We start from the raw sequence: 72,089 nt of genomic DNA, 5'->3' as shown, positions 1-72,089 counted from the left end.
CAAATGGAGAATGTACAAAGTATGAGTTTAGGAAAAATGGACTTCTTCAAAAATACAATGGAATGCATAAAGATTGACATCCTAGGCATTAGTGAGCTGAAATGGACTGGTATTGGCCATTTTGAATCAAACAATCCTGTGGTCTACTATGCTGGGAATGACAAATTCAAGGGGAGCAGTGTGGAATACATCATCAAACAGAACATTTCAAGATTTATCATAAAATACATAACTGCCAGTGATAGGATAATATCCACATGCCTACAAGGAAAACCAGTTAATATGACTATTATTCAATTTTAGGCACCGACTGCTAAAATGAAGAAATTTAAGATTTTTACCAGTTTCTGAAATCTAAAATTGATCAAATATACAATCAAGATGCATTAATAATTACTGGTGATTGGAATGAGAAAGTTAGAAACAAAGAAGAAGGATTGGTAGTTCGAAAATATGACCTTGGTGATAGAAATGACAGCAGGATCATATGATAGAATTTTGGAAGACCAAGGAATTATTCATTGCAAATACCTTTTTTCAACAACATAAGCAATGACTATACATGTGGACCTCACTGGATAGAATACACAGGAATCAAATCAACTACATCTTTGCAAAGAGATGATGGAGAACCTCAATATCATCAGTCAGAACAAGGCCGGGGTGGACTGTGGAACAGACCTTCAGTTGCTCATATGAAAGTTCAGGTTGAAGCTGAAGAAAATTAAAATAAATCTATGAGAGTCAAAGTAAGACCTTGAGTATATCCCACCTAAATTTAGAGACCATCTCAAGAATATATTTGATGTCATAGTTAATAAAGATATTCTATGTCCTACTTGGATGAGTAGTACCTGGGGTCTTAAAAGCTTGTGAACAGTCACCTAAGATAATCCACTGGTCTCACCCCATCTGGAGCAAGGAGAATGAAGAAAATTAAGACACAGGGGAAAAATTAGTACAAAGGACTAATGGACAATAACTACCACAGATTTCACCAGACTGAGTCTAGCACTAGTTGTTGCCCAGCAACCACCACTGACTGCTCTGACATGGATCACAATAGAGGATCCTGAAGAGAGCTGGAGAAAAATGTAGAACAAAATTCTAACTCACACACACACAAAAAAGACCAGACTTACTGATCTGACTGAGACTGGAGAAATCTCAAGTGCATGGCCCCGGGAAACCCTTTTAACTCAGTACTGAAGTCACTCCTGAGGTTCAACCTTTAGCCAAAGATTAGGCAGGCCCATAAAACAAAATGAAACTAAATGGGTGCACCAACCAAGGGGCAAGGATGAGGAGACAGGAGGGGACAGGAAAGCTGCTAACAGGAAAACCAATGATGTGGAGGGGAAGTGTTTGACACTTTGTGAGGTTGGCAACCAATGTGTCAAAACAATATATGTATCAATTGTTTAATGAGAAACTAATTTGCTCTGTAAACTTTCATTTAAAGCACAATTAAAAAAAAAAAAAAAAGAATACATTTGACGCATTGAACACCAATGACCGAAGACCAGATGAGTTGTGGGATAACAACAAGGACATCATATGTAAAGAAAGCAAGAGGTAGTTAAAAAGAAAGGAAAGAAAGAAAAGACCAAAATGAATGTCAGAAGAAACTCTAAAACTTGCTTTTGAACATAGAGTAGCTAAAGTGAAGAAAAGAAATGATGAAGTAATAGAGCTGAACAGAAGATTTCAAAGGGCAGCTTGAGAAGACAAAGTAAAGTATTATAATGAAATGTGCAAAGACCTAGAATTAGGAAACCAAAATGTAAGAACACAGTCAGTATTTCCCAAGCTAAAAGAGCTGAAGAAAAATGTTAAGCCTCGAGTTGCAGTATTGAAGGATTCTATGTGTAAAATATAGAGTTGCATGAGTCGGAATTGACTAAACAGTAATGGGTAAGGGTATGGGAAAAATATTGAATGATGCAGGAAGCATCAAAAGAAGTTGGAAGGAATACATAGAGTCACTGTACCAAAACGATTTGGTTGAAATTCAACTATTTCAGGAGGTAGTATATGGCCCAAACCCAATGATATTGAAGGAAGAATTCTAAGCTAAACTGAAGGCATTGGCGAAAAGCAAAACTCCAGGGACTGACTGAATACTAATTGAGATATTTCAGCAAATTGACACAACGCTGGAAGTACTCACTCATCTTTGCCATAAAATATGGAACCCTGCTACCTGGACAACTGACTGGAAAATCCGTATTTGTGCCTATTCCAAAAAAAGGCAATCCAACAGAATGTGGAAATTATAGAACAATATCATTAAAAAAAAATCATATGCAAGTAAAATTATGCTGAAGATAATTAAAAAATGGTTGCAGCAGTACATTGACAGTAAACTGCCAGAAATCCAAGCTGGATTCAAACGAGAATGTGGAATGAAGGATATCATTGGTGATGTAAGATGGACCTTGGCTGAAAGCAGAAAATACAGAAAGATGTGTACCTGTGTTTTATTGACTACGCAAAGGTATTCGACAGTTTGGATCGTAACAAATTATGGATGACATTCTGATGAGGAGCCTGTACATAGATCAAGAAGCAGTCGTTTGAACAAAACAAGGGGATACTGTGTGGTTTAAAATCAGGAAAGGTGTGCGTCAGGGTTGTATCTTTTCACCATACCTATTCAATCTGTTTGCTGAGCAAATAATCCAAGAAGCTGGACTATGTGAAGAAGAACACAGCATCAGGATTGGAGGGAGGCTCTTTAACAAACTGCAATATACAAATGACATAACCTTGCTTGCTGAAATCAAAAAGCACTTGAAGCACTTACTGATGAGGACTGTGTATATATGTATGTATACATATCTTGCATAAGAAAGTAGACTTCGGAAGTAGATAAGGGAAAACGAATATCAGCATTAGTTTGAACTGGCCAAAAAAGGGATGCCCTGTATATTTGCAGTCAAAATTTGGATACTTCATTCTTTACTGGCAATTTTTAACAATTAATTCTTGTCTAAAAAGACTTCTGCTCTTACAGCTCAATGTTTCATGAGCAGTTGAGACAGGTCTTCTTTCAAGCTACATTTGGCGTGACCACTCTTCCCTTTAATTCTCAGAAGAGACTATGCCAAGGATCAGGAAATAAGGGTGATATTGAGGTCAAATGGAAACTAGAATTCATTTAACTGTCAGTGAAGGTAAAATGCAGAGAGTTCGAAGAGAGTTATGTGTCCTCTTCCATCTCTCCAACATTATTGCATGGTTGGTAAAATCCAGACATATTTTTTTAGTTTAATTTACATAATTACCTTGGGGAATGGTGAACTTCCCTTAGTTGTTCTTAAGATTTTGTTTACCTTTCTGCCTTGGAGCCAATGGATATTACAAATGAAGAGGGAATTGGGGCAAGTTCCCCCATGTATCATTTCTTACTTGAAATCCTCTGCCTTTATGGGCTGGGCTTTAGTGGGTGAAGGCATAGGAGCCATGATCTCAGTTCAGCACTTGCTGAGGTTATTTTTGTTTAATGGACTTTGTTGAGCAGTAGTTTCAATAATGGCTCAGGCAGCTTCTGCTCTGGAGAAACTCATGGTCTTGTGTGGGGGCAGACACACAGCAGGAAAGTATAATACAATATGGTGACTGCAATGAAAGGGACATGAATAGGGAATTACTGGTGGCCAGATGTTGTCACACAGATGTTGTTAGGTGGCATTGAGTCACTTCTGACTCATGGTGAACCCATGCACAACAGAATGAAAAATGATCCTGTCCCATCCTCACATTTGTTGTTGTATTTGAGCCTTTTGTTTAGGCACTGTCTCAATCCATCTCATTGAGGGTCTTCCTCTTTTTCCCTGACCTGTACTTTACCAAGCATGATGTCCTTCTCCAGGGACTGTTCTCTCCTGATAACATGTCCAAAGAAAGCGAGACAAAGTCTTGCCATTCTCACTTGCAATGAGTACTCCAGCTGTACTTCTTCCAAGGCAGATTTGTTCATTTTTCTGGCAGTCCATGGTATATTCAATGTTCTTTGCCAACACCATAATTAAAATGCATCAATTATTCTTCAATCTTCCTTATTTATTGCCCAGCTTTCACATGTATATGAGGTGATTGAAAATACTATGGCTTGGGTCAGGAGCATCTTAGTCCTCAAGGGGACATCTTTGCTTTTTAACACATTAAAGAGGTCTTTTGCAGTAGATTTGCTCAATGCAATGCAGCTAGGGTGACTAGATAGGGGGACCTAACACAGTTAGGGAAGGTTTAGGCTTCCTTGAGAAATGATGCCAAACTGAGTCTAAAGAATGATGAAGAGATAAGCGTAAGCTCTCCAGGCAGAGGGGGATAGGTAAACACAGACATGGAGGTGAGAACTAGATGGCAGGGGTAAGGACTATAAGTGAAATGCTATGGGCAAGTAGGGTGTGAGGCAGGGATGGGAGGAGTTGATGCCATGGTGAGACTATAATACTCCTCACCTCCTCCAGTAAAATGGAAAAGAGAGCACTGTTAAGCTTGGGAGTGACACGGTGAGATTTGAGTTTCAAAATGATTATTTTGGTGACCCGAGTGGAGGGTGGATTGAAGGGCTGAGCGTATTCTCAGGAAGATCAGTTAGGAAGCCATTTTGAGATGAAGGTCTGAATGGAGGTCACAGAGTTGGAGAAGAAAGGGACACATAGAGATGTATTTATGTAGTTATATTAGCTCATCTTGAGCTAGGAAAGAATTGGAGAACCTATTTTCCACTCTAGAAAAGGACATCATGCTTCGTAAAATAGTTTTGTTTTGTTTTTTTTTTTTAATATCCTTTAACCCTCATGAGATAGTTTGACACAGTAGCTGCAACAACAGGCTCAAACATACCAAAGATTTTGAGGATGGTACACAATTAGGCAATGTTTCCTCCTGTTATATATAAGATCTCCATGAGTGCAAGTTGAATTGATGGCAACTGACAGCAACAGTATTCTCTGCTCCAGGATACAGAAAAAGAGACTTGAGGAGGGCAGCAGACACATGGCTGTACACTGTAGTGATAACAAAAAGGAATAGAAAAAAATCCTGGTTTCAGAATAGAACTCTAGGACTCCCTGTCCTTCTGTGTAAGTTCCTTAAAAGGCTCCAAAGGGATATTCTCTAGGCATGATATTAAAGAGACAGCTAATGAACTGCCTGATCCCTAGAAGACCTGCACATTTCTTCCATCAGGAAAGCATATCCATAGAAGAGGCATACCCAGAAAGACCCCTCAACTGCAGAACCCTCTGGGAGATGAGGCCAGCAGGAGCTTCTGTCAGGGAGGTTTACAGAGAGCAGGAGTAGAGGAGCAATTGAGATCTGTTTCTGCTTCTCAGAAAATCCCGAGGGATGGGACCACCTACTGACTGAGTCAATATGCTGTCATGTTAAAGATCATTGGTTTTTAATCTGGGTCTTAGGCTCAAACTCAGGCTGAGTCATATCTGTAGCCTGTAACCTCTTGGGGAAAATGATTTAACTTTCTGAACCTCAGTTTCTTTCTTTGTTAGATGCAGGTCCAAACACCAATTTCATAAGGTGGTTAAGGTCAGTATAAACATGCATGTACAACACTAAACACTGTGACTGGAATATATAAAGCCCTTGATAACTAATGGTAGATGACTGTAGTTGTTGCCCTTGTTGTTAGATACTGTTGAGAACGTTCCAACTCATAGCAGTCCCATGTACAAGAGAACAAACCACTGCCTGGTCTTGAGCCATCCTCACAATTGTAATAGCGTAATAATAGTGATAGTAATATTATCTTTGCTAAGAGGGGCACAGGGTGTCTTGGACTACTCTGTGATTCTAGGGCTTCTCTCTTTGTGCATCTAAGAAATTTTCTGCTATGATTTCACTACTAGCCTCTGGCAAGTTCTGGGAAAATTTCCAGATTACTGAATATTATGTGTCGATTCCTTCATTAAAAACTATATTCTGAGCACTACTAGATTTCAAGCCCTGGTATGAGTGCCATGGGCTTACAGAGACAAAAGACACAACCTTGCCCTTAAGAAGCTCACTGTCTGTCTTGAATTTTAACCTGGATTTCAAATTCCACCAAAAAGTATACTAGTTAAGGTAACACTACCTGCTATAACAAACAAACCCCAGAACTGTAGTGGTCGAACATAATGAAAGTTTATTTTCGAGTCACAGAACAATCTAATGTAGATGTTTCTGGCCAGTGGGTAGCCTTCTATGTGGTGATTGAAGGAATCAGACTCCTCTCATCTGGGGCTCCACCCTCTTCTAAGGCTTGGAGTCCTCCACGTGTAGCTGGCAGATGGATAAGAAGAGAGTGGGGAAGGTACAGCATGTCTCCAGCTCCTTGTACTGGAAGTGACATTACCACCCCTGCTCACATTTCATTGGTGAGAATTAGTCAAATGACCCTAGATACCAGGGCAGAGGCTGCTGAGAAATACAGTCATCTTGGGAAGCTGCTTTCCAGGAGCAATGCAAAACTATGGAAGGGAAAGCAGCAGAAATCCAAATGAAAGCTAGTCATCTCAGCAGGAGACTCACACTGGAATGGGGTGGAGGGGAATGTACTAGGAAACAGGAACATTTTTCAGATTCCCTTTACCTCACTTCAGAGGAGGTATGATAAACCCTTCTGTCAACTCCTGGGTTGTAATACACATGAAATAAGATAATGCTGGGGAAAGTTTCCAGAAAAGAACAGAAACTAGAGATATCATTATCATAGTAATTGTAATAATGAGCACTTCAGTTTGGATTTATCAGGGAACATACCCTTCAGTGGAGCCCTGGAGGGCGGTGGTTAAGAGCTCAACTGCTAACCCAAAGGTCGGCAGTTTGGATCCACCAGCTGCTCCTTGGAAATCCTATGGGGCAGTTCTACTCCATCCTATAGGATTGCTATGAGTCAGAATCCACTTAAAAGCAATGGATTTGGTATCCTCTAGCTGGTGAAATTTGAGTTTTATTGTATCTAGATCTCTGGAGACATCTAACAGTCCTAAGTTAAAGGTATTCTCCAAGTAGATACTTATATTACTTGCTTACTCTTTTATTCTTTCAATAAGCATTTTACTGAGCAAATTTTAAGTGTCAGGGCCTTTGGATGCAAAGGTAATTAAGACACAGTCTGTGGCCGAGAGCTTAGAGTCCAGTTCAGGTGTTGACAAACTGTATTAACTATGGTTGCTTTCACACTACAACAGAAGAGTTGAGTAGTCATGGGAGAGACTGTTAGGTCCAAAAAGCCTAACATATTTAATACTTATTTTAATAATCTGGCCGTTTACAGAAAAGTACTGTGGACCCTCAGTCTAGTGGAGTAGAGAGAAAGGAAGGCAGAGCATTGGGGAATAGCCTAGAATGTTCTCCCAAACCATTCCTTTCCCTTCAGTAAACTCCTAAACTTGAAGTTTCACTTCAAGTATCACTTTTGGGTAGCTTTCTTTTCTTCCCATCCAACCTCACCACCGTATTAATCCAAGTCTCCCTTTTATATGCTATCATAGACTCAAATATCTTTCATACCACTTACAGCAGTTTATAATTATTCATTTTCTTGGTGATTATTTGATTCATGTGGGCCTTCCCCACTAATGCAGCTGATTTTAAGCTGACTATTTTCCAAGCATTTTACATATATTAACTTATTTAATCCTCTGAACAATCCTATGAGGTAGGTACTATTATTATCTCCATTTTATTTAAGAGGATTTAAGACATTATCTCCATTTTATTTAAGAGGATTTAAAACATAGTGAGGTTAAATAACTTGCCCAAGGTCACTTAAAAATAAGAAATGGAGTTAGGATCTGAGGCCAGACTGCCTGGCTGCACAGCCTTGTGCTTTTAGGCTATGTAATTAACCTGCAGTCCCTTAAAAAAATGTTTGCTGAATGGATGAAAGATATAGAGCTATAAGTAAGTGCTAGTCCAGAGAAATGAACCAAGAAGTGTGCAGGCAGAAATGGTAGGGCAAGTTCCTACCTGCAAATGGGGTGGGACCAAAGGAAACTACACCCACAACCTTCATCAAATCCACTGGAAATGGTCAGACTCAGGATCTTAGAATAAGGAGAAAGAGAACAAATGCTTCTTCCTTCCCATTTCACTTGCTGCATCTGAGGACTGGTCTTCCTGCTTTCCCCACCCTTCACACTCCCTGACCCACCTATATGCCATCTCTGAGCTGAGGTCATGTCTCCCCAGCCACCCTAACTGGTTTTTCTGACATGGGCATTTGTAATCAGCCACTCAGAGCAATTCTCTATTTTTCAACTCCCTTAATCCTCCCCTAGACTCTATTAGCTTCAGGAAGCATAAAAGCAGCTAAGCTGTTACCCGAACTGAACTTGAACTCTAAACCTCAAGAGATTCACCCATCGCTGAGCTGAAAGGCTTCGTTGGCCTCCAGCTGCGGTAATTTTGTGAAGTCAGCACAGGGTGTCAGCGGAGGAAGGGCATCCACCGTATTTTATTTTTCAGTCAAGCATGGTGTGCCATCAAGGATTGCTCAAGTGGCTCCATATCAGCACTTTTTTCAGACAACTGATGAGCTTCATCCTCAGGAAATTTCCCAGCGTGAAAATGCGCCAGTTACCAAGATTTCCCAAAGTCCTGGTTTTCTTGTTCTGAGTAACTTCAGGAGTTTCCTCTAGCCGTAATTCCCGGGGTCCCATTCGTCTGGGAGAAGGGCAGCCTTTGCCTTTTAACTGTCAATGCTCTCTTATAACCTAATATCAAAGCATGGAGGACCAACCCCAGGGACTGGCAGGTCAATGTTGTTGAGCATATTCAGGTCTCCTCCTTTGCAGGGTGGTGGTGCAAGTCTATGCTGCTTTCACACAGAGCAGATACAGGGAGGCAGAGAGGTGCTGGCTGCTTAGATTCAAGCCATATTTCCCTTCAGGCTTCACTCTCAGCTGACTTTTCAAAAGGATGCTGCCACTAATAGAAAGGTCCATATTATCACTGTGAGTCTTTAATCTGTAAAGAAACCTGATTTTGACAGTGAACATCTCACATCTGCCAGGGTCCTGATTTTCACAACGATGGGACAGCAGCTGGCCAGACTGGATTTTGACAGCCCCCTTTCCCTTATGGAGCAAAGCTGGTGTACCTTCGTGGTGCATATGGTTTGCACTTGACTACTAACATAAAGGTTGGTGGTTTGAACACACCCAGCAGTGCTATGGAAGAAAGGCTTGGCAATCTGCTTCTATAAAGATTACAGCCAAGAAAACCCTATGGAGAAATTGTACTCTGTAACATTTGGGTAGCCATAAGTTGGAATCGGTTCAGCAGCACTGGATTTGGTTTTGTTTTTGTTTATTAGTTTCCTAGTGCTCTTGTAACAATGTGGTAGCTTTAAACAACAGAAATTTATTTTCTCACAATTCTGAAGGCTAGTAGACTGAATTTAGGGTGTCAGCAGGACTCTAGGGGAAGATCCTGCCTTGTCTCTTCACATGGCTGTCCTTCATTTGTCTGCCTCTCCGTCTCTTCTCTTTTATAAAGACACCACTCATACTGGATTAGGACATACCCTACTCCAGTATGACCTCATGTTAACTTAACTGATAACATCTGTAAAAACCCTATATTTAGCAAGATAGCACTTACAGAAACCAGGGGTTAGGACTTCAGCATAAATATTCTTTGGATACAATACCATCCCTAATAAATGGTGGGACCTGAAAATCCTGGATAAGCCCAACTTCTCTAATTATCCATCACAGCTGTCAGAGACTCTGTCTTTGCCGTTATGAATGTTTGTAAAGAAATATTTGGCTATCGACCATCTTGGGCCAGAGTTCAACAGCTTAAAAAAAAAAAGCCACGTTGCCATTGAGTTAATTCCCGCTTCTAGTGGCCCTATAGAACAGAGTAAAACTGCCCCATGGGATTTCTAAGGCTCTCATTTTTATAGAAGCAGATTGCCACATCTTTCTCCCATGGATCAGCTGGTGGGCTTGAACTGAGACATTTGGTTAGAAGCTCCTCCCTCCCCCCCAAAAAAAACCTTTCAAATATTAGTATTCAATGAATGAGTTTTATCTAGCATTTATTGAACAGCTAAATGCTCAAAGCCCGCTATGCCTAGCCTAACACGAGGTGCATTCATTTCATCCAATCATGGGAGTAGGTGCTTATTCATATTTTTCTGCTGAGGAAAATGTGGTGCAGAGAGAGGTTAAGTGGCTTGATGAAACTCAGACAGCAAGAAGGAGGTTATGCAGTAGAGCCAGATCACATGACTCCTTTTCAATCCACTTGGGCCTCTGTCAGCAGCAGTATTCCTCTTTGATTTATATCAAGAAAGGCTCTTGATTGGGAGCTGTTCTTTTAAAGACTCCTTTTAGTAGCAAGACAGGGAGGATCCCAACTTGAATTAGTTGAAACAAATAGGGAAATTTACTGACTTCTGTAACAGTTAAGCACTTGACTACTGACTGAAAACTTGGAGTTCAAATTCATCCTCAGGCACCTTGGAAGAAAGACCTAGTGATCTGCATTTAAAAGGTCACGACCTTGAAAACCCTATGGATTGCAGTTCTACTGTGCAACACATGGGGTCACCACGGGTTGGAATCGACTTGACAACTGGCTTGGTTTTTTTGGTAGTGGGAAGGGTAGGGTTGTGGCTTGAAGAATATAAATAGGGGCCCTTTCTCCTTCACTCACCTTTTCTTCTCTCTTCATCTAGCTTCAGTCTTTTCTCTTATAGGATTACTTCCTCCATAAGGTTGAAATCATGACTTTTAGAAGATTCTGTGTTCATATCACCACATTTTTACTACTTAAAAGAACTCTTTCCCTCCTATGAAAAGACTGTGATCAGCCTGCCTTCAGCCATCATCCTACTCCATGAACTAATTCTTGTTACTCAAAAATTGAGGTACTATAGTTGCCCCATCTCTTGGGTCATGTGCACACCTCGTGGGGGAGATGAGATCTGTCATCAGAAGAAGCAAGTAAGCTGGTGGTGGGTAGACTAAAACAGTGAATGCCCATCACAGGAATATTTGATAAAACTTAAAGTGTAATTCTTAGATTCCCACTACCTGTCAAATATTGGATGATTTATTTGTAAATCTGGGGTATATTTGGAAACCCTGGTGGCGTAGTGGTTAAGTGCTACAGCTGCTAACCAAAGGGTTGGCAGTTCGAATCCGCCAGGTGCTCCTTGGAGCCTCTATGGGGCAGTTCTACTCTGTCCTATAGGGTCGTTATGAGTCAGAATCAACTCGATGGCAGTGGGTTTTACTGGCGGGGAGGGTATATTTACCAGAGCAAATCCCAGGAACATTCCAGCAGTTACAAAATAGATGGGAAGAAAACATTAATCTCTTTCATCACACAACAGAAAAGCAAAGTTAAAAATAAATCAGCACAATTTTTAATGGCGGCTGGATCCTATTTCAAACAAAAGTGAAGGGCAAAGAGGAGTATAAGGAGTCTGAGGCTCTAAGGAACAAGATGCTCTGGGAGATGCAGCCTCTCTGGGTTTTGGGGAAACCACGCTGGTCCTCAGAGAGTCAAAAAGAAACTTGAACAAGGAGAATCTAGCCTCTGTAATTGTCTCCAGAAGTTGGTGGGCACAGGACAGGAAAATCAGCTTTCTTTGCCAACTCTAGTCACCCAACCTTGGTGTTCCGTGTGAGTAAAATCCATTTTCAGCAGCTGTGGGCATTGAGGACAAATGCAATTTTTACTTTCATTGTCATCAGAGAGTCGTTCATTTGACAGGGCAAAAATTACAAAGAAGTCTTTGCTCTTCCTGGCCTCTCTCAAAGATAAGTCATTGCCACACTGAGCACCTCTTTCTCATCCACTCTCAAACCCACCTGTGTTTTGCTTTAGTAGTTTGAGCTTCAGTTTTTATGCAATGAGACAGTTGTAAGTTTGGAGCTCAAAGTGGGGCAAGGAGGATTTTGAACTAATGTTTCTCATCTGAGGTCCTCAGATCCCTGAGGATCAGGGAACGGGTCAGTGAACCACTGACAGTATCAAATTTGTTGTTTGGTGCCATAGTGTCAGTTCTGATTCTTAGCAACCCTGTGTACAACATAACAAAACAATGCCCAGTCCTGCTTCGTTCTCACAATTGTTGTTATGTTTTAGCCATTGTCTCAGTTGAGGATCTTCTTCTTGAGGGTCTTCCTCTTTTTTCCATACCTTCTACTTTACTATGCATGATGTCCTTCTCCAGGGACTGATCTTGCCTGATCATATGTCCAAAGTATGTGAGATGAAGTCTCGCCATCCTCTATGTTAAGGAGCATTCTAGCTGTACTTCTTCCAAGGCAGTTTTGTTCTTTCATCTGGCAGTTTATGGCGTATTCAATATTCTTCATCAACACCATAATTCAAAGTCATCTATTCTTCTCCAGTCTTCTTTATTCGTTGCCCAGCTTTTACATGCATATGAAGCACCAAATAAAACCAAACTCGTTGCTGTCGAGCCGATTCTGACTCATCGCGACCCTTCAGGACGGAGTAGAACTGCCTCAAAGAGTTTCCAAGGCATGTCTGGTAGATTCGAACTGCTGGCCTTTATGGTTAGCAGACATAGCTCTTAACCAGTATGCCCCTATAAGGTCGCTATGAGTCAGAATCAACTCGACGGCAACATGAGTATGAGGTGATTAAAAATACTATGGCATGGGTCAGGCAGGCCTTAGTCCCCAAAGTGACATCTTTGCATATTAACACTTTAAAGAAGTCCTTTACAGCAGATTTGGCCAATACAATATGTTGTTGAATTTCATGGCTGCTGCTTCCATGGGTATTGATTGTAGATCCAAGTAAAATGAAATTCTTGACAATTTCGATCTTTTCTCCATTTATCATGATGTTGCTTATTGGTCCAGTTATGAGAATTTTTGTTTTCTTTATGTTGATATACAATCCATACTGAAGGCTGTAGGTTTTGATGTTCATCAGTTAGTGATTCAGATCCTCTTGAATTGTAGCAAACAAGGTTGTGTCATCTGCATAACACAGGTTGTTAATGATTCTTCCTCAAACTCCGATGCCATATTCTTTTTCATATAGTCCAGCTCCTCCTGTCCACTCGGGGTACAGACCGAACAAGTGTGGTGTGAGGATACAACCCTGACGCATAGCTTTCCTGATTTTAAACCATGCAGTATCCCCTTGTTCTGTCCAAATGACTGCCTCTTGGTCTCAAGGCTCTTCATGAGTACAATTGAGTGCTCTGGAATTCCCATTTTTCGGTAATGTTATTCATAATTTGATATAATCCACAGTGTCAAATGCCTTTGAATAGTCAATAAAACACAGGTAAAACATCTTTCTGGTATTCTCTGCTTTCAGCCAGGATCCATCTGACATAAGCAATGATATCCCTCATTCCATGTCCTCTTTTAAATCTGGCTTAAATTTCTGGCAGCGCCCTTTTGATGTACTGCTCCAACTGTTTTTGAATTAGCTGTAACATAATTTTACTTGCATGTGATATTAATGATATTGTTGTATAATTTCCAAATTTGGTTGTATAGCCTTTCTTTGGAATAAGCATGTATATGGATCTCTTCCACCCAGTTGACCAGGTAGCTACCTTCCAAATTTCTTTGAAAGACTAGTGAGCACTTCCAGCATTACATCCATTTGTTGAAACATCTCAATTGGTATTCTGTCAATTCCTGGAGCCTTGTTTTTCACCAACGCCCTCAGAGCAGCTTAATTTCTTCCTTCAGTACCAATGGCTATTGTTCATATGCTCCCTCCTGAAATGACTGAACGTAGACCAATTCTTTTTGGTACAGTAACTGTATTCCTTCCGTCTTCATTTGATACTTCTTTCTTTGTTCAATTTTTTGCCCATAGAATCCTTCAAGTTTGCAACTCAAGGCTTGGATTTTTACTTCAGTTCTTTCAGCTTGAGAAATACAGAGTGTTTTCTTCTCTTTTAGTTTCTTAATTCCAGGTCTTTATACATTTCATAAATACTTTATTTTGCCTTAATGAGCCATCCTTTGAAATCTTATGTTCAGCTCTTTTACGTCATTATTTCTTCCTTTTGCTTTAGCTACTGTGTATTCAAGAGCAAGTTTCAGAGTCCTTCCTGACATCCATTTTGATCTTTTTTTTTCTTTTCCTTTCTGTCTTTTACATGACCTTTTGAATTCTTCAGGTAGACTATTCTTGATGTCATCCCACAACTCATCTGGTCTTCAGTCATTAGTGTTCTATGTGCCAAATCTATTCTTGAGATGATCTCTAAATTCAGGTGGAATCTACTCAAGGTCATACTTTGGCTCTCATGGACTGTTTTAAATTTTCTTGCACTTCAATTTGATTTTGCATGTGAGCAACAGATGTTCTGTTTTGCAGTCGGCCCCTGGCCTTGTTCTGGTTGATGATATTGAGATTCTCCATCATCTTTTTCCACAGGTACAGTCAATTTGTTTCCTCTGTATTCTGTCTCATGAAGTTCACATGTATAGTTGCCATTTTATGTTGTTGCAAACAGGTATTTCCAATGAAGAAGACGGTGGTCTTGCAAAATTCTGTCATGTATTCTCTGGTGGTGTTCCTATCACCAAGGCCACATTTTTCAAAAATTGATCCTTCTTCTTTGTTTCCAACTTTTGCATTCTAATCATCATCGTTCAAATCACCAAAGACCACAGCCTTCAGCATTACGCCTCAATGTAAAGAAAACAAAAATCCTCACACTGGACTAATAAGCAACATCATGATAAACAGAGAAAAGACTGAGGTCATCAAGGATTTCGTTTTACTTTTATCCACTATCAACACCCATGGAAACAGCAGACAAAAATTCATAAGACACATTGCATCGGGCAAATGGGCTACAAAATGGCTTTTTAAAGTGGTGAAAAGCAAGGATGTTACCTTGAGGACTAAAGTGCACCTGACTCAAGCCATGGTGTTTTCAATCACCTCATACGCATGGGAAAGTTGAACAATGAATAAGGAAGCCAGGAAAATTGACGCCTTTGAATTGTGGTGTTGTCGAAGAATATTGAATATGCCATGGACTGCCAAAAGAACAAACAAGTCTATCTTGGAAGAAGTACAACCACAATGTTCCTTAGAAGCAAGGATGGTGAGACTACAGCTCACATACTTTTGGCATGTTATCAGGCAAGATCAATCCCTGGAGAAGGACATCAGACTTGGTAAAGTAGAGGATCAGCAAAAAAGAGGAAGACCCTCAATGAGATTGACTGACACAGTGGCTACAACAATGGGCTCAAGCATAGTAACACTCATGAGGATGGCACAGTACTGGGAAATCTTTCGTTCTGTTGTGCATAGGGTCGCCATGAGTTGGAACTGACTGGAAAGCACATAACAATGACAACATCAGTAGTCGTCAGTGCATCTTGACTGCATGTTTGATCCATTTCAGACCGTAGAAATTGGTAAAAATATTCAGTTTCTTCATCTTTGGCATTAGTGGTTGGTACATAAAATTTAATAATAATTGTATTAACTGGTCTTCCTTGTAAGCATACGGATATTATCCTATCACTGACAGCTATGTGTTTCAGGACAGACCTTGAAATGTTCTTTTTGATGATGTATGTGACATCATTCCTCTTCAATTTGTCATTCCTGGCATAGTAGGCCATGTGATTCTCTCATTCAAAATGGCCAATACCGGTCCATTTCAGCTGACTAATGCCTAGTAAATCAGTCTTCAAGTGTTTCATTTCATTTTTTACAACTTTCAATTTTCTTAAATTCATACTTCTCACATCCCGTGTTCCGATTATTAATGTATATTTACTGCTGTTTCTTCTCATTATGAGTCCTGCCACGTCAGTGAATGAAGGCCACGACAGCTTTACTCCATCTGTGTCATTAAAATTGACCCTACTTTGAAGAGCCGGCTGTTCCCCAGTCATGTTTTGATTGTCTTCCAAGATGAGTGGCTCATCTTCTGGCACTGTATCAGATAACGTTCCTGCTAACAATAAGGTTTTCACTGGCCAATTTTTTCAGAAGTAAATCACCAGGTTCTTTGACCAGTCTGTCTTAGTCTGGAAGTTCCACTGAAACCTGTAGAATATGGTGACTCCACTGGTATTTGAAACACTGGTGGCACAGCTTCTAGCACCACAGCAACATGCAAGCCACCACAGTACAACAAACTGACAAAGGAGTGGTGGCTATATCAAATAGCAGAACAGAAACCAGACATTCTTTAGCACCAAAGTTACAATGGTCAATGCACATAACAGCTGTCTTAGCTTTTGGTTGGAACTGTAGTAAGTTTATGATATGGACAACCTTCTAGTAAATCAGAATTTCTAGTAGGAAATGTGTCACTGATTGATACAAATAAAAAGTGATATATTAAGTGTTGTCACCCAAGAAATGAATTTGTGCAATAAGTAAACCTTTCAAAACATGAACTGTAGGGCAGAGATTATTTTGAAAAGAGAATTTGAAAAAGTTTTGGAAACACTAGTGAAATTTGCAGGGATAGACCAGTGGTGGTGATGATGGTGATGCTGATAATGGAGGTGGTAATGGCACTTATTTACGGGTCATCATAGTTGAAAGTTCTGTATCTTTGTGGGAGGAAAGGAAGAGACATTTTTTCATTGCCTCAAATTCTTAAGATCAGAGTATTTCAGCATGGTGGGGAGGAATAGAAAAATACAGGCAATTCATCAGGAGTGAGACCTGGAAGACCTAGCCCTGTTTTCATCAAGAATAAGAGACTCATCCAGAGTCTAATGTTGATAACCAGTGTCATGGATTGAATTGTGTTCCCCCAAAATATCTCTTAACTTGGCTACGTCATGATTCCCAGTACTATATGACTGTCTACCATTTTGTCATCTGATGTGATTTCCCTGTGTGTTGTAAATCCTATCACTATGAAGTAATGAGATGGGTTAGTGGCAGTTATACTGATGAGAGCTACAAGATTAGATAGTGTCTTAAGCCAATCTCTTTTGAGATATAAAAGAGAGAAGCAAGTAGAGACACGGGGGCCTCAAACCACCAAGAAAGCAGTGCTGGGAACAGAACGTGTCCTTTGGACCTGAGGTTCCTGGCTGAGAAGCTCCTAGACCAAGGGAAGACTGATGCATCACAGAAATCTCCCTCCAGAGTCAACAGAGAGAAAAAGCCTCCCCCTGGAGATGGCATCCTGAATTCAGACTTCTGGCCTACTGGATGGTGAGAGAATATTTGTGGTATTTCTGTTATAGCAACACTGGATGACCAGGGTAACCAGTTAAAAGAAAAGTATTGCCTATGACTCATAGAGACTCCACATGTGTCAGAGTAGAGCTGTGCCCCATAATGTTTTTAATTGCTGATTTTTCAAAAGTAGATCAGGCCTTCTTTCTAAGGAGCCTCTGGGTAGAATTGAACATCAACATTTTGTTATCAGCCACACATTTACCTTTTGCACCACCCGTGGACTTCCCAAGGTGGATGGAGCTTTAGAAATTTATTACATCCGTATTGCTCATTTTACAGTAGAGAAATCCACCTCGAGGGGAAAGAATAAGAAAGTGAAGCAGCAAATGCTCATAGCACAAATGAGCTATGAGGTTTGCTTGAGCAACATCTTTACCATCATACACTTAAGGAGAAATATCTTTTTCTGAAATATACTAAGGGTTCATGTAAATTTTTTCTGGTTGTCCACAAATACAGAGGTGGACAAAAGGATGGTGAACAAAAAGAAAATTTTTCTGGTACTCAGAAAGTACAAAGGTGAAATAGGTCAGTATGTCATTCTTCAAAATTTAGTGAACACAGTTAGGGGAAAGTGGTGAGCCCTCACTCACTCTAAGGATTGAACAAAAGTCTACATGGCCACTCTTTAGAATAGTGACCAATACATCATACAGAGACTAGACTTGTCTCTGCCATCCCATTCCTTCAACCATAATAAGCCTTCCCATCCTCCGTGATTCATAAAACCCCATGGCAATTCTCAATCATCCCACCTGCCGTGTTTGGTTAGTACAGAATGCTTAGGAAGGATGCGTTCAAGGTTCAAGTGCAGCTTCAATCAGCACAAACGTTGTCCAAGGATGGCAGACATTAGGAACACAGTAAATATTTGCTAATATTGTGTTTAGTATTAGCTGTCATTTCTTTAAGTACATCAGATAATAGAACATAACTACTTCATGAATATACACTGTGATATAGTAATAGGATGGATTTTGGTGTCGGGCAAAATATATTGGCTTAATCAAATCTTGGCTTAATCATGTGACTGTTCAATGGCTCTAGAAGACTTTCTTGAGCCTCTCCCTTTTCATCTGTGAGATGGGGTAGTCATATGTCTCAGAAGGGTGCTGTCCTTCAGCAAGATGGGAAGTAAAGCACGGAGCTCAGAGCTGGACCTCTTACATTACTGCTCTTTTGCGTCTCCATTTTTGAATAAATTTCAAGGTGGTGCAAATGGCTTGTGTTGACTCCTAACCTAAAGGAGCCCTGGAGCCATAGTGGTTAAGTGTTACCGCCGTTAACCAAAAGGTCAGCAGTTCGAATCCACCAGTCACTCCTTGGAAACCCTATGGGGTGGATCTCTGTCATATAGGGCTGCTCAAATCCACCCAGAGGTACAGTAGAAGAAAAGCTTGGTGATCTGTTTCTGTTTAGATTATAGCCAAGAAAACCCTGTGGAGCACAGTTTCATTCTGTAACACATGAGGTTGCCATAAGTGGGAATCAACTCAAAGACAACAGGTTTGTTTTTTGTTTATTGTTGGATAGGTGGAGAACTTACATCGTTTAAAACTTTTTTTTCTCTGTTGACTAGGATCTGCCTCTTTAAATTGCACTTCCACCAATAGATACTGAATACACAGTGTTTTTTTTTTGTTTGTTTTTTTAGGAAATGTGGTCTTTAGATTCATTTTAATTTTCTCATTATGCAATAGAACTAACATGTCTTGATATTTCTGTCTCAAGCTCCCACGTAAGATATTATGTCAGTGGGGTATAACAATCCAAATCTGACCATGCCTGAAAATTAGCAGTGAAGTCCTTTTGCTTTGTATTTCTAGTGGTGACAGGTACTTAATAAATACAAAGCAGTATTACATTCTATTACAGAGATGAATATTGGTTGGTGGTATAAATGAATATCTTCTATATTGCCTTTCTCCCATTTGAGAAGGGCAATGCAATGCATTATAAAAAGATCAATCATTTTGTCATTATGGTCTTCTTTGGCTCCAAACCAGTTTATTGGATTCCTTTAGTTTCGAGTAAAAATAAAATAAATTGCCTCTTATATAGAAAGGGAAAATATCATGTTTGAGAGAGGATTGAGATATTATGGCTGAGATAAAAATGAACCTACTGAAAATACAGGTTTCTTATCAATGGGCCAGTAAATTATATGTGGATAAGGTCTATTTCTCCTCCTAATATTGAAGCCTGATACAGCACCATTTTGAATTTGAAATTTGAAGATGAAGGCTCAGCATTTTGATTGAGATACGGTCATGTGCCGCATAACATCCATTCCAGCAATGTCAGAATGCATACATGTCCTTGGTCTCATAAGTTCAGAAATCCCAGTTGGAGAAGGAGACTTAAAAGAGGTAACTAGACGTAGTGAACACACATGCAGCATTTGTATCTCATGTCTCTTGTATACAAAAAGATTGTGCTACCAGGTGTATAACGGTTCAGTGCATAAAAAATATTAAAGAGATACCTCCAGATACACTAAAACATCTTTAATACCATAATACAGTAATAATAATAATAATGTTTTAATGAGCATCACAAAATAGTATTTGTTATTATAAACCATTGTATGGACCTCAAATTTTTAATGTAATAGGTTTATGGGGGTTGGTTCTTAACTATGTGTTTATGTAGTTGGGATGTTTGTAACCCAGGGACTGCCTGTATATAATACTGTATTCTCACTACGTCCAAAATCACATAAAGTCCTATTTCACAGAACGTATCATGGACGTTAAGTGATGAATGACTGTATTTCTTGCATTTTAAAGCTAGACAGAAAAAATAAATCATCTATTCTAATGTCTTGGATTTGTAGAAAGAGAAACTGAGGCCCAGGCTTACCCCTTAAAACAACTTCTGGATACAAATCATCAAGTCCCATCCCAGATTCTTAAGTTTCTCCTTTAACGTTATCCAAATGTCACAATTATAGACCCATGGAGTTTTAGAACTAGCCTTAGGCTTTGTGATTATATGACCATACTTATTTTACAACTGAGGAAACTGAGAGGTAAATGATTGATCAAAGTCACAGATTTGCCTGCAAATTTTGAGCAAACGTCTGTTGTTCTAGGATTTTTTTTTAATTCTCTTGGTTCCTCTGTTTTTTTAATCAATCAATCAACCAACAAGTATATGGAACTCTAAAAATATGATAAACACTGTGCTAAGAAATATGGACAAATAGAGCATAGAGATAAAATATTGCCCTTCTTCTAGGAGAATTTTCAATTTCAGAGACAAAATGAATCCAAAGAAAAAACAAGACAGACAATGATGTTATGTGGTCTTACCTCTGTGACTCCCATTTACACATCTGTCTTAGTACCTTCGAAGGCCCCTGCTCTTATCTCTCTGCTTGCACCTTTCTTTCACAGAATTGCAGTTGTTCAGTTAATTTTTTGAGGAACCCTGGTAGCTCAGTGGTTAAGCTCTGGGTTGATAACCAAAGTTGGTGGTTTGAACCCACCAGCAGCTCCATGGAAAAAACAAAACACAACCAAAAAAAAAAAAAAAAATGACCTGGCAATCTGCTCCCATAAAGATTATAGCCTAGGAAACCGTATAGGGCAGCTCTACACTGTCCTTGAAGGTTGTTAAGAGTCGGAATCAACTCGAAGGCACCTAGTAACAGTTAACTTTTCTGTTTGTCATTTGTTTTCATATCCTTGTCACTTGGCAAGTCAGTGCCTAGCTATTTTCAACCCAAAAGTTCAGAATTTAAAAAGCTAGTAAAAATATAGAAATTCAGAAAATTTTGAGAGTCAAGAAAGGAAGAAATAGCTTAAACAACTTGATTCATTCTAACATGCCTCTCCTACTCTTGCTTCCCTCCTGCCCTTCTCAAATTTGTGAGGACATTTTAATTAAAATGTATGTTGATAAACATCAACATACATAATAAAACTGGAAACATTTAACATTTGTGGATGGAAACTGCACTTTTCCTCAGATGGAACCTCCGGGTTTGAATAGTTCATCGTGGAAGTGGTACGTCAGAGGTGGTGGAGAACAGATTCTTAGATGAACATGGTGGGTGAAGCCACCTTTTTCAGAGAAAAGGAAGATTTGTGGCTGAGGTGGGTGAAAGCTTGCCCTCAACTCTCCAGTGGTCCTATCAGTTACCACAGAAGGGCAAGTCCATAGTTAGGAACATTGGTACTGATCATGCCTTCTCTGGCTGTAATAGAAACCATTAGGTCAAATCCTAGCAACAGGGTGACCTTGTTTGGATAAGCTATCAGTATTGATCTTGAGCACTTGTAAGCAAGACCTGTGTATATATTAGCAGTTCACCACCCATTGTCAGTTTATTGTACTGTGGTGACTTACATGTTGCTATGATGCTGGGAGCTATGCCATCAGTATTTCAAATACCAGCAGGGTCACCCATGATGGGCAGGTTTTAGCAGAGCTTCCAGGATAAGACAGATTAGGAAGAAAGGCCTGGTGATGTGCTCCTGAAAATTAGTCAATGAAAACCTGAAGGATCACAACAGAACATTGTCTGAATGGCTTGCTTTGTATATCTCATCAGGAGGGATCAATCGCTAGAGGACAGCATCAAGTTTAGTGAAGCAGAGGGCCAGCGAGGGTGAGGAAGAACCCCCAGGAAGATGTATTGGCACAATAGCTTCAAAGACTGACTCAAAGATGCTGGAGATTTTGAGAATGATACAGGACTGGGCAACATTTTTCTGTTGCACGTAAGATCACTGTGAGTTGGACTTGACTCAACAGCAGCTAACAACAAAAACATGTTAGCAGTAGTTGAGGCAGCAGGATAAAAAACCTGAAAATTGAGGCCATCAGGAGGGGGTGGAACTTGGCATTCAGGACTGCAGCAGGAAACCAGTAAGACCCACTATAAAGGATTTTTCAATGAACATCCAGGACCTAGTAGAGAAAGTCAGAGAACTTGTGGGGAGGGGCAACAACTGAAATCCAGTAATTTCGCTGTAGGGGTTGAGGAGGGACTTGGAGCCAAAATGTACATTTGTTAACATTGGGATTGTCACCCACTCCTTTGATCATCTCCCTCAGATTATGTGGCTGTTGGACTCAAGAGTTATGGAAGAAATGGAGGGAGAAAAGATGGAATAGAAGGAAGAGAGGGTAGACCATGAGTGGAAACATTCCATCTATAGAACACTGTGATTGGTTAAAAAAAGAGTAACACCAAAACGTGTCACATCCCTGTTTGTTCTAGGCACTGAACCAGATGCAAGGAACACAGACACAGTGGAACAGAGACACATGAGAGTGTGCATAACTTCATAACAGTCGGTGTGTCACATTATCATTGTCTACTTACTTATCATCATGTCATCAGGAAAGAGCAATCGCTAGAAAAAGACATCATGGTTGGTAAAGTAGAGCCTCAGCAGAAACAAGGAAAACCCTCATTGACATGGATTGATGCAAGAGCCACAACAATGGACTCAAACACACCAGTGATCATGAAGATGGTGCAGGATGGGGCAACAGTTTGTTCTGTTATATATGAGGTTGGAGTCTTTGGGTGGTACAAATGGTTAACCCGCTCAGCTGCTAACACAAAGGTTGGGGGTTCGAGTGCACCCAGGGGCACTTGGGAGGAAAGGACTGGCAATTTACTTCCAAATAGTCAGCCGTTGAAAGCCCTATGAAGCACAGTTGTATTCTGACACACATGGGGTAACCATGAGTCAGGATAGACTCGATGGCTGCTAACAGCGATTTGCCTGCCCGCTTGCCAGAGTTTGCCTGAGGTAAGGGCTCTGCCTCTGGTGTCTTTGTATCTGCAATGCCTAGTTCAGCCTTGCTGTGCAGTAAACTGACTGTATAACTTATTGTGCAAAGTGAGCTGCTTTTGAGACTGAAACGGGTGCTATAAATGCACTCAGACACTAAGCTGAAACAGGAACTGTCTCAGGGAAAATACAGAAGCATTGCTCAGTAACTGCACAAATTATGAATGCATGTTGGGCCAATTCATTGAACTGAAGGCAGACTTTGAAACAGTCACCGAGCTAACCAGCAGTTGACAGCCAAGGGCATTTTGACTCTTTTGTGCCAATTGGGATTTCTTGTCATTGCACATTACTGGATGTGGCTGTGCAGACGCCCAGAGAAGGGCAGGCGCATGTGAGCCTAATCATTCCATACCCATCCAGAGAATGACAAAACCTCCATCTCAGGAGAAGCCTGATAAGAGGATTCTGTCGCAGGGTTCTTTCTTGGCATTCCAGAGCCTTCTGGGGTAGCTGTATCTACTGAGCTTACCTCAGAACATCTGCAGAAAAAAAAGACAAAGAAAAAAAAAAAGCCAGAAAAGGAGAGCGAGAAGGAATGAATATCCCTGCTGGAGACAATGACTAATTTAAGCAGTGCAGGAGGAAAAAAGAATATAGTGCCTGTCCTTTTGCCCGACTTCTGGATACTCTCTGAGAGCCCAGCATGCAACTTTGCACTAACAGAAGAGACCTGACGAAGAGAGGAAACACAGTAAGATAGGGAGCCTGAATGTCGTTGCTGAGAGCCTGAGGTGCTTTGGGACATTTTCTACCCCAGAGAGGAATAGGAAGTTAAGAATAAATTTTAAACAAAGGTAACTTTCTCCCTCACTACCACTCTTTTTCACTTGAAACCAAAAAACCCAGTGCCATCGAGTTGATTCCGACTCATAGCGACTATATATATGGTCGCTATGAATTTTTCACTTGAGGCAAAAAAAAAAGGAGTAAATATTCGTATTTGGTTGAGGTTCTTCCTATACAAAAGAATTTGTTCAGAAAAACCTAAAACACCTTTCAGAGCCTAGTCATGGTGAGGCAGTCTTTGTGCAAAATGAAGGTGCCCATCAATGGGAGAGTCCCTGGGTGGTATAAGTGATTAAGGGCTTGACTACCAACCAAAACGTAGGCAGTTAGAACCCACCTAGAGGCTCCTCAGGAGAAAGGCCTGGTGATCTGCTTCCGAAAGGTCACAGCCTTGAAAACCCTGTGGAGCACAGTTCTACTCTCACACACATGGGGTTGCCATGAGGAGAAAGGACTTGACAGCAAGTCTTTTTTTTTTTTTAATCAGTGACCAAAAAAACCTCACTACTTTCTAGCTCAGGTTTGCCCCATGCCCTTTCTCCAACCCTCTTCTTCCTATCAATGGAAATAAGAGTCTGTGGTGGCTCTGTAGTGACCTCTCTGTGACTCCTACATTTTGAGCAGCAGCTCTGAGACAGGCGTGGGACAGATTCAAAGGAAAGAGGCTGCTCATCCATTGCCAGTTTTTTTAAAAAAGAAAGCCATCTTCTAAAGGCCTCTCTAAAGGAGCCATTGCCTACTCTGGGCATTCAAGAGTGCCGTCAAAAGAATTGCAGTTTCTTTTCCCAAAGGAATATTTGCTGGGCTTGCATTTGCTGAGAGTGGAGTGACCCATGTCTTTTTCTCATGCCCTTATCCCTCCTGTGCCTTCCCTTCTCCTTTCTGCTTGGTTAAATTCTAGACCTTGTATCCTTTTGAGGACTAACCAAAAAAAAAAAAAAAACCAAACCCAGTGCCGTCGAGTTGATTCCGACTCATAGCGACCCTATAGGACAGAGTAGAACTGCCCCACAGAGTTTCCAAGGAGCGCCTGGCGGATTTGAACTGCCGACCCTTGGGTTAGCAGCTGTAGCACTTAACTATTATGCCTCCAGGGTTTCCTTTTGAGGACTAGCCCCCATCTTTCTCCTTCCTTCTTCCCATGCTGCCTACAGGGCCCATGGTGAGTGCATGGTGAGTTGCTAGGCAACTCTCCTGTGGTGTGTGTTATGTGTGACACCGTGTGTTATGTTGGTGTATTATGCTTGTGGTGCGTATGTGTGCATATGTGTATGCTACGTGGGGTGTGTGTGTACAGGTGTGTGTGTTGTACATGCAAGTGCATATGTGTTATGCTTGTGTGCTGTGTTCTTTTTGTCTATCACGTATGTATATACATACCTCTGAATGGCACAAATAGTTAAGCACTTGACTACTAACCAGAAGGTTGGTAGTTCGAACCCACCCAGAGGCAGCTCAAAAGAAAGTTCTAGTGATCTGCTTATGAAAGGTCATAGGCTTAAAATCCCCTACGGGTTGCCGTTCTACTCTGACTCATATGGGGTTGACATGAGTTGAAATTGACTTGATGAGAAATGGTTTGGTTTATTCTGGTATGTGTGTGAGGTGGGCAATGATAAGGAAGACTGAAGAAGAATTTATGCCTTTGAATTACGTTTTGGTGAAGAATATTGAATATACTGGAGAAGGAACAAATCTGTCTTGGAAGAAGTACAGCCCGAATGCTCATTAGAACCGAGGGTGGGGAGACTTCCTCTCACATACTTTGGCATGTTATCAGGAGGGACCAGTCCCTGGAGAAGGACATCATGCTTGGTGAAGTGGAGGGTCAGTGAAAAAGAGGGAGACCCTCTACAAGAAGGATTGACACAGTGGCTGCAACAGTGGGCTCAAGCATAACAGTGATTGTGAAGATGGAGCAGGACCAGCAGTTTCTGTTCTGTTGTACATGGGGTCGCTCTAAGTCACAACTGACTGGGTGGCACCTAACAACATAACAACACGCGAGGTGTGTATTGTGTGTGATAATGTGATGTGTGTGTGTGCATGTGCGTTTTATGTGTGGTGTGTGTGTGCAAGTGTGCATTTCACATTTATTTGTGGTGTTATCTATGTATTCTGTGTGCACATTATCTGTGGCGTGTATATATGTGCATATGCGTGTTATGCATGTGAGGTTCGGGTGTTGTGTGTGCGATATGTAATATGTGTGTGTGTATGATCAGAAATATTGAATCCTTTCCTGTCTTAACCTCCTGTGTTAGCTGTGCTCTAGTTTACCAGCTTCTCCCTTCAGTTCTGGAGGCCTGGTAGGAACACATTTCTCCAGATATCTCTGAGTAGTGCAGATGATGGCAGGACCCCTGATTTAATGAATGGATCACTCTCCTTCAGTAAACACTGCTGGGTTTCTGTTCATTTATCAGCCGTTTCACATGCCCACATCTCTCCGTGGAGCCTTCCTCCTCCCCCAGTGATCACTCATCCGTCTTCACTTTCACAGAGTGGTTAAGTGCTATGGCTGATAAACAAGTGGCCGGCCATTCGAATCCACGAGGCACTCCTTTGAAATTCTTTGGGGCAGTTCTACTCTGTCCTGTAGGATCACTATGAGTTGGAATTGACTCAACAGCAACAGGTATATTTAACTAAGAACGAACCGCCAAATTCATTGGATACTTTTTAATTCCTGTATTAAAAACTTAAACAATTGTAAGTATTGTTGATATTTCTTCCCACTTGAAATGCTCTCTTCTCTTGCATTCTGCAGCAGCATATTTTCATGATATTCCTCTTGCTTCCCTGTTGTTGTTAGTTGCCCCGACTCATGTGAACCTCATGCAAGATGGAAGGAAATGCTGCCAGGTCCTTCGCCATCCCTGTAATCGATTGTAGGTTGAGCCATTGTGACCCATAGAGTTTTCATTGGCTGGCTTTTGAAAGTAGATTGACAGGCTTGTCTTCCCAACTGCTTCCCTAGAAAGATGGGGGCTAGTCCTCAAAAGGATACAGGGTCTAGAATTTAACCAAAATGTAGGAGGCACAGAGAGGTCATTACAAAGCCACCACAGACTCTTATTTCCATTGTTAGGAAAGCAGACTGCCGCATGTTTCTCCTGCTGAGTGGCTGGTGGATTCACACTACTGACCTTTCAATTACCAGCCGAGTGCTTGACCATTGAGCCACAGGAGTCCTTAGACCCTCCTAATTCAGTCACTTCCCCCTTCTCTGGACTCAACACTGGCAGGTCACTTGTCAGCCTGGCCAGTTGAACAGTATGGTACCATCTACCTTGCCATTGGCATTCCATCAATGGCAGAGAGAACACAAAATTTGGAAAGTTAAGTTGAAGTCCCAGCTCTGCCGCTAACCATCTGGGTTACTTTGGGAATGCTATAATTCATTGGAAGAACAACATTCTTTTCTGCAAAGTTGAAAAACCAATTCTTGTCCTATCTAAACACCAGTTATCCTTGAGTTGATTCTGACTCGTTGCGATCCCAAGTGTGTTAGAGTAGAATTGTGCTCCATAGAGTTTTCATGGCTGTTACCTTCTAGAAGCAGATAGCCCATTTTCTTCTGAAGTGACTCCAGGTGGACTTGAGCCTCCAACTTGTCAGCTAGCCTCAAGTATATAAATCATTTTCACCCCGGGGGACACTCCTTTCCTATAGCCCCATGGATTTCTGAGCATCAGGAAGAGAGAAGTTGTAAAATGTATCTATTATCTGTGTACTACTAAAGAGATAGTCCTTATTCTTGCTTTGTTATTTCAATATTTAAACGTATTCAACATTTTATTATGATCATGTCTGAAATAGCCCATCTGAAAGTAATTTCTGACTCAATGAACTTTCCTGGCACTTTTTAAATAAAGAAAAAAGAAAGAATTTTTTTTTTAAAATATCTATTAAATGCCAGATGATATATTAAAGTCACTTGTACTTTTATCTCATTTTATCCCCACAACAACTGTTTGATGAAAAGCATATTGTTCCTCCAGAGGAGGTAAGTAAGTCTGTGCGACTGACTCTAGGGGTGCCACTGACCAACATAGCAGGAAGAGGAAGAGAGGCTCCCAGCAGGCTGTGCTTGGAGGGAAGGGGGTACACTTAGGTGGAAGTGTCCAGGAGGCAATCAGAACTACAGGTCTCTAGCCAGGAGGCTCTTGGCTGTGTCTGGACACTTGTAGGTCATCGGTGAGAAGGGAATTGAGGTTGAATGTGTGGATGGGTTCAGACAGGGAAAATGAATAGACTGAAGTATGGAGACCATGATGGAATGCTGGAAAAGATGTTAATGGTGACATTCCAAGTGAGGCCGACTAGCAGACAGACAATAGACATAAATCTAGGACTATGTATCTGAAATAGTTTACTTACTTTACCATCTGCATCTGGGGTTTCGTCCTTGTTCTCTCAATTTAGGCAAATAATTTATTGCCACTGAGCTTCAGGTCTTTTTCACAAATGTTGGTAATATGAACCATCCTGCCTCCCCCATGGCATTATTCATGAAATCCAGATTGACAATGTACACGAAAGTGCTTTGTAAAACCCAAAGAAATATGCCGATTTAGAGAATATTGGTATTAACGAGTTTCTATTTCTGTGATCTTTCTGCCCAGTGACTTTCAGTCTTATCTCTTGGAGGCTTCAATTTCTTCCGCTGGACACATAAGGCTGGTCAAATCAATAAGCTGCATCTTCTTGAGCCATCAGCACAATGTGCCCTGATTCCTGAATAGGAGGCTGTAGCTGTTGGTGGTGCTCCTCTTGGATCACAAATGTCAGATCCCACGGGCCAAGTTCCTCTTTTTGAAGTGGAGGGCATGCTGACTTGCAATGGTGAAGTGCAACCTGCCAAGGTCACACAGATGGTTAATGGAAAAGCCATTTCTAATAATCCATCTGTGTTTTCTCTTCAAGACCTTTAGCCCTTTTTTAGGCCTTTTCTGTCTACATCACTGTGTTCAAACACAGAAATAGAAAGGCATGCTCGGCACCCTTGTTTTAATCTCTCTACTTTCTGCCCTGCGGTCCAGGTCCAGGGTCAGACTGAGGGGTGGTGAGCAGGGAACACTGATTAATCTTATCACCTCTTGGGAGAGTACCCTGGCGAAGGGTGCTTTTTGGTTTTGTTTTGCTTGGCTTTTTAGTATCAGTACTTTGGCAAATGTAATAGGTTTCTGTTAACTTTTGTGAAAGGAGAAAACTACAGAAACAAACAAAAAAAAAGAGCTGAGAGAAAAGATACTAATGCCATAGAAGAATAGATGGAAGTGATAATACCAATAATAGCTAATACAGTTATTTGTTCAACATTTAGCGTGTGCCTGGTATACGCTTTACAACTTTACAACATCTTAGTTAATTCTTATAAAAACCGTACAAGGCAGTTATTAGTGTTGTCTGTACTTTACAGGAAAAGGCTAAGCCAGAGCAAGATCAAGTGATTTTGGCTAGAGTGATAAACAGTAAGAGGAAAAGGTGGGATATGAACCCAGGCCATGCTGCACTGGACTTTTTGTGCCAATGTGTTGTACTCTACAGAGAAGTATAGTGCCAGGACTTTCAGATGGTCAAAATATCTATGATGTAAGTGTCTGTTAGGACAAAAGCAGCCTTGTAGAAGACTATCCAGAGGCCTCGGTGATTTACCCATTCACTCACTCTTTTATTCAACAGGCACTATCCCATGCATTAGAGATTTTAAGCAAGTGAGATACAGCTCACACCTGTAATAGACAGTTCTTATTCTTTGGCTCTTTGTTAACAGTGGCAGGCAGAATTCTCCGATGACACCAATGACCCTTGACCTATTTTAACCCTGTTCCCTTTGTAAATATGATGACTGTGAGGTGAGAGAGAAAGAGAGAGTGGGAAGAGTTAATACTGACCGTTCTTCAGATTCTTGGCTGTGAAAAGATGGGAATAAAGTTGGTAATGGCCTGGGATTGGGAATGGATGCCTGATAGAGGATGTGCCTAGAGGTATAAAACCAAAAAACTGGTTGCCATCAAGTGGATTTTGACTTACGGCAACCCCGTGTATGTCAGAGTAGAACTGTGCTCCACAGGATTTTCAGTAGCTAATTTTCAGAAGTAGATTACTAGGCCTTTGTTGCTAGGTGCTTCTGGGTGGATATGAACCACCACCAACCTCTTGGTTACCAATGTTAACCATTTGCATCACCGAGGGACTCCAGAGATACAGGAGGGAGAGGGAACTCAATGAATTAAAATCTGTGGTGGACATGGGAGACAAGACTAAGCACATAGGATTGGAGTCGAGAAAAGATTACCCATAAACAGAAGGCTTTCCACTTTGCTTGTACCCTCTCCACTAAGTGTGAGTGAAACTGTGGATTATCTCCCTTGCCCAAAGAGAATGTGACCTTGCCAGCCACTTAGCGTTGTTATAACCTCTGCACATTTCATGTTGATGTGTATTACATATGCCTCCTGCTCATTAACCTCTTCATACAACCTTAACCATATATGGTAGACATTCAGGCTTCTCAAAGTACTGGAGTTCTCTTCTTTCTGGGCATATTATAGGATTGCACTTCTCTCTACCCATGCAGTTAGGCATAGCTGTGTGACTTGCTTTGGCCAATGAAATGCTAGTGTATCACTCCCAAGGCTGTAAATCTTTACGGACGCAACTGCCACATCTTTTTGGTGAGTTTGAATTGCTGACCTTTCAGTTAGCGGCCCAGTGCTTTAATCACTGAACAACCAAGTCTCCTTAAACACTTTAGAACCAGTCCCCTTTCCCTCTGCTACCACAACCTGCAATGATTTGGGAAGGGTTGCTTTGACACTTTGGGCCCTAGAGTAAGAACAATCAACTGCAGTCTCCAGCTGATTCATGATGGGCATATAGCGATAATCAGAAATACATCTTTATTGTTTTAACCTATTGGGATATGGGGCTTGTTTGTTATTGCAGCATAATTTAGGTCATCCTGACAAACACAACTCACAAGAGCACTGGATTCCCCATTACTGAGATATTCGCAGACTAGTTGAATGACATTATGGAAACCCTGGTGACTTAGTGGTTAAGTGCTATGGCTGCTAACCAAAGGGTCGGCAGTTCAAATCCGCCAGGCGCTCCTTGGAAACTCTGTGGGGGCAGTTCTACTCTGTCCTATAGGGTCGCTATGAGTCAGAATAGACTCGACGGCGCTGGAAAAAAAAAATGCCAAGTGCAGAGAGCCTTCAGCAGAACAACAACATAAAGAGCAACAACAACAATAAAAACAGCAGCAGCAGCCACAGTAGCAGCAAAAACAACAGTAGCTCTGCTCCTAACCATCTGAACATTCATGGCAATTACAGTCACTGTGAGCACTGCACTGACTTTTGCAGGAACTCACTGCTCTCTAAAAGCAGGGGCTGTCTATCCACATTTCCTATATCATTTCTCTACAGCTTGTCCTTAGGGTGAAAGAACAAGGGATTTTACAACCCATTCCATCGTCAGGGTTTATGATGCTCTGCCTCACTCCCTCTGCCCTGAAATGAAGTTGAATTATAAAAAGGGCCAGTCTTATCTTGGGCAGCCATGCAACAATGGTATCTGGAGATGAGTGTTGAAATATGTCATGGGGCTTTGGGAAATGTTTTCAATTCAACATTCTATGATCATTGTTCAAAGATTCTTGATAGAGTCCTTCAAGAGTCACTGAATACAAACAGAACAACAACAACAAAAAAAAAAACCTTGCATTCAGAGCTTCAAACTAGCAGGCAAACAAGCAAATGTCTAGAAAACATTTTGTAGACTCCATGAGGATAATGACTATAATCACATGTGTATAATATAGTTAGTATTAATCATTAGTGTAGTCCTACATATTTATATAACCGAACCCAAACCCAGTGCCGTCGAGTCAATTCCTATTCATAGCAACCCTATAGGACAAAGTAGGACTGACCCATAGAGCGTCCAAGAAGTGCCTGGTGGATTCAAACTGCCAACCCTTTGGTTAGGAGCTGTAGCACTTAACCACTCACTATGCCACCAGGGTTTCCATATTAATATAGATTCGTAAATATTAGGGCTCAGGAACATTCAGTAGACTACAGCGTGGATGTCAGAAGACTGGTGGCTTAGTTACCTAGTTCTGCCATAAGAAAAGAAGAACAGCACACAAGTGGGTGGCTATAGGAACAGAAATGTATTTTCTCATGGATCAAGAGGCTGGAAGTCTGAATTCAGGGTGTGAATCTAGGAGGAGGTCCTTCCTTGTCTATTTCAGTTCCTAGTAGCCAGCAATCCTTGGCATTCCTGGGCTTGCAGACATATCCTCTGTGTGTGGCTGTCTTCACATGGCATCTTCCCCCAGTGTGTGTCTCTGTGGTCTATTCTGCTGTTTTTATAACTCAGAAATGATTAGATTAGGACCCACCCTACTCTGGTATGACCTCATTAACATATAAAAGACAACCCTATTTCCAAACAGATCACATCCACAGGTACAGAGGCCAGGTCTTTGATATGTACATACATACATGTACATGGTTTTGTTTTTTTTTTGGAGGGGTGGGTGGCGCACTATTCAATCCACAATAATCAGGGTTTTAGTTGTAGCTCATCATTAACTAGTCAGGCTATCTTGAGAAAATGGCTTAGCTTCCTTTAAACAAGTTAAACAGTTGCCATTGAGCCGATTCTGTCCCGTGACAACTCCATATGTATCAGAGTAGAATTTAGGCGCTATAGGGTTTTCAATGTCTGATTTTTTGGAAGTAGATCACCAAGCTTTTCTTCCAAGATGCCTATAAGCGGACTAAAACTTACAAACTTTGAGTTCGTGACTGAGCTCGGAAAGCATTGTTCTATCTCGAAACTCCCAGCTTCCTGTACAGTCCCCATTTATATGATAAAAGAGTCAAACATTTGAATTAATGGTCTTTAAAATGCCTTGCCATTGAGTCAACTCCATCTCATGATGGCCTCGTGTGTTACACAGTACAACTGTCCTCCATGGGTTTTTCTTGGTTGTAATCTTTATGGGAACAGATCATCAGGTCTTTCTTCCGTGGTGTCACTAAACCAAAAAAAGCCAAACTGAGTGCTTTTGAGTCGATTCTGACTCATAGCAACCCGATATGAGTGGTGTCACTAGGTGGGCTCAAGTGACAACTTTCAGGTTAGTAAAAAAAAAAAAAAAAAAGTGCAAATCGCTTGAGCTGCCCAGAGACCTACTTGGTCTCTAATGGTACTTACAATTCTCCTGCTCATCCTGCTGAAGTCCTCATAATTACCTTCAGAACCTACATCTGGGTTTGGGGTACCAACTATTTATAGCAGTGGTTCTCAAGTCTTAGTACATCCCTGTAGTGTTTGTTAAATCACAACTGAGCCTCACCCGCAGTTTCTTATTCAGTAGTCTGGGGTGGAGTCCGAGAATTTGTATAACTAATAAGTTCCTTAGCAATGCTGCTGTCACTTGCCCACGGACCATGGATCATCACTGGCAGCCCCTAGTTTAGGGGAATTGCCTGGGAATGCTAGAGGAAGGGAAGCAATGAATGGTCCCAGGAGAAGTTTATCTTGGGTGCTAACTCGTTCACTTGGGAAAGCAGAAACCATTCTCCTTTCCCTCATCCCAGCTGACTTGTTTTCCTGGCAACTCAGAATGCATCTGTAGGGTCATTTTCAGATAATTCTATTCATTGCTTCACAGTATCATTAACTAACTCTGGATATACCTTACTTCTTTACTGCTTAACTAAAATTTATCTGGGATTTTTGTTATTTGCTTTCTAAAGCATCCCAAGCTAAAGTGGCCTTTTATACAAGATTCTGAAAAGTCCTATCTCATTTTCCAGCCCCAAACCCCCAAAGCCAGGACCATACTTTTCTTCTTTCTTCCTATTTAATGAGAGAGGGGCTTACTCTCTATTTTTAAGACAGTGGTCCTGAATATCTTCCATCCGGTCTTTTTAAGTTCTTATTCCATCAATTAACTACTCTAGCTACCATTCTGTCTGCTTCTCCCTCTTTACCTTGCCTCCAGCAGTGTATACACGTGATCAAGTCTCCTTCTGTCCTTAAAATAAAATCCCAAAGATGCTCTTCTTTACTACTTCAGCTGCAAGTCAGAAGGCACATTTCGGCAATCAGATTCTCCACAGCCCAGATATTGTTGACATTTCTGAAAGGATGCACAGTTACTGTGAAGAGTCCTAGTGAAGCTCTGCAAAGAGATTTCAGACCCAGTAGTACTGACCTCTTTCTCCCCAGAAAGAAACAATAAAAGTGCCAGACTGGCAAACAGTGAGGGCATAGAAAGGAACTTTCTACAGTTTATGTAACCTGTGGTTATATACGGAATGTGTTTAAAGACATTGTCAGGGATTTCAAGAACAGGATGGGGTCTATATATGTTGTTTATTTCCTCAAGGTAGAATTTACTCAAAAAGAAGTCTCGCCTGTTAAAATCTGAAATGTATTTTGTTCTATAAAAACAAGGAAAATGCATCTGCAGTGTTTGCTTGAAGCCAAGCATTGCTTGTGCTTTTTATGAGCACGCAAAGAAATGCATAGAACGTGAATTAAGACTCAGTTGCCTGATCCAATGAGTCATGTCAGCTGATATTCCCCTGCCTCCCTCCCTCTCATTCAATGCAGCTTTCTGAAAGAGGTGACAATATACTATCTCCAATTCTTGATCTTCAGTTTCAAATTGGCTGCAACATATTCTCTATCCACAAGTCAGCATTGATGACCCTGGGATGGTTCAAAAATGGTCTCTTAATTGTCAAATTCAATAGACCTATGTCAGTCCCTCATTTTACCTGCTGCATTTGACACTGTTGGCTCTTCTTGAGAAAACTGTATTTTCTTTTCTCTCCCTCTTCTTCCTTGACCTTGGTCCCAGTCCTTCTTCTACCTCTTCCTAGTCTTTGTGGGCTCTTCCTCATTCTTTCCTGTCCATTAAATATTAGTATTTCACTGAGTCTTGCCTTTTGTCTCTTATTATTTTGTATGAACTCCCTGGGCAATTTGACCTAGTCTTGTGGCTTTCTTTCCATCAGTAAACTGACTCTCAGCCCAGGCTGCTCTTTAGGGTGAGGGTTCATAACCTATTATGAAGCATTTCAGAAATTTGTGGGGAAGTTTTTTTTGGGGGGACGGTGAGGAAGCCCCTGGTATTTAGGGATATGCCCCCAAGAAACCTAGAAATTCAGCAGTGCATTGTTTGGTCCTTCTTTCACAATAAAACAATTGTTTCATGCCCTGTCTGATTTTGAATAACCAACCTGATGCTCATGTACAGTAAAAAGTTCAGTTATCCAAAAACATATGCCTGTTTTTTCATGAAATTCTGAAGGATCTTTTGGTTCATTTTTGTTTTTATTATCCTTTGGATTCTCCAGGGATGTAATGAATGTGTAACTCAAGAAGCAATTGTACTCCTTCCTCCCTCACCCAGAAATTTTCCATGAATAAGTTGATTGCCATTTTGGAAAATCATGTTAGTTATGACAGTATTGCTCATGTTACTTGATCTATGAATTTAACACATCTCTTGCATCAATGTGCTTTCAAGAGATTCTGCTTATTTATACCAGTATGTCTAATGATCCCTTATTTCAGAATGCTAAATATAGAAGAGTTAATAATATTCTCTGAAAATTGAATGAAATTAACATTTTTTTTTTAATCCCAGGGTGTTATGCTTGCCTTCCCACATATGGCTAGCTCTGGAGAATAGAGTACAGGAAACACATAATGAAAATGAGTAAATATTACAAACAACAAAATAGCATTCATTAATTGCCAGGCAGTCTTTTAAGGACCTGACATAGTTTGACCTATCTATTCACCAGTCAAGAAATGCTATCCACAGTCAAGAAATGCTACCCATAGAAGCAGCAGTCAAGAAATCAAACAACACATTGCATTGTGCAAATCTGCTGCAAAAGACCTCTTTAAAGTGTTAAAAAGCAAAAGATGTCACTTTAAGAACTAAGGTGCACCTGACCCAAGCCATGCTTTCAATTGCATCATATGCATGCAAAAGCTGGGCAATGAATAAAGAAGACCAAAGAAGAGTTGACAACTTTGAATTATGGCATTGGTGGAGAATATTGAATATACTGCCATAAGAATGAACAGATCTGTCTTGGAAGAAGTACAGCCAGAATGCTCCTTAGAAGCAAGGATGGCGAGACTTTATCTCCTGTACTTTGGACATGCTATCAGAAGGGATCAGTTGCTGGAGAAGGAAATATGCTTGGTAAAGTAGAGGGTCAGTGAAAAAAAGGAAAACCCTCAAAGAGATGAACTGACACAATAGCTACAACAATGGGCTCAAATGTAACAATGATTGTGAGGATGTCACAGGACCAGGCAGTGTTCCATTCTGTTGTACATGCAGTCTCTATGAGTTGGAAGCTACTTGACGGCACCTAACAACAACAACAACTCCTCATAATAACCCTAAAAGTAGTTACTATCATTTTTTTTTTCATTTTATAGCTGTACACAACAGAGAAGTTAATTCTCCTAAGCCCAGATAGCTGGTAGGCGGAGATCTACAATTTGAGCCCAGTTTCCATGTTCTTAAATCACCTCAATATACTAACTCTTAGATGGGCATCATTATAGGAAGGAGCTTTGAGTGTGGGAGATCAGTGAAAATGTGGAGTCTAATATCAAACAAGCCTAAAACTTGTTTCACATGCTCAAGGAGACCTTCCTGAAGGTCTTCCTACCCTCTTAGTGTTGAACCTTTTTGCTCTAGTGCATCCCTTCAAATTATGTCCATGACCTAGACTGTACATCCAAGCCGTTAAGGATTAATAAAATGGTTACCTGTTTATCTGGAGTCAGCTTTTCTCTTGGATTCTGCCACTGCATGCTACCTTGGCTCCACCTTCTACCTCCAAGGATGTGTCCTTCCCACTCTAGGCTTCCAGAACTCCCACCTATGCACTAACCTCTGGACTGCATTTTAGCTAGGATGAGACAAACAATACCCCTAGAATCTCTTCTGCATCTGACAGAGTGAGAGCTGCTAGACTGGGTGTCTCTTAAGATTCTTATTTGCTTGTCTTGGACTGGTTTCTCTAGAGAAGCAAAACCAGTATATACATACATTTAAATAGAGAGAGAGAGAGAGAGAGAGAGATCAAGGAAACAGCCCATGAAGTTGTAGGGGCTGGAACGTCCCAAGTCCATGGATCATGGTAGAGGCTTCTCCTGATTCATGCAGCTGCAGGGGCTGGAGAACCCAATATTGGCGTGTCAGAGAGCAGGGCTCTTGCTCACAGGCTTTGAAGATGGACAAATCCCAAGATAGGCAGGTAAGCTGCTAGCTCAAGTCCCAAGAACTGGAGGTCAGACAAACAAGAGGCAGCTGCAGGATCCAAAGAGGGCAAAAACTGGAACATCCACTTGTATTTGGATGCAGGCTACATACCCAAGGAATCTCTCTTTCAACTGATTGGCTACTCACAGCAGATCCCATTATGGGATCACATGTAAACACTGAGAATCATGGCCCAGCCAAGCTGACACAAAATCTTAACTACCACATTGCTCTAATGGTGAACTTTATTTTTTCATTTGCAAATGGCCCTATAATTTAATTTAATAGTATTTATGACAATATGTCATAAATACCATAAAAAAGTCTAAATCTTTGTGGGTGTGTTAGCTCATTAAAATGAATGCTCACTAGATTCTCTTGTAAGCTTCATAAACGTGGTGCTAACTCTTGCAAGTTGCTATGACAAATGTGACTTAGGACCAATAAAATGTCTCAAATTCATTAATAGTCAGATACAAGATCTCCCTGTTGGTTCCCAGGAAAAGTCGAGTGGAGATCAGTGGAAGAGAAATTGCTGCCTGAGTCCTGCCAACCTTCCGGTGCTCTCATTAGCATGTGTGATTTGGCGTCTGTCTTTTGTGACACTGTGCACCTGTGATACTGCCTTTGTGCTTTTGATCCTGCAAGCTCTGGAAAGGCCTCAGAACTCAGCCCGTTCTTTCTGCCAACACCTGGTGTGGAGCCTTTGGATTTATGCAGACTCCCCAGACACTTTCTAGTTTAAAAAAGAAAAAAGGCTTTGTGGGGCCTGAAGGAGACTGCCAGATTAAGCTCAGCACAGGTGAGTAGCAATGAAGCCAGTCCAACTGGTAAACAAGCGTATCTCCTGCCTCAGGAGCACTCGGGAGCCACAGGCACAAATATGCAATAAAGCTGAACAGAGAGGAGGCAAGCCCATGCTTTACAATGTATTTATCTCCTGCACAGCATCTCAGATTCTAGGAACCGTCCAGAGTGTGGTTGATGGGGTTTCTTCAGGAAAAGCACTCTTCCCCCTTTACTTAGCAAAAATATGATTTAGAATTGTAAGAATGACTTTGGGTGGGGTTGTTGTTGTTGTTGTTAGGTGCTGTCGAGTTGGTTCTGACTCCCAGTTGACCATATGTACAACAGAGCAAAACACTGCCTGGACCTGCACCATCCTCACAATTGTTGCTGTTTGAGCTCTTTATTGTAGCCACTGTCAATCTGTCTCATTGGGTGTCTTCCTTTTTTTCACTGACCATCTACTTTACAGAGCATGATGTCCTTCTCCAGGGACTGTCGCCTGCTTTGGAAGGGGTTAAAAAATCTGTTGCTGTCGAGTCAATTCTGACTCATAGCGACCATATAGGAAAGAGTAGAACTGCCCCATAGGATTTCCAAGTAATGAATTTGAACTGCTGGCATTTTGGTTAGCAGCCAAGCTCTTTTGTCACTGTGCCACCAGGTCTCTTTGGAAGGGCTTAGGTATATTTAAATATACCTTGTTATTCCTTTTGTTCCAAGCTTTGTTGTTTAATTTTTGTTGTTGTTAGCTGATGCTTAGTCAGCTCTGACTTGTGGCAACCCAATATATGCAATAGAACAAAGTACTGTCCTATCCTGCACCATGCCCATAATGGATTGTAGCTCAGATCATTGTGACCCGTAGGGTTTTCGTTAGTTGATTTTCAGAAGCAGATTGCAAGGTGTTTCTTCATAGTCCATCTTAGTCTGGAAGTTCTGCTGCAACCTGTTCGACATCATAGCAACAAGTAGCAACATAGCTCCCACTGATACATAGATGGTGATTGTGCATGAGGTGCGTTGGCCAGGTGTCAAACCCAGCCTCCCACGTGGAAAGCAAGAATTCTACCACTGAACCACCAGTGCCCCCGTTGTTCAATTGTATTTTATACAAAATTCTCCAAGACCAAAAGATTTGTGAAACTGTGCCATATATTCTTGGAAAATCCCATGTCTTTAGACTCCTATTATCTGTAGAAGGTCTAGCATCTTTTATGACTGTTCAATTTACAGAGTCAGTCTCCTCCATCGCATAGTATGGATGTTGACAAATGTCTGCGGAACACTTTAATGTTTAAGCTACAAGTTTATGAATATTCTTTGATAGAATATTCATGACAAACAAATGAGGAAGGTAAATTTTGCAATTTACAAATGAAAAAAGAGAATGAGACTCAGAATACCTAAGGAAACTGCCCAATATCATAGAGCAAGGAGGTGACAGGTATGATCACTAAACATATGTCTCCCAATTTTAAGTCTCATCTTCGTCTTGTTGCATTGAAATGCATTTTGTCATGGAAGAGAGACCTTCCTCTTTGCTTTGGTAGTTCCACCTCCTCCATTGTCACCTCTTCATGGGAGTAGACCTTGACTGAGGGGAAACCGTCTGCTTTGACACTTGCTCCTATCAGTTTGTCCTTGCAGATACAAATGACGTCAGTGACAGTTAACAACCAGCTAACTTAGGACCATTATTTGAGGTTTATTTGGTACACAGCTTATTATGCATCCGGAGGGAGCATAAAGAAAATATGTGATAGTCAGTCAGTCAAGATATTTTATTGAGTGCCTATTATGTGCCAGGAATCTGGTATTCTCCAAATAAAATATTTGGAGAAACCAATCTTTTATAAATACATACATCCATCCATTCACCCATCCTATCATCAATTGGTTTAAATTATTTGAATGCTAACTCATATGTTATAGTGGCGCCCCCTCAAAGGAGGAAAAAAAACCTGGGTAAGCAAAACCAATTAAAAAAAAACCCCTGAGCTTAATTATAGTCAAATTAAGACTAATGGTTGTCTCCTTAAAAGAATATTGACCAAATTTTTGCCTTCTCCATGCTAGTAGAATTCAGCTAGTCAGTAAATTTATATCCACGATATAGAATAAGTTTACATAGCAACTAGGGCTAGAATAGCCTTGGAATACTGGACTGATTTCCTTGCATTTTTATTTCCCATATTTCAAGTCAATGTGTAAGACTGTCCTCCAGTACCCATCTCAAGTTTTTCTTCATTAGATGCTAAGCCTCCCAGGGGGAGGAAAAACTCTGACAGTCACTTCGGAAACTTTTTTAAAATGTGAATTTACTGTTATTTCTACTTATGACATAGCTATCATCCCATACTAGTAAACCTATTCAATCTGAGTACTTAAAAAAAAAAAAAGTATGTTTAGTAAGATGCAAACATAAAATCTGTGGCAGCAAGCCAAGTTTAAAAATATACTCCACTAAGACTTGCTGGCATTGATTTTATTTTATTTATTTTCTTTTTCATTAGATTTATACTCTGATTTCACCACTTCGATTTCTTAATAAGAGATTCTATAAAAAATAAGCCTCCTTGCAAAGATCCTAGTTAAACAAGAAATAAACACAACTCTGTGAATGCATTACTGTAAAAATGAAATATTTACCAAAACTCTAGGAGAAAAATAGTAAGAGCTAATGTTTACTGGAGGAGTCCTTGGGTGGTGCAAATGGTTAATACGCTAACCAAAAGGCTGGAGGTTCAAATCTACCCGGCGGTGCCTTGGAAGAAAGCTTGGTGACCTGCTTCCAAAAAATCAGCCATTGTCAAGCCTATGGAGCACGGTTCTACTCTGATACACATGGATCCAAGATACCATGAGTCAAAGTCGACTAGATGCCAAGTGGTTGACATTTACTGGATCTTTGTAACTATCAGGCACAAAGCACGTATACATTATTAACTCATTTTACCTTCACGACACACTTCTAAGTTAAATAACACTGTTATTCCATCTTAGAGGTGCAGTAGCTGGAGCACATGGAAGTTATCTGTCCATCCAACATCCAGTGGCAGGGCTGGGCTTCAAAACCAGGCTGTCTGAATCCAGCTATTATTATTCTCATTAGGGAATCTCGGGCCCATCAAGTATCAAAGATGTGGATGCTACAAAACGTGCATGTTACCTAATGGCCTGTGTGCCTACCTGATGGTATTTGAAGTTACCTTCCTGTACAGAATCAGAACATTTGGTCTGAGCAATATAGAGCTGAGTTCACTTATTACATGAGAGCTTACAATGTAAGAACAAAATACTTGTGAAATTAATGTGAGTTTCAGGAGTACAGTGGTGGACCTAGGTGATATTATTAAAAAAACATTGGACTGGTTAAAGCTATGAATTTGGTACAGTCTAGTTTGTTGCCAGTTTTAAAAGAGGAAGTGATTAAGACTAAATTTTCCACGTGCTTGAGTCTATACACTTGTAAAAAAGCTGAAGAGATTTTGTATATTTAATATAGGTAGATGAATAAATTTAGGGAAAACAAATGACTTTATTGATCTGCTTTTTCAGATTAACAAGTTTAGAGAATCAGATGACTGTGAACAGCATAAGTCTTCAGATCTTCAATTACACTTTTATGCTGCCATAACAGAGCTATAAATTCTCCAGACTTGATGCTGCGAAAGGAGAATATATATATTTCAACTCTGTGAATTTTTTGGAGGAAGTACAGGCACATAGGAGCAAACTGGACAGGTGGCTTGAGCAGATGGCAGCTTGAGACTGCACCTAATTCCCATTGCTGAACTACCCTGAAGTCAATGGAACTACAGCTGTCGAAGAATTGTAGAGCTATTCAGTGGAAATGAAAACCTAATTTCAGAAACAATTCATAGGTTTGATGAGCATGAATCATGCCTTGTGTTTGTGGCTGCCTTTAGACTCCCAATCTCAGGATGTGTCTCAGTCATTTAGCATCTGCACTGTCTTTGAGTCTGAGCTTCCAGAAATGCTGATTGGACCAAAAGCACACTATTGTTGCCAGGAAGGCTACATAGGATAGGAATTTGGGAGATAAGTCCAAAAATCTCAGATATACCCAACGTATTTAAACTATGTGAACAATCCTGAAATGTTGGGTCTATTGGATTCTGTGAAAATGTGTTGTCTTTCTTGAGATAATTGAAACAGGAATTTTGAAACACCCTCAATGATACAGACTTGGAGTTAGTATGGACATGGTGCTAGAGAGCATACATTCGCCACTTTAAAGAATTATGTTCTTAATGACTTGAGGAAAATTGATCAGTGACTAGCAGTAGGCCTACAGCAGCACACTGTTTTAAGAATAAAATTGATTACGTTTATTTAGATTCTTTTCAGATTACTGCTACAAAATCCATTTGTTTGAATAGCTAACAGCCTAATACCTTACATTGCTATTGATCAAAATTCTATGAGGATTTTAGATCAAGAGGGAGACCACTGAGAAAATAATGTGAATATGTGGTTTCTGGTAAACTCTTATGATTTTGTTGAACAGCCAGAATTATCATTCCTGAAGAACTTCCAATGTTGACTGTTCTCTTTGTGAGATTTCTCACCTTGCCACCAACTGAGAGCTTCTGGACTACCTAAATGCTGCAACAGAGCTGCTTGGAGCGTCACCATTCCTTTCCAAGCTCTGAATCTGTTTTTCTTGTCATCGTTACTGTTGTTTGTTTTTAATCTGAAGAGGATCTTTATTTCGTATCCAATCCAGTATCAGTTTCCTTAATCATAGACCAGACAAAAGAAAAGTTATTTGGCTTCCTAATAACCTTAGAAAGTTCAAAACAGAAACCATTCAGAGGCCATCATCAGAATCTTAGACAGCTACTGTGAAACATGGCCAAGCGTTGCTATGGAAACATGGCATCCTAGAGTGGAAGAACAACCTGAATTTCACAGACTCTTGCTTTACTCTTTATCAAGAGTGTTGTTTTAACTGCAGTGGCCCCCACAGAATGAGCTATAGCATCTTATTCAATCTAAACATCTTTCTTCCTCTCCTTCTGATTTGTTGGAGCTAATTTTTTCACATTTCATCTCTGGCTACCTGTGAGGTTTAAATTACACAGACCAGAAATACTTATCATTCTAAATGCTAAAGATCATTGGGCTAAGGAGAAGTCAGAATCAGCATTGATGACAATCAGAAACTCAACACAGGGAGATGAGATTCTGCTTTCATATTGTGTTCCAAAAAGTTAAATTACGGCTTTGCATCAGTTAGTGCCTTTTTGAAAGGATCCAGGACTGATGATTGAGGAATAAGTAAATGGAATTCACTTTTTAAAAATAAATACAAGACAGGGCTGAGAAAGGAAGAAAAGAGAAGCAAATGATGTATTTTAATGAAGGTAGAGAACAAACCATAAAGTAGACGCAATATCTACTTTAGGGTTTTTCTGCTCATGTCAAAATTGCCACAGATTTAAGAAAATAAATAAATAAATAAAACAAAACAGGGAAGGTACATGAGATAGGGCGATATGAAGAAAACGTCAGGTGAAACTCAAGAGCACAGAGCTTGAAAACAAACAACTAAGTTCTGGCTCTCTGTTTGTCTTAGCTTCCTTCCCCTCTCCAAACTCCAGTGCCATTGAGTCGATTCTGACTCATAGAGATCCCATAGGGTTTCCAAGGATGTAAATCTGTATGGAAGCAGACTGCCACATCTTTCTCCTGAGGAGCCGCTGGTGGCTTCCAACACTGGCCTTTCAGTTACCAGTTGATCACTTTAGCCACTGCATCACCAGGACTGCCATAACAAAGTACTACAAAGTAGGTGGTTTTAAAGAACAAAAATTTATTGTCTGGAAGTTCTGGAGGCTAGAAGTCCAAATTCAGAGCATGAGTAGAGCCATGTTGTCTCTGTCAGCTTTAGGGGAAGATTGTTCCTTGTCTCTTCCAGCTTTGGTAGCTCCAGGTGCTTCTTGTTCTTTAGATACATCTTCACATGGTGTCTGTCTTTCTTTTGTGTGGCTCTGTGTCTGCATCTGTTCTCCCTTTTATAACACAGCACAGAGGAGGGATTAGGACCAACCTTACTCCCATATGACCTGGTGAACTCAACCGATAACATCTTCAGAAAAAAGAACCTATTTCCTAACAATGTCACATTCACAGGGATAGGAGCTAGGACTTCAACCGATCTTTTTTTTAGGGGAGGGTGGAGAAAGGGTTCACAATTCAATCCATAACACCAGTACTGCCATAAGACTGTTTTACAGCTCAGTGTCCTATTGGAAGGATACAGTTGTTCAATTCTCAAGTCATGGGCACAGTATTGATCACAAGTGGAGCAAGGAAGGACTCTTGTCTTTCTTTCACTTTTTCCTCTCTGCTGCTGATCTGGGAACAAGACAGCTGATAACTCTTGAATTTCATCCATTTGAAAAAGATTGCCTGAATTCCTTGGGATAAAAGTCTAAAAATATTGGATAAGGGCTCTGATTGACCTGGCAGTGGTTATATAACCTACCCTTGGATAATTCATAAGGCCAAAAGTTAGGGCTCCTGTTAAAGGGAATGGCTGTTTCAAGGGCAACCTTCTGGCAAGCAATAGTAGCAGTTCCCAGAAACCTGGAGTGAAAGGCAATCTTTTGGGTAAGTGTACTCTCCTGTACATCATTGATGATTTTCTGTCTGCTTTGACTGTTATTGAGATCAGTGCAGACTTTGCCTCCTACATTTAGAAAAAAATATATAGGACCATGTGGTAGAAAGTGTGTGTGCTTTGTAAAATTTTAAAGACAAGAACTGTTCATTGTTATATAGCCCAACTCAGAACAGAGCCTGGAACAGGGGAGTTTCTTATAACAATGAACCTACATTTCCATGCACATTAAGGATTCCTGGTGGTGTAGAGATTAGGCTGCTTGGCTGCTAAGCAAAAAGTCGGCAGTTCAAACCCACCAGCTGCTCTGCAAGAGAAAGAGGTGGCAGTCTGCTTCTGTAAAGACGGTTGGTGTTTGACGCAGTCGAGTTGGTTCCAACTCATAGCAATTCTTTGCACAACAGAACGAAATACTGCCCAGTTCTGCACCAACCTCACAATCGTTGTTATGCTTGAGCCCATTGTTGCAGCCACTGTGTCAATCCATCTTGTTGAAGGTCTTCCTCTTTTTTGCTGACCTTCTACTGTTCTGCTACTATTTATAAGGTTTCCACTGGCCAATTGTGGTAGAAGTAGACCTCCAGATCCTTCTTCCTAGTCTGTTTTAGTCGGAAGCTCTGCTGAAACCTGTCCACCAAGGGTGACCTGCTGGTATTTGAAATACTGGTCGCAAAGCTTCCAGTATCACAGTAATATGCAAGCCACCACAGTACGACAAACTGACAGTCACATGGTGGTCTGAAAAGATTACAGCCTTGGAAACCCTATGAGGCAGATCTACTCTATCCTGTAGGGTTGTTATGAGTTGAAATCAACATGATAGCAGTGGGTTTCCATGCACATGAACTTAGTGAATCCTTAACAAATCAGCGAGTGAGGTACAATTATCATTTATATAAATGAGGTGACTAAACCTAGGTACTTGATTAATAAAGTTGGGATTCAAATTTAGTTCTTTTTACTTTAAGCAAGTATATGGAAGATAATATTCTCTCACAGACTTCAAAGTTATTGAAAATATTTTTTTCTTTAGTAGCAGTGGTAGTCGTTGCTAGGTGCCATTGAATTGCTACAGGTTACAGACAAAGTACAGCAGATATCAAAATATCGTACTTCTTTAAATATTGCTTCAGGTTTTTTTTTCTGAGAATATAAAAGCAACTCTCAAAAATTAATTTTTTCAGAATTTTAATAAAATTTTAGTTTTAATTTTTAAATTCTGATATTGAGCAACCCATGTACTAAATTCTCTGAGATTTAGCAACCTTGCACTGGAAAAAAATATCTTAGACATTACTTAAAGAAAGATCAGGAGTCCTGGGTGGTACAAATAGTTAAGCCTACTAACCAAAGGGTTTCCGGGTTTCCTGGAACCAAAGGGTTGGAAGTTTGAGTAAACCCAGAGGAGCTTCAGAAGAAAGGCCTGGTGATCTACTTCCTAAAAAGCAGCCACTGAAAATACTACGAAGCACAGTTCTGCTCAGACACGTATGTGGTTGCTGTGAATTGAAATTGACTTGATGGCAACTGATTTTTGTTTTTAAAGCAACACCTGAAAAGCTCCATGGAGTAATGGTTAAGAGCTTGGCTGCTAATCAAAAGGTCCACAGTTTGAATCCACCAGCTGATCCTCGGAAGCCCTATGGGACAGTTCTACTCTGTCCTATAGGGTGGCTATTAGTCGGAATCTACTCCAGGGCAACTGGTTTGGTTTTTTGGTTTACCAGAAAATGAAGGAAATTATGCCTACTGACCTCTAGAGGGCTCCCCATAAACCAGTTCATGAAATGATAGCAGACATTACACAGGGAAGCCCTTTTTTTAAGAAGCAGTTTACACAAGATTAAAAAGATTTTTATCTGGAGATATTCATGCCTGGTTTTTCTAAATGACAAATGAATCTTCACTGTTCCTCAGGCATGGTTTGCTATGTTCCAAATCTTTATTACGGTTATTTGCTATTTCTGCAGTGCCTAATAAACTGTGAGCTTTTTGAGTGATTAACTCTTTAGAATCAAAGATGGCGAGGCTTTGCCTCACCTACTTTGAACATGTTATCAGGAGGGAACAGTCCCCGGAGAAGGACATCATGCTTGGTAGAGGGTCAGTGAAAGAGAAGAAGACCCTCAATGAGACGGATTGACACCATGGCTGCAGCAAATGGGCTCAAGCATAGCAACAATTGTGAGGATGGCATAGGACCCAGCAGAGCTTAGGTCTCTTGTACGTGGGGTCCCTATGAGTCAGAAATGACTCGACAGCACCTAACAACAACAACTGTTGCCTTCATACCTTGCATAGAACACAATGCCAAGCATGGCATTAAATGAACAAAAATGTGTATGGATTTGAATTGATTCTCTCTTTTAGTTGAAATCGTGTTTGGAAAATGTTGTTAGCACAGGATGAAGCTGATAATAATTTTTTTTAATGACATTTTTTGGAACTTATAATTAACACACACTTCTATGCGTATGAACTTACTGAATACTTAAAATTTAGTGAGTCAGTTATATAATTATCGTTTATATAGATGAGTGAATCTAAGTGACTAGGTGTAATAGAGATTTAGATTTAGTCCTTTTGACTTCAATCTGGCTGACTCTTTCACTGACTCGTTGCTGTTCCTGATTACCCAGTTAATGTGGTGACAAATCGGTAACCTTTCAATAGGTGTCCCTCAGTGGATAGAATCACTGAACCTGAAGGAGGCAGAAGGCATCAAACACCATCTCAGATAATTAGTCAGAACTTTGGAGAACTGCCTGAGCTACAAAGGGAGACGAATAGTGGGGTCTAGATGTATCAGCTCCTAGAGAGACTGAGAACTTCAAGCCAAATTGTTAAACTACACATGTGCCTGGAGCAGGGATCAGAACCAGAAAAGAGAGCCATTTCTGAGTTAACAGAACAAGAGAGGTAAAAAGACTACTAGGATGGTGCCCAAGCCATAGAATAAAGCAGGTCAGAGCTGAGTATCAAGTGTAAAGAGAGAAATCATCATGGAAGAGTGCAAGAGAAAGTGTTTAAAATGGGATGGATGGCATCTTAGTTATCTAGTGCTGTTATAACAGAAATACCAAAAGTGGATGGCTTTAACAAACCAAAATTTATTCTCTCATAGTCTCGGAGGTGAGAAGTCTGAATTCAGGGTGCCAGCTCCAGGGGAAGGCTTTCTCTCTGTATTGATTCTGGAGGAAGATCTTTTCATCAATACTCCCCGGTTGAAGACTTTCTCAGAGCTGGGACCCCGGTTCCAAAAGGTACGCTCTTCTCCTGGCTCTTGTTCTTTGGTGGTATGAGGGCCCCCTGTCTCTCTGCTAGCTTATCTCTTTTATATCTCAAAAGAGATTGACCTAAGATACAACCTAATCTGGTAGATTGAGTCCTGCCTCATTAATATAACTGCCACTAATCCACCTCATTGGCACCATATAGGATTTACAACACATAGGAAAATCACATCAGATGACAAAATGGTGGACAAGCACACGATACTGGGAATCATGACTAGCCAAGGTGATACATATTTTGGGGGGACACAATTCAGTCCCTAACAGTTGGTGAGCAAGCATGGAGTTGACCCTAGTTGATTGAGTCTACTTAGAAGTCCAAGAAGCATCAAAAGAAGATGGAAGGAATACAAAGAGTCATTATACCAAAAAGAATTAGTCAATGTTCAACCATTTCAAGAAGTAGCATATAATCAGGAACTGATGGTGCTGAAGGAAGAAGTCCAAGCTGCACTGAAGGCACTGGCGAAAACAAAGCTCCAGGAATTGACGTAATATCAATTGAGATGTTTCAACAAACAGATAAGTGCTGGAAGTACTGACTTGTCTATGCCAAGAAATATGCAAGTTAGCTTCCTGGCCAACCAATTGGAAGAGATCCATATTTATGCCTATTCCCAAGAATGGTGATCCAACCGAATATGGAAATTATCGAATAATATAATTAACATTACATGCAAGCAAAATTTTGCTGAAAGTCATTCAAATGCTGCTGCAGCAGTATATCAACAGAGAACTGCAGAAATTCAGGCTGGTTTCAGAAGAGAATGTGGAACCAGGGATATCGTTGCTGATGTCAGATGAATCCTGGCTGAAAGCAAAGAACACCAGAAGAATGTTTACTTGTGTTTTATTGACTATGCAGCACTCAACTGTGTGGATCATAACAGATTATGGATAACATTGGGAAGAATGGGAATTCCAGAACACTTAATTGTGCTCATGAGGAACCTTTACATAGATCAAGAGGCAGTTGTTCAGGCAGAACAAGGGTATACTGATTGGTTTAAAGTCAGGAAAGGTGTTTGTCAACGTTGTATCCTTTCACCATACCTAGTCAATCTGTATGCTGAACAAATAATCGAAGAAGCTGGACTATATGAAGAACGGGGCATCAGGATTGGAGGAAGACTCATTAACAACCTGTGTTATGCAGATGACACAACCTTGCTTGCTGAAAGTGAAGAGGACTTGAAGCACTTGCTGATGAAGATCAAACACCACAGCCTTCAGTATGGATTATACTTCAACATAAAGAAAACAAAATTCCTCACCACTGCATCAATAAGCAACATCATGATAAGGGAGAAAAAATTGAAGTTGTCAAGGGTTTCATTCTACTTGGATCCACAATCAACATCCATGGAAGCAGCAGTCAAGAAATCAAAAGACGCATTGCATTGTGCAAAACTGCTGCAAAGGACCTCTTTAAAGCATTGAAAAGCAAAGATGTCACCTTGAACACTAAGGTGCACCTGACCCAAGCCGTGATATTTTCAATAGCTGCATATGCATGTGAAAGCTGGACAATAAATAAGGAAGACTGAAGAATAATTGACACCTTTGAATTGTGGTGTTGGCGAAGAATATTGAATACACCATGCACTGCCAAAAGAACGACCAAATCTGTCTTGGAAGAAGTACAACCAGAAGGCTCCTTAGAAGCAAGGATGGCAAGACTGCGTCTGACATACTTTAGACATGTTGTCAGGAGGGATCAGTCCCTGGGGAAGGACATCATGCTTGGTAAAATACAGGGTCAGTGGAAAAGAGGAAGACTCTCAATGAGGTGGACTGACACAGTGGTTGCAACAATGGGCTCAAACATAACAATGATTGTAAGGGTGGTTCAGGACCAGGAACGTTTTGTTCTGTTGAGTGTAGGGTCACTATGAGTTGGAACCGACTTGATGGCACCTAACAACAACAACAAACTTGAAGTACAAGAAGTCCCTGGGTAGCACAAATGATTACAAGCTCGATACTCGAAAGTTTGGGTTGGTTCAAACTCATCGTAGAGGCACTTCGGAAGACAAGCCTTGACATATGCTTCCAAAAAGTCATAGCTTTGAAAACACTGTGAAGCAGTTTTACTCTGCACACATGGGATTGTCATGAGTTGGAACTGATGGCAACTAACAGTAACTACAAAGTCCTTGTTTATCCTGCCTCTGCTGATTTATTTCAATGATTCAGCGCTCAGGACCTGATACTACTTCCCATTCAAAGGAAATAGGAGGAGAAAGAGGGAATAGAAATTGTTAATCTAAAAAATGATATATTTTTCTCCTATTCACTGCTGATACCAGGCATGAAATATTGGGGTTCATGATCCGGAAGATTGCATGCACTGATAAAAAAAAAAAAAATTTTTTTTTTTTTTGCATTGATAAATGATATTAATCCCTATTGAAATTTAAGCACAGATTGGCAGGACTGCTTGTAGGCAAGGCCCTGAAGGTAGAAAAGTATATTAAGGAATGAAATGTACAAAAGGGCACTGAGAAGAGAGCATAAGGCGCTAAAGATAAGTGAGGCTGTTATGGATTGAATCGATCCCCCAGAAAGAGAAGTGAAGGCTAAACTCCTGGAACCTGTAAATTTGACTTTGTTTGGAAATAGGGTCTTTCTTTGAAGAGGTTTTCTGTTAGGTTAACACGAGGTCATACCGGAATAGGGTGGAATCTAATCCCTTCTGAGTGGTGTCTTCTAAAAGAGAATAACAGACACGGATGGACACTGGAGGAGGATGCCATATGATGACGTACCTATGATTTAAGGAATGCTAAGGATTGTCAGGAGCTTCCAGAAGCTAGGAGAGAAGCATTCAACAGTTCATCCCTAAAAGCCCCCAGGATAATCAACGAGGGCAATATCGTGATTTGGATTTAAGGTATTTTTACACAAATGATGTGCTCTTTCTACTTTTGTTTGCCAACTGAGCCCTCCCCCACTAGATATTTTCATAAGCGTGTTATGCTAATTTTTTACAGCAATATGTAAGAAAAAATTGGCATAGCAGGGCTTATGAAAATACCTCACTGGGGGGAGGGCACGCTTGGCAAACAAATATAGAAAGTGCATGTTATTTGCACAAAAATACTGTATAGTCTCCAGATCTGTGAGACAATAAGTTTCTGTTCTTACAAGACACTCAGTTTGTTGTATTTTGTTACAGCAGCCCTAGCAAGCTAAGACAGATGCCAACCTTGCAATTTTGCTCTTCCTCAATAGCGTTGAGTGGGGGCATTAGAAGCGTGACATAAGGATTAAGATCACAGAGTGCCTGGTCTGAGTCTTGTCTCTACAACTCGCTAGCTGTGTGCTGTAAAAATTTTTTGTACCTCAATTTCTATTCTATAAAATTGAGATTATGCCTGCCTCCTGTGTTCTTATAAACTTTAATATAATTATATACTATACGTGATTCATTCAGACCAGTTATTCTTTAATAATATTAGCTATTCTCATGGGAAGAGAATTTGGAGGTATGAAGCATTCTGGGAAAGTAACTTGTACTAACAGAAAACTAGGTTGATTGTTGCATTCTTATGGCATGGCTGTCTCTTCAGGGCCAACAGGAAAAATCTGAAATTTGTAGCATGGTGTTAAGACTATAAGATACGGAGGAAGATTTATTATATACGAATAGTGAAATTCTACCTATATTCCCATTTACCTCTCCAACTCAGTTTCCCAAGGGAAGATAAGCCCCTATTCTAAGCTATTCATTAATTCAACAAACAGTTATTGAGCACCACCCAATACCATAGACTGTTCTAGACACTGAGATACAGCAGACACAGGTCTGTTGCCTCAGGGAACTTCCATTCCAATGGAACTCACTTAAATCACTGTTGATGTTTATCTCTGTACTTCCTGGCTTTTGAGCCTCTTTCTCGCAGATTATTAGAAGGTAGAAAGCCAGGCTACCTAAGAACCCAAGAGAAATTTCTGAAGGAAGGAGAAATAATTTCATTTGCCTTTCCATCTGAGTGATGAGGATTTTAAACCTTTCCGCACACTGTTCCTTTTGGACAGTTTTGAGGAAATCTGAGCTTTATCCTGGTTCCTTCTACTCATTCACTTACCAGCAAAGACATCTATGTTCCACCAATGAGCTGAGATTGAGACCCTGCCTCCTTCTTTCAGATGAGATCTCCTTATAGCAGGACTGAACCCTACCCTCAGCTTCTGATGCTGCTGCTCTTTTTTTAAAAGCCACCAACCAGTTATGACCCAGACTGGGATTGGCATTTCCCTGGTGTCCATGCAACCTGTCTGCACCTCCACGGAGCCTTGATCTCTGTCTTAGTTATCGAGTGCTGCTATAACAGAAATACCACAAGTGGATAGCTTTAACAAAGAGAATTCTCTTATAGTTTAGGAGGCTAGAAGTCCAAATTTAGTGTGCCAGTGCCATGGGAAGACTTCCTCTCTCTCTCTGCTCTGAGAGAAGGTCCTTGTCATCAATCTTCCCCTGGTCTAGTAGTATCTTAGTGCAGGAATCCCAGATCCAAAGGACGCCCTCCTCTCCTAGCTCTACTTGCTTGGTGGTAATAAGGTCCCGCTCTTCTCTGCTTGCTTCTCTCTCAAAATACAACCTAATCCTATACACTGAGTCCTGCTTCATTAACATAACTGCCTCTATCCCTGCCTCATTAACATCATATTGATTAGGATTTACAACACATAGGGTAATTACATCGGATCACAAAATGGAGGACAATGGTACAATATTGGGAATCCTGGCCTACCCCGGTTGACATACATTTTGTGGGAACACAATTCAATCTATAACATTCCACCCTTCCCCCCCACCCCAATTCATGTCTTTGCCACATGTAAAGCACTTTCACCACATCATATCATCCCAAAAGTCTTAAATCAACTCCAAAACCAAATTCTTTCCTGGGCCAAAATTCCTCTTCATCTGTGAAATCTAGAATACAAGTTATCTGCTTCCAAAGTACAATGGTGGAACAGATGCAAAGCAGACATTTCCAAATGGGAGAAACTGGAGGAACAAAAAAGGAATAACAGGGACTAAGCAAGCCGAAATCCCAGCAGAATATACTGCATTAGCTCTCAAACCTTGAAAATAATCCTTTGTTCTCTGAGACTATTTAGGCAATGGTCCTGCCCTCCAGACTCTGGATGTTGGCCACACTCTCCAGATTCTGGGTGGAGACTCCTGGCCCTGGGCTTCAGCTCCACCTTCCAGGCCAACTGGAACCGCAACTTGGCTCCCTCTGCTTTAGGTGGCCTCATTCTCCTACTCCATCTGAGTGGTGACCCCACCCCCTCAGCCCCAGCAGGCCCCATTCTTCTGCCCCTTGGATATGCTACCCCCCTCCTCATCAGCTTTTGGCAACCAATCCAGCACCATTCCGCTGGTGCTTCTGAATGGCAGCCCCATAGTCTGGAACTGAGTTTGTGAAAATCTGACTCTTTGAAATTTAGGAGGCTATGGCCCCACCCTTTGAGACCCAGTAAGTCATGATTCTACACTTTGAGACCTCAGAGGTCATGGCCCCACTGTTTAAGACTGAGGCAGCTCTACTTCCTGTGCTCTTTGTCTCTTCAACTTCTGCTTCCTGGCCTCTAGTTGGCCCCTTGGCCCCTTGGGCCTCTCAGGCCAGTTCAGCCCCTACCCTGCTCAGGCAAATGTTACAAAGCTCTTTAGCTCTACTAGTTAAGTGCCTGGATGCAACACACTCTGTCAGGAAGCCTCCTGGCTGAAGGCACTCGGCTCTTTATCTCCTTGGGTTGCTTTCTGCACTGCCTAGCGCTGGTCTCTTGGTAATGCTGCTGTTTCTCTGCTGCTGCTTGTCCCCATCTGTGCTGTCTCCAGGGTTATGGTTGTCTTTACTTCCTTCTGAGCCCTTGCTAAAATTGTCTTTGATATCCATAATTCCACCAACCGTTTATTCAAGGAAATCTAGGCTTTTGCTATTATGCAATTGAAATTTCTTCCAGCCTCTACACATTACTCAATTCCAAAAAATGCCTCCACATTGTAGGTATCTGTTAGAGCAGCACCCCACTCTTCTGGTACCAAATTCTTTCTTAGTCATTGAGTACTGCTATAACAGAAATACCACAAGTGGATGGCTTTAACAAAGAGAAATTTATTCTCTTATAGTTTAGAAGGCTAGAAGTCCAAATTCAGGGTGCCAGTTCCGGGGGAAAGCTTTCTCTGTCTGCTCTAGAAGAAGGTCCTTATCATCAATCTTTCCCTGGTCTAGGAGCTTTTCAGCACAGGGACCTCTGGTCCAATTAAGTGCTCCTTTCCTGGCTCTTCTTGCTTGGTGGTAGTGAGGTCCCTCTCCTCTCTGCTTGCTTCTCTCTTTTCTATGTATCTCAAAAGAGATTAACTCAAGACACAACCTAATCCTGCAGATTGAGTCCTGCATTGTTAACCAACTCTAATTCTGCCTCATTAACATCATAAAGGTTAGGATTCACAACACATAGAGTAATTACATCAGATTACAAATGGAGGACAGTCACACAATACTGGGAATCATGGCCTAGCCAAGTTGGCACACATTTTTGGGGAACATAATTCAATCCATAACAATCTCCCAGAGTCACTTTCTCCTCAGGCTTCCTGTGGGATGTTGATGGAGTCTTCTGTTCTATGATGCTCATGATTTTCTAGAATTTTGCCTCCCTGATTTCCCTGTTATATGCCATGTCTGGCACATTAGCAGAGGCCTAATTAATATTTGTCAAATGAATCCAGGTGATGTGCAAAGTGACTTTAAGAGGTATGTGTATGAACAATTTGATTTTTAATAAATTAGTGTTTAATGTTTTAGGAGTCCTGGTGGTACAGTGGCTAAGAGCTCAGCTGCTAACCAAAGGATCAGCAGTTTGAATCCATCATCTTCAGAAACCCTGTGTAGCAGTTCTACTCTGTCCTCTAAGGTAGCTATGAGTTGGAATCAACTTGATAGCAATGGATTTTTTTGGTTTCGTTAATATTTTAAGGAAGATATAACCTGAACAAATAGATGAATGATATTTCTTAAGGTTTAAAGACCACCAACTTTAACAATGGTACAAAAATGACCAAAGTTTGGAAAACACTGATCCAATGGCCAATAACACAAGCTCTGTTGTTTAACATCCTGGTTTTTTTTTTTTTTTTTCTTCTTCTCCCTCTCTCTCTCTCCTTCTCTCTTTTTCATATATATTCAACAATCACCACTATTTAAAAAAAAAAAAAAATCCTTCATTATCCCAAACAGAAATTCTGTTCCCATTATGCAATGGGTCCACATTTCCTTTTACCCCCAACCCCTGTTGATTACTGATCTACTTTCTGTTTCCATGGATTTGCCTATTTCATATATATGGGATTATTTTCCCTTTGTTTCTGAATTTCAGTTAGCATAATATTTTCAAGGTAATCATTGTTTTATCATGTCTCGAACTTCATTTCTCTATATGGCTGAGTAATATCCCATTGTGTGGATATGCCACATATTTTTAACCCATTCATCCATTGATAAACACTTAGTTGTTTCCATCTTTTGGTTGTTGTAAAAAATGTAGCAAAGGACATTGGTGTACAGTCTGAGTCCCTGCTTTCAAGTCTTTTGGGTATATACCTATAAGTGGAATTGCTAGGTCATATTATAATTCTGTGTGTAACTTTTTGATGAGCCATCAAATTGTTTTCCACAGCACTGGAATGATTTTAAAATCCCACCAGCAACAAATAAAGTTCTAATTTATCCACATCCTTGTAAATACTTGTTGTTTTCAGTTTTTCTGATAATAGCTGTTCTACTGGGAGTGAAATGGTATCTCATTGTCGTTTTGATTTGCATTTTCCTAATGACTAATTTTTCTTAGGAGAAATACAACCAGCAGTCTCCTTAGAAGCAAGGCTGGTGAGAGACTTCAGCTTGGGTACTTTGGCCATGTCATTAGGAAAGACCAATCACTACAAAAGAACATCATGTTTGGCAAAGCAGAGGGTCAGTGAAAATGACGGAAAAATCTTCAGTGAAATGGGTTGACACAATAGGTAAAACAATGGGCTCGAACATACCAACAACCATGAAGATGGTGCAGGACTAGGTAACATTCCATTCTGCTAAACATAAGGTTTCTATGAGTCAGAGCTGAATTGGCTGCAACTAACAACAACAACCTCCTACTGTAACCCGACCCTAAGAATGCCAGTAAATTTCCATTAGTCCTTAAACTAGACCAAGCCAGATTTGGCCCACCCCACATGCACAGAAAGGCTAGCTGTGACTGCTAATTGGCCTCAACAGAGGACACGCAACAAGAGGAACGAATCAGAGGGAAAATTGTCATCCAGACCCTGTTCCAAAGTAAGAAGTCTGACAAGAACCATGTTACCTCCTGTTTCCTGGCTGCCTTCTAGAATTTTCCCTCCCTAGTTTTTTAGTAGGCCTGCAGGGCTGCCATCTTGCTGCCCAAATCACATATAAGCCTTGTTTCCCTGTAGCTTGGGGAGTCAGATCTGAGGAACTTCCTCCTGGTTCCATGCTCAGCTTATTGCAATAAAGTTAATTTCTCTTTCTCAAAGATTGGTGTCCAGATTGTTGGCAGGTCTGAGCCTGGAGGACAAGGACCCACCTTTCCAGGTTCGATAACACTAGGGTTGTTGAGATGGACAAAGAAGATGCATAATGCATGTGGAATGCTCAACCCTGCAGCAGACACCTGTGAAAGTTCAGTAACTTATTATTATTAATAATCTTTGTTATAATGATATAACTACCACTTGTTGATTTCTACTTAGTATTCCAGTATTCTAAAATATCTCATTACCATCCACAAGAACAGTTAAATATAGATATTTTGTTGAATGAAGGGCTTGGGCCTGGTTTACTCCCATGGACTTGCATACGAGTTGGGGCAGACCTGGGTCTCCAGGTGGGTCCCATCAATGGATGAGCTGAGAGGAGTCTGCGACACAGAGAACCAAGATCAAGGGGAACTTGAGGCCTGGCAGCAGGTTCTGCATCCAAGCTCCTGAGGAGGATGGGTGTCTCCCAGGCATAGGAGTGGGAAGACTGGATACCCCCAAAGGTACTTTAATTTGCTAACTTATTTTAATTGATAAGCTTGATCCCTTAAAAAAAAAAATGACCTGGCTTGCCTGAATCTTAAGTAGAAGAGAGCTCAGTTCATATTCAATACTAAAAAGCAGAAATTCTGCAGAGCAATAAAAAAGAACATGCACATAAATAAGGTGAAATTTTGTTTAACTATAAAGCCTGCAATTGGTTAGTCATCACATTGTAATCTAACCTGATCTAAACGAGGCATTGCGCATATGCCGTATAAGCTTTTTCTCTTCTAAAAATATCTCATTACCATCACAAGAATGGTTAAATATAGATATTTTGTTTTTATGTCTCTTACTTCAACATAAAAGGTTTTATGTTTCTAATCCCTAGATAATTTTTGATGGTATTTCTGTTTATCCTGCATCCTACTTTCAAGCCTCATTTGAAAAAAAATGCAGTGATTTCTGAAAAGTCTAAAGTGCTTTTCAATTATTTTGAATGAGTTCTGGGACTTGAGGAGACATTTAGCTTCTCTTATCTTAGACAATTGATCTGCGTGATAGGAGCTATTCTGGTTTTTTTTTTTTTTTTTTTTTTTTTACTCTCCTTGGTTTCTCTTAAATTCTCCATGGTTGCTCTCATTTCCTGTTGTGTTTCTCTATTGCAGTGAGTTTGAATCGGGTTTACCTAGACCAGTCTTGGTCCTAAGAATCATTTGGTTGAGGGTTTTCCAACATCAAGGTTTTATCATGCAGGGAAAATTACAACTCTCTAGTCACACATCCAACGAACTTATTGTGGATTTGGGCAAATGACTCAGAAGAGATAGAAATAGCCATGGAGTCCCTGGGTGATACAAACGGTTAATGCATTTGCCTGTTAACCAAAAGGATGGTGGTTTGAGTCTACCCAGAGGTGCCCCAGGAGAAAGCCTGGCTATCTACTTCAGAAAAATCAGCCATTGAAAACCCTATGGAGTACTGTTGTACTCTGACACACATGCTGTCTTGGGTTGAATTGTGTCCCCCAAAATGTGCATCAGCTTGACTGGGCAGTGATTTCCAGCATTGTGCGATTGTCCACCCATTTTGTCATCTGAAGTGATTTTCCTGTGTGTTGTAAACCTCATCTCTATGATGCCAATGAGGTAGTATTAGCAGCAGTTATGTTAAAGAGGCAGGACTCAGTCTACAAGATTAGATTGTGTTTTAAGCCAATCTACTTTGAGATTTAAAAGAGAGAAGTGAGCAGAGAGATAAAGGACCACATACCATCAAGAAACAAGAGCCAGGAGAATAGCACATGCTTGGACCGGGTTTCCTGTGCTGAGAAGCTTCTTGACTGGGGAAGATTGATGACAAGGACCTTCCTCCACAGCCCACAGAGAGGGAAAGCCTTCCCCTGGCACTGCCACCCTTGATTCAGACTTCTAGCCTCGCACACTCTGAGAGAATGAATTTATCTTTGTTAAAGCCATCCACTTGTGGTGTCACTGTTATAGCAGCACTAGATGACTAAAACAGAATTTGATACTGGGAGTAGAGTGCCACCAGGTACTTATCTGTGGAGCTGAAGAGCTTTGAAACACTTGTCCCAGCAGGGCAGACATGGGCTGCGAGGCTCAAGGATTCGAGAGACCAAGGAACCAGAAAGCAGAAGCTGAAGAGACAAGGAACACAGGAAACAGAGCTGCCTCGCCTCAAAGGGTGGAATGAGTCACCACTCAGATGGACTAAGAGAAGGGGGGCTGTGCAAAGCTGAAGGAGCAGAGTTATTGTTCCAGTGGGCCTGGAAGGCAGAGCTGAAGCTCAGGGCCAAGGGGCCTCCACCCAGAATCAGGAGAGTGTGGCCAACACCCAGAGTCTGGAGGGCAGGGCCATTGTGTAAATGGTCTCAGAGAACAGAGGATTATTTTCAAGCCTTGAGGGCTAATGCAAAGTGTTCTGCTGACTTGCCTGATGCTTGTTGTCCCTTCTTTACCTCCAATTTCTTCCATTTGTAATGGAAATATCTACCTTGTACCTGTTCCACCATTGTACTTTAGAAGAAGATAACTTGTGTTCTTGATTTCACAGATGAGGAATTTTTGGATTTTGGACTTGCAGTTGATTTAGGACTTTTGCTGTGATATGGTGGGGTGAATGGGCTTTACATGTGGCAAAGACATGAAATTTGGGGGGACCTCATACCATCGAGAAAGTAGTGCCAGGAGAAGAGAACATCTTTTGGACCCAGGATCCCTCTGCTGAGAAGATTGATAACAAGGACCTTCCTCCAGAGCCAACAGAGAGAGAAAGCCTTCCCCTGGAGCTGACACCCTGAACTTGGACTTCTAGCTTATTGGGCTGTGAGAGAATACACTTTTGTTTGTTAAAATCATCCACTTGTGGTATTTCCATTTTAACAGCCTTTTTAGATAACCAAGACACATGGGGTCACCATGAGTTGGAATTAACTCCACTGCAGCTGGTTAGAACTTCATGCACATTCCTCAACAGATAGGGCTGGTTTTGTGGGTCCTTGACCTATGCAGTCACACAGGTCCCCACACTTAGAAGGGCCCTGTGCTTGGTTTAATGCTCTGGTGCCGCCGTGTTGAAATCTCAGTCATTTTTCAACAAGCAGCCCCATATTTTCATTTTTCCCTATGCCCCACTAATTTTGTAGCTGGTCCTGTCCACAGGAATGAAGAGGAGCTAATATTAGACCTTCCCCAGAGCCTGATGAACCCTCAGTAGTTTGTAAACATAAGATTACCTATTTAATAAACATGAGTTTCTGGGTTCACTGCAAAGCTCAGTTTTGTTTTGTTTTGTTTCCAAATTAAAAAAGTGATAAGAGATCTTAGCTATCTATCAACCTCCTGCCATGACAAAATGATGGAACAATGAAAAATCTGAAGAGCACAAACTCTGGTACGTTCAGTGAAAGGTCTATTTCAATCCTCCAGGTTACAATATCCCAAAGAATTCCAATTCAATATGTTCTAGCTATGCGACCATCAAGAAAATGTGGAATCATTCATATTAAACTGACCTAGGACCAAGAGCTTAAATGTAATGGCAAATATAGGTTGTGCCTTTCCTGTGTGTTTGGCACTGTTCTAGGTGCATCTATATATTAACTCAGTAATCCTTCCAACTTGTTGCCATGGAGTCAATTCCAACTGGTACCGACCTTATAGGACACAGGAGAGCTGTCCCTGTAGGGTTTCCAAGGCTGTTATAGAAGCAGACTGCCACACCTTTCTCCCATGTAGCATCTGGTGGGTTTGAACTGCCAAACTTTTGATTAGCACCCATCGCTTAATTAACCACTGTGTCACCAGAGCTCCTAAGAGGGATTGACTATTACCTTCATTTCACAGAGTCAAAGGGAGATTGTATAAATTGCCCATGGTGGAGTCAGGATTTGAATGAAGGAAGTCTGGACACAAAGGGAGGCCTTTTAACCACTTTGCTGTATTGAAAGCAAACAAAGAATGGTGTTTCCATGAGATGTGTCACTGAAAGCCTCCTGAAGAAGGTGGAATCTGAGCTGGCCCTTGAAGGACAAGAAGGAATTATGTAAAGGCAGCATGCCTAGGGAGGGAGTTCAGAAGAAAAGACTCTCTTGAGCAAAGACAATGAGATGGAGGTATAGTGTGCAGCTGAGGGTGATTGGTATATGGACTAAGAGGCTTACAGGTGTCTCCAGATGAAGTGAAATTTCTTAGACTGGCAGACAAATCCCCTCAGAGTTAGCTCCTCCCCTGACCAGCCTCATCCCTTGTCCTGTCCTGTTTTTATACCACCTGCCTACACAGATTTGTGCATCCTCTTAAGTAACCATGACTGCCCCAACTCCAAGATTTGCCACATGATGCTCAGTCTGCTTGAAATGTCACCGCCTACTTCTTCCCTACCTGATTCTGCCCTCTTGCAAAACTTTTTCTTGCTTCTCCAGGCAAAGTTTGTCACTGTCTCCCTGTTCTTATGGCAAGTCATGCAACATACTTGAATGCTAATATCACACTTTTTATTCTGCACTGTATGTGCATATTTATATGACTTTCTACTTTTCCCTTGGATCTACAATCAACACCCATGGTAGCAGCAGCCAAGAAATCAAAAGATGTGTTGCATTGGGCAAATCTTCTGCAAATAACCTCTTTAAAGTGTTGAAATGCAAAGATGTCATCTTGAAGACTAAGGTGTGTCTGACCCACGCCCTGGTATTTTCAATAGCTTCATATGCATGTGAAAGCTGGACAATGGATAAGGAAGACCAAAGAAGAATTGATGCCTTTGAACTGTGGTGTTGGTGAAGAATATTGAATATACCATGGACTGCCAGAAGAATGAACAAATCTTTCTTGGAAGAAGTACAGCCAGAAGGCTCCTCAGAAGCAAGGATAATGGGACTGCATCTTACATACTTTGGGCATGTTGTCAGGAGGGATCAGTCCCTGAGAAGGACATCATGCTTGGCAAAGTACAGGGTCAGTGGAAAAGAGGAAGACTCTCAACGAGGTGGATTGACACAGTGGCTGTAACAATGGGCTCAAGCATAACAACGATTGTAAGGATGGCATAGGACCCAGCAGTGTTTCATTCTGCTGTGCATAGTAGTGAGTTGGAACTGACTTGACGGCACCTAACAACAACAACCTCTCTCCACTATGAAATCCAGTGCATAGATCAGGTCTTAGTTTATCCTGATTTTCCTCTGGAATTGTGCCTGATACTTGATATCAGTTGCCCTCAAGTTGATTCCAACTCTTGGCGACCCCATGTGTGTCAGAGTAGAAATGTGATCCATAGGGTTTTCAATGGCTGGGTTTTTCAAAGTAGATCTCCAGGCTTTTCTTTGAGGCATCCCTGGGGGTACTTGAACCACCAACCTTTTGGATAGCAGTCAAGTATGTTAAGTATTTGCACAACCCAGGGACCCTCTTGTACTTGCTTTTTGTTGTTATTAGCTGCTATTGAGTTGTCTCCTGACATGTGTGTTACAGAGTAGAGCTGCTATATTTGGATTTCTTGGCTGTAATTTTTACTGAAACAGATTTTCAGAGCTTTGTTACGTGGTACTGCCAGGTATGAACTGCCAAACTTCAGGTTAGTTGTTGCTGTTGTTAGTTCGCTTCAAGTTGGTTTTGACTCATGGTGACCTCATATGCACAGAGTGGAATTGTGCTCCATAGGGTTTTCAAGGTTGTGATCTTTCAGAAGAAGATCACCAGACCTGTCTTCTGAGGCAACTCTGAGTGAGTTTGAATTGCCGACTTTTTGGTTAATAATCCAGTGTGTAGCCATTTACGCTACCCAAAGACTCCTTTAGGTTAGTAGTCGAGCTCAAACCATTTGCACCACCCAGGTACCTCTGATACTTGGTAGTGCTCCTTAAATATTGGATAATGAGGAAAGTTTCAATAAGCATGAATATTCTGCTCCGGTATGAAACTTCTCATTGATCTCTGTATATTGCTTTCTCTGCATGCCATACCATTCTCCCTTTTATGTACATGCAGAACCCTTAATCATCTTTAAATTCTCAATTAAAATGTCACCTCTTCTAGAAAGACTTTCTTGAATGTAAAGGAACAAGAGAGTCACTTCCTCCTCTGTGCTCACTCAGCATCGTGAGTGTTTGAAAAATGATTCCCCTACTTAACTAAAAGTTTCTTGAAACTCATGTTTTATTCATCTTTGTATCCCAAGCCTTGGCAAAGTACTCAACACACTAAAAAATGGAATAAAGAAAGCAAACTAGAAGAAAACAAGCAAGGATAGAAAAAGATAAGAAAACAATAAGGCAAATAAAATGATGACTTGATAGATGAAAATTCCAACTAAGCCAATCTGTTTTATTATCTGTGATGCCACGAGTTACTTAATTGGCTTTTTTCTCCATTTCCCAGAGGACAGAAGATAAATAAACCAGTTGCTGTTGAGTAGATTTCAACTAATGTCTACCTCAATGTGTTTAAAGTAGAATTGTGCTCCATAGGGTTTTCAGTGGCTGGTTGTGTAGATGTAGGCCACCAGGTTTTTCTTCCAATGTGCCTCTGAGTGGGTTTGAACCTTCAAGGTTTCAGTTAGCAGCCAAGTGTGTTAACAATTTGTACCACCCAGGGACTCCTAGAAGAGGAATAGGGACCTTTAAACTAGTTGATTTTTCATCATCAGCTTGCTTTGTGTGGTTGTATTGGTTTTTTATGGGTTCACCTAAACTCCAACCACACTTTTGTTCAGGTAGGAAAGAGAAATCTTAAACTTTCAGGCAGATACATAGCTCCCTTAAAGATTCACAGGTGTATTGACTGAAATATTTAATAAATTAAACAAAAACATCAATTCTGTTATCTACTCAGTATGACAGTGCCATTGAGTCGATTATGACACTCAAGTGGAAATGTTCACAGGTCTTCAGGTGTACCATTTCTTTGCCTTCAGCCCATCTAGATCAGGTTTGTTTTACCTGGAGAGTTCCATTCTTCTGTCCTATGTGATGCCATTTACATGTTCTAAAGATTTCTTAGACTCTTGAATTTTTATGTGTAGAAAGCAAGAAAACTGTTCTTCGAAACTTTGGTTCCTATTTTACATTTGTGTGTATGTGCATTTTATGGTGTCATTTCTCCCATTGGATTGGCCTGGCTTTATGCTTTATTGGAAGACAAAGGCAAATTAGAAATGGAAAAGAAGCACTCATTGTATTCTCACTATTCTGCTCCTAACTTGCTGGGTCCTCACCGTCTGGGACCTCCACCCTCTTGCTTTGCTCCTACTCTGTATGAGAAGGGGATTTGATCAGCTCAGAGCTACACAAGTTCTGTTCTACTGAGCCTTGTCATGTAAATTATTTGAGATAAGTTCTGGGTAAAAATAGAGATCCAAAATCTCATTCCGTGCCAACCGACTGCAAATCTCTGAGTTGGAGCCCTGGGCTCTCCTTCTTTAATAAGCCCCCAGATGGTTCTGTTGTTTAGGTGTATCTGAGAACCTTTAAACAAAAAGATCTTTGAACCTCTACATCTCTTGTATGGGGCGATCTCTAGAATTTATGAAGGCTGTGTTATACGGGTTCCCAAGTAGGAACTTTGCTATTAATATTATTAATATTTTGCACTTTACAAATTATAGTGCTTTCATATAAAATTAGTCATTTAAAATATTTTAATATTTGAAAAAACTCCGTGAATAAGGGAGGAAGGGCTGGAATCATCAGGCACTTCATGTAGAAGTTGAAATAGAAGTTTGGGAAAAATTGAGTGATTTGACAACACAGAGCCAATACCTGACTCCAAGTTTATAACAAAGATAGAAAAAGTGGATTATAAGAGAGATAAATATGTCTGTCAGTTTGTAGTACTATGGGGCCTTGTGTGTTGCTGTGGTGCTGAAAGCTTATGCCACGTAGTCTCCCCATTCTTGCTTCTAAGGGGAATTCTGGCTGTGGTTCCAAAACAGATTTGTTCCTTCTTCTGGCAGTCTGAGGCATATTCAGTATTCTTCACCAACATCATAATTCAAAGGCATCAATTCTTCTTCAGTCTTCCTTATTCATCGTTCAGCTTTCACATGCATATGAGGTGATTGAAAACACTATGGCTTGGTCCAGGCACACCTTAGTCCTTAAAGTGACATCTTTGCTTTTTAACACTTTAAACAGATTTTTTTTGCAGAAGATTTACTCAATGCAATGTGTCTTTTGATTTCTAAATTGCTGCTTCCATGAACGTTGATTGTGGATCCAAGTAAAATGAAATCCTTGACAACTTCAATCTTTTCTCCGTTTATCATGATGTTGCTTATTGGTCCAGTTGTGAGGATTTTTGTTTTTTTCATGTTGAGGTATAATCCATACTGAAGACTGTGGTCTTTGATCTTCATCAAGTCCTTTTCACTTTCAGCAAGCAAAGTTGTGTCATCTGCATATGGTAGGCTGTTAATGAGTCTTCCTCCAGTCCTGATGCCCAGGTCTTCTTCATATAATCCAGCTTCTCAGATTACTTGCACAGTATACAGACTGAATAAGTAAGGTGAAATGATACAACCCTGACTCACACCTTTCCTGACTTTAAACCACCCACTATCCCCTTGTGTTCAAATGAGTGCCTCTTGGTCTAAGTACAGGTTCCTCACGAGCACAATTAAGTGTTCTGGGATTCCCATTCTTTGGGATTTCCATCATCTGTTATGATCCACACAGTTAAATGCCTTTGCATAGTCAATAGAACACAAGTAAACATCTTTCCGGTATTCTTTGCTTTCAGCCAGGATCCATCTTGACAACGGCAATGATATCCCTCGTACCATATCCTCTTCTGAATCTAGCATGAATTTCTGGCAGTTCTTTGTCGATGTGCTGTTGTAACTGCTTTTAAATGATCTTAAGCATTTTTTTTTTAAATAAGTTATATAGTATGTTAAAATATGGCAAATGTTATGAAAAAGTATCAGAGGAAAAGTAGAATCATGCAAGATTATAGTTTGGGGAGTGTGGTGTAAGACATTTGCAATTTAAAAAAGGTTGGTCTGGGTGGATTTCATTGAAAAAGAGACATTTCAGCAAAGCCTGGCAAGAGAGGAGGGAATGTACCCTGTGGATACCCAGAGAATAACTTTGTAGGCAGAGGAAAGAGCTGGTGTGAATTATGGCCTCATGCCTCGCCATGGTCAATGCACCCATGCCAAGCAAATTCAAAAGCATCACTTCATGTAATTCCTACAATAACATTGTTTTGAAGACCTCACTTTCTCTGTTTTCCTGGCAAGGAAACTGAAGAGCTTGCTCAGTGTTATTTAGCTGATAAGCAGGATTAGAACCAAACAAATCCCAGTCTTTGCTCAACACATAATTTTTTTTTGGCGAGGGGGAAGGGGAGATGTAATATGCTGAAAGGTTGAAACCATTTCATTTCAAAGATTCAGAAAGCAAAAACTCATTCTCATTTAATGGGTGACAACTAATTCCAATAATGATCCTTTACAAGTCTCTGCTTGCTAGAAAAGTGTTAACTGTTTAGTAGTAGTCATATTTAACAAGCCCATAACATTGCCATTACTTAAATTATACATGGCTTATAAAATAATTATTTAGTCAGTGGGAAATTAAATCCGTCAGTGTTTTCCAAATCTGAGCTAGGACATTCATCAGAAAAACTTAAATTTTTAATCAACTCTTTTTTTTATAGCGGTTGATGTAGCTATCAGCCTAAATTGCTCTTTCTCTGTCATCCCCCTGGATGCAGAATATAGTGTAGAATTATCAGCTCTACAGTGCTAATTGATTTTTTTCTTGCAAAGATTTAAGACACAGAGACATGCCATCCAGCATTGAAAAAAAAAAGTTATATGAATTTCAAAGGCACATTTCACATATAATGAGTGGTAATTTGTTATTTTACTTTTTCTCGATTTTTCTTCTTCAGACTCACAACTTCCGCTGCTGTGAGATTAATTTAATAATTTACTATAGGACTCTCCACTACAATGCTATGGATACTTGGAGAACTGGACACTTATCTCAGGTTGAGATCAGACCCAAAATATTCCAAATCAAACAGTACAGTAAGTTACACACAGTATGTGAGAAGATGGTAAGTATTATGAAAAAATAGTGCAAGAAAAGAGGCATCCATTTGTATACCAGTAATTAGCATAATACTGAAATCAAATTGGCTACATCTGTGGAAAGAGACGATGGAAAAGCTCAATATCATCGGTCAGAACAAGGCCAGGGGCCAACTGTGGAACAGACCATCAATTGCTCATGTGCAAGTTCAAGCTGAAACTAAAGAAAATCAGAGCAAGTCCACGAGAGGCAAAATATGACCTTAAGTATATTCCACCTGAATTCAGAGACCATCTCAAGAATAGATTTGATGCATCGAACACTAGTGACCGAAGACCAGACGAGTTGCGGAATGACATCAAGGACATCACCCATGAAGAAAGCATGAGGTCCCTGAAAAGACAGGAAAGAAAGAAAAGACCAAGATGGATGTCAGAGGTGACTCTGAAACTTGCTCTTGAGCGTCAAGCAGCTAAAGCAAAAGGAAGAATTGATGAAGTAAAAGAACTGAACAGAAGATTTCAAAGGGCCTCTCAAGAAGACAAAATAGAGTCTTATAATGACATGTGCAAATTGCTGGAGATGGAAAACCAAAAGGGAAGAACACGCTCAGTGTTTCTCAAGCTGAAAGAACTGAAGAAAAAATTCAAGCCTCGAGTTGCAATAGTGAAGGATTCCATGGGGAAAATATTAAACGACACAGGAAGCATCAAAAGAAGATGGGAGGAATACACAGAGTCATTATACCAAAAAGAATTAGTTGATATTCAACCATTTCAAGAGGTGGCATATGATCAGGAACCAATGGTACTGAAGGAAGAAGTTCAAGCTGCTCTGAAGGCATTGGCAAAAAACAAGGCTCCAGGAATTGATGGACTATCAATTGAGATGTTTCAACAAACAGATGCAGTGCTGGAGGTGCTCACTCATCTATGCCAAGATATATGGAAGGCAACTTCCTGGCCAACTGACTGGAAGAGATCCATATTTATGCCTATTCCCAAGAAAGGTGATCTAACCAAATATGGAAATTATAGAACAATATCATTAATATCACACGCAAGCAAAATTTTGCTGAAGATCATTCAAAAACGGCTAGAGCAGTATACCAACAGGGAACTGTCAGAAATTCAGGCCAGTTTCGGAAGAGGATGTGGAACCAGGGATATCATTGCTGATGTCAGATGGATCCTGGTTGAAAGCAGAGAATACCAGAAGGATGTTTACCTGTGTTTTATTGACTATGCAAAAGCCATTCGACTGTGTGCATCATAACAAGCTATGGATAACACTGCAAAGAATGGGAATTCCAGAACACTTAATTGTGCTCATGAGGAATCTTTCCATAGATCAAGAGGCAGTTGTTTGGACAGAACAAGGGGATACCGATCGGTTTAAAGTCAGGAAAGTTGTGCATCAGGATTGTATTCTTTCACCATACCTATTGAATCTGTATGCTGAACAAATAATACCAGAAGCTGAACTATATGAAGAAGGAGATATCAGGCTTGGAGGAAGACTCATTAACAACCTGCGTTGTGCAGATGATACAACCTTGATTGCTGAAAAGTGAAGAGGACTTGAAGCACTTACTAATGAAGATCAAGGACCACATCCTTCAGTATGGATTACACCTCAACATAAAGAAAACAAAAATCCTCACAACTGGACCAATGAGCAACATCATGATAAACAGAGAAAAGATAGAAGTTGTCAAGGATTTCATTTTATTTGCATCCACAATCAACAGCCATGGAAGCAGCAGTCAAGAAATCAAAAGATACATTGCATTGGGCAAATCTGCTGTAAAGGACCTCTTCAAAATGTTGAAGAGCAAAGATGTCACCCTGAAGACTAAGGTGTGCCTGACCCAAGCCATGGTATTTTCAATGACATCATATGCATGTGAAAGCTGGACAATGTATAAGGAAGACCAAAGAAGAGTTGATGCCTTTGAATTGTGGTGTTGGCAAAGAATATTGAATATACCATGGACTGCCAGAAGAATGAACAAATCTGTCTTGGAAGAAGTACAACCAGAATGCTCCTTAGAGGCAAGGATGGCGAGACTGCGTCTTTCATACTTTGGACATGTTGTCAGGAGGGATCAGTCCCTGGAGAAGGACATCATGTTTGGCAGAGTACAGGGTCAGCAGAAAAGAGGAAGATCCTCAACGAGGTGGATTGACACAGTGGCTGCAACAATGAGGTCATGCATAATAACGATTGTAAGGATGGCTCAGGACCGGGCAGTGCTTCATTGTGTTGCGCATAGGGTCGCTATGAGTCGGAGCGGAGTCGAGGGCACCTAACAACAACAAGAATTAGCATAATAAAAGAATAGATTTCTCCAGATGCACAAAAGTGACTAGCACGCCTTACAAAGAGATAAATCACGGACAGGAGGGGACACCATATGGGATTAGGTTGAACCTTCTCAAGGCTCATCACAGCCTGCCTTCAACTTTTCTGGTCTCACCACAATCTGGAGATAAACACCCATTGTTTCTTTAGCATACTCTTTAAATTTGCAGTCACTCTTCCCTCTAATAGGCATACCCTTCGTCCTTTCTCAACTTGATGACCTCTTGTTTGTCTTTCCAGATATAACTAAAGTGACAAGCATACTCTGTCCCCTGCTTGAACCTTCCTCAATCAGGCAGAAGTAACACAATCTACTATCCTAGATGTCACTATAACCTCTTAACAGTTCTTCCTGATTCTGTGTACACTAGGCCCTACCATCCACTCCCCAAACCCCACAAATCCATCCTGATTTTTGAAAAATATAAATCATATTAAAAAACAATTCTTCATTTACCAGGAATCTTTTTTTTTTTTTAATAACTTTTATTAAGCTTCTAGTGAACGTTTACAAATCCAATCAGTCTGTCACATATAAGTTTACATACATCTCACTCCCTACTCCCACTTGCTCTCCCCCTCTTGAGTCAGCCCTTTCAGTCTCTCCTTTCTTGACAATTTTGCCGGCTTCCCTCTCTCTCTATCCTCCCATCCCCTCTCCAGACAAGAGTTGCCAACATAATCTCAAGTGTCCACCTGATATAATTAGCTCACTCTTCATCAGCGTCACTCTCCCACCCGCTGACCAGTCCCTTTCATGTCTGATGAGTTGTCTTCGGGGATGGTTCCTGTCCTGTGCCAACAGAAGGTCTGGGGAGCATGGCCGCCGGGATTCCTCTAGTCTCAGTCAGACCATTAAGTTTGGTCTTTTTATGAGAATTTGGGGTCTGTATCCCACTGATCTCCTGCTCCCTCAGGGGTCCTCTGCTGTGCTCCCTGTCAGGGCAGTCACTGATTGTGGCTGGTCACCAACTAGTTCTTCTGGTCTCAGGATGATGTAGGTCTCTGGTTCATGTGGCCCTTTCTGTCTCTTGGGCTCTTAGTTGTCGTGTGGCCTTGGTGTTCTTCATTTTCCTTTGCTCCAGGTGGGTTGAGACCAATTGATGCATCTTAGATGGCCGCTTGTTAGCATTTAAGACCCCAGACGCCACATTTCAAAGTGGGATGCAGAATGATTTCATAATAGAATTATTTTGCCAATTGACTTAGAAGTCCCCGCAAACCATGTTCCCCAGACCCCCGCGCTTGCTCCGCTGACCTTTGAAGCATTCATTTTATCCCGGAAACTTCTTTGCTTTTGGTCCAGTCCAATTGAGCTGACCTTCCATGTATTGAGTGTTGTCTTTCCCTTCACCTAAAGCATTTCTTATCTACTGCTTAATCAATAAAAAACCCTCTCCCACCCTCCCTCCCTCCCCCCCTCGTAACCACAAAAGTATGTGTTCTTCTCAGGTTTACTATTTCTCCAGATCTTATAATAGTGGTCTTATACAATATTTGTCCTTTTGCCTCTGACTAATTTCACTCAGCATAATGCCTTCCAGGTTCCTCCATGTTATGAAATGTTTCAGAGATTCGTCACTGTTCTTTATCGATGCGTAGTATTCCATTGTGTGAATATACCACAATTTATTTACCCATTCATCCGTTGATGGACACCTTGGTTGCTTCCAACTTTTTGCTATTGTAAACAGAGCTGCAATAAACATGGGTGTGCATATATCTGTTTGTATGAAGGCTCTTGTATCTCTAGGGTATATTCTGAGGAGTGGGATTTCTGGGTTGTATGGTAGTTCTATTTCTAACTGTTTAAGATAACGCCAGATAGATTTCCAAAGTGGTTGTACCATTTTACATACCCACCAGCAGTGTATGAGAGTTCCAATCTCTCCGCAGCCTCTCCAACATTTATTATTTTGTGTGTTTTGGATTAATGCCAGCCTTGCTGGTGTGAGATGGAATCTCATCGTAGTTTTAATTTGCATTTCTCTAATGGCTAATGATCGAGAGCATTTTCTCATGTATCTGTTAGCTGCCTGAATATCTTCTTTAGCGAAATGTGTGTTCATATCCTTTGCCCACTTCTTGATTGGGTTGTTTGTCTTTTTGTGGTTGAGTTTTGACAGAATCATGTAGATTTTAGAGATCAGGCGCTGGTTGGAGATGTCATAGCTGAAAATTCTTTCCCAATCTGTAGGTGGTCTTTTTACTCTTTTGGAGAAGTCTTTAGATGAGCATAGGTGTTTGATTTTTAGGAGCTCCCAGTTATCTGGTTTCTCTTCATCATTTTTGGTAATGTTTTGTATTCTGTTTATACCTTGTATTAGGGCTCCTAGGGTTGTCCCAATTTTTTCTTCCATGATCTTTATCGTTTTAGTCTTTATGTTTAGGTCTTTGATCCACTTGGAGTTAATTTTTGTGCATGGTGTGAGGTATGGGTCCTGTTTCATTTCTTTGCAAATGGATATCCAGTTATGCCAGCACCATTTGTTAAAAAGGCTATCTTTTCCCCAATTAATTGACACTGGTACTTTGTCAAATATCAGCTGCTCATACGTGGATGGATCTATGTCTGGGTTCTCAATTCTGTTCCATTGGTCTATGTGCCTGTTGTTGTACCAGTACCAAGCTGTTTTGACTACTGTGGCTGTATAATAGGTTCTGAAGTCAGGTAAAGTGAGGCCTCCCACTTTCTTCTTCTTTTTCAGTAGTGCTTTGCTTATCCAGGGCTTCTTTCCCTTCCATATGAAATTGGTGATTTGTTTCTCTATCCCCTTAAAATATGACATTGGAATTTGGATCGGAAGTGCGTTATATGTGTAGATGGCTTTTGGTAGAAGAGACATTTTTACTATGTTAAGTCTTCCTATCCATGAGCAAGCTATGTTTTTCCACTTAAGTATGTCCTTTTGAATTTCTTGTAGTAGAGCTTTGTAGTTTTCTTTGTATAGGTCTTTTACATCCTTGGTAAGATTTATTCCTAAGTATCTTATCTTCTTGGGGGCTACTGTGAATGGTATTGATTTGGTGATTTCCTCTTCGGTGTTCTTTTTGTTGATGTAGAGGAATCCAAGTGATTTTTGTACGTTTATTTTATAACCTGAGACTCTGCCAAACTCTTTTATTAGTTTCAGTAGTTTTCTGGAGGATTCCTTAGGGTTTTCTGTGTATATAATCATGTCATCTGCAAATAGTGATAACTTTACTTCTTCCTTGCCAATCTGGATA

This window comes from Loxodonta africana, chromosome 5 (genome assembly GCF_030014295.1).
Source record: "Loxodonta africana isolate mLoxAfr1 chromosome 5, mLoxAfr1.hap2, whole genome shotgun sequence".
Lineage (NCBI taxonomy): Eukaryota > Metazoa > Chordata > Mammalia > Proboscidea > Elephantidae > Loxodonta > Loxodonta africana.
This window is presented reverse-complemented; position numbering follows the sequence as displayed.